At 32.1% G+C, this 72,089-nt stretch overlaps 2 protein-coding genes across 2 annotated transcripts; one reads left to right on the top strand and one right to left on the bottom strand.

Moving 5' to 3' along the window:
• The first annotated feature begins 29,859 nt into the window (after positions 1-29,859).
• Positions 29,860-70,762, top strand: ChAT (Choline acetyltransferase). The gene is made up of 5 exons (XM_072544502.1): positions 29,860-29,965; positions 57,955-58,339; positions 58,504-58,758; positions 58,897-59,138; positions 60,858-70,762. Exons 2-5 carry the CDS (start codon positions 57,970-57,972, stop codon positions 61,680-61,682), a joined length of 1,692 nt encoding a protein of 563 aa, XP_072400603.1. The 5' UTR covers positions 29,860-29,965; positions 57,955-57,969; the 3' UTR covers positions 61,683-70,762.
• Positions 32,676-43,105, bottom strand: LOC140432668 (uncharacterized). Its single transcript, XM_072520717.1, has 2 exons — positions 42,704-43,105; positions 32,676-32,729 (listed from the first exon to the last, which is right to left on the bottom strand). Exons 1-2 carry the CDS (start codon positions 43,103-43,105, stop codon positions 32,676-32,678), a joined length of 456 nt encoding a protein of 151 aa, XP_072376818.1.
• Positions 70,763-72,089: the final 1,327 nt, after the last annotated feature.

Genomic DNA, 72,089 nt, shown 5'->3' with positions numbered 1-72,089 from the left:
CCTTTTCCGCGATGCCCCTTATCTGCAGCTTAGCATCTATAGGTTTCAAATTCAATTGTTCAGCAAATTGCTCTGTGCAGAAAGAAGTCTGGCTGCCTTGATCGAGCAGGATTCTGGCGACCTTTTTCTGACCCTTTACATTATATACGTACGCTTGGATAGTACCAAGCAACACAACTGTTGATTGATTACCAGAAGCATTATTAGAACTAACAGTTGTATTTGCGGACGTACTTGCCTCATTGTCATTGACATCCGTTTTACTGTTTGTTTTATTTTTATAGCCATTATTGGCACTATTTTTATTTTTATTATTAGTAAAATTATTTTTTGAATCTTTTTTCACGTTTATATTTGAAGAACTCTCCGTTTTAGTTCTGAAATGCATTTGACTATGATGGTCTTTTGGGCAATATTTACATTTTATATCGCTTCTACAACTATCTGTATGTTCTTTTAGACATTTAATACAAAGCTTATGCTCTTTAACATATTGATATTTTTGATCGTTAAGAAGATTATTAAATTTATAGCAATTGGTAATTTTATGGTTATTTAATTTACAATAAGTACATTCCTCGGCTTTGCTATCGTTGGAAATATGGAAACTAGCTCTCCTCTTTATTTCTAAAGACGGTCCTGTCTTTTTGAAATGGTTCAAATTTTCTAAATGTTCACAGTGTACTTTTACACTGTCTAAAAACTCCTCAAAAGTCTGTATTTCTTCGGCATGCGACCCAAATTCGAGTGCCCTTTTTGTACCATAATCCAATCGTTGCTCAACCATATTGATCATAAGAATATCCAATATTTGTTGGGGTGTTAAATTTAAATTTTTTAGTTTGTTCCAACTATTATAAGTGTTAGTATACATTTCCCGTAGGTCATTCGTTAAATTGTTTGAATGCTGTATAGGTTTATTATTTAAAAGGGTTTTAATTATATTTTTTATTAATTGCGCTTTATTTGCATATCGTGAATCTAACACCTCCCATGCTAGCCTTAGGTTTTCACCACTTACGGGTATGTTTTCTAGTAGTTTAAAAGCCTCGCCTTTTACAGACGTTTTTAAATATAGCAGCTTTTGTACTTCCGGTATTGATTCGTTCTCCATGATGAGTGACTTGAATAATTCTTTAAATGGACCATATTCTTCATTTCCATGTGAAAACACAGGTATGTTTATTTTAGGAAGAGTGACATTCACTTTCGCTTCCATCGCCATTGGCTGCAGCATCGGTTCAGCTTCACTTGGTTGGCTGTTCAACCTCCGCATTGTCCCTTTTATTAATTTTATAGCTTCATAATAAATTTGGTCCACCATTTCATTGTCTTTATCATCTGTGAACCTTTCATCTTCTAGCAACATGAAATATGCTTCATTATATTTTTCATAATACGTCCTCAATTTTCCTAAAATCTCTTCGTAAATATCTAGATCAACCTCTACGATAGAATTTTTTACTTGATTTAGGATTTGACTAATTTTTCCTTTATAAGCTGCACGGGTGGCTTTGTGGTTAGACATTTTATTTTAATATATTAATTTAAATAGGGTATTACCAAATGGTTTTTATTTTTTAAATAAAATGTTTTATATTTGTTTCAAATTATTTTTTAAATTTTGAATATTCTTTCTTTCTAAAGTTTATTTCTAAAGAATTATTGCAAAAACTTTATCTTTCCTACAAAAGAACTTTATTTTGAATTTATCTTTTTAAACTTTATTTATTTTTGAAAATTGATTTCAACGTTTTAGGTATTAAGAACGTTTTATAAACTCATGTATAATATGTATTATTTAAATACTGAAAAACTTTTAATTTTGGTTTTTTAAGGACTTGACATCCCTTGGTCTGTTGTAAGCAAACAAAGGGTTTGATGCAGATCAAAAATCTGCTTTAGAAATTATTAAGTACCTTACATAACCTAATGTTTCTTTTAGACAAAAGAATTCTATAGTTTTTATTAACTAATAGAAACATAAATAAATTTGTTGTACTCTTTTTAGTACTAATATTTTTTTTTTACTGTTTTTCTATTTGGAAAATTATTTCTGTTGCCATATTAGCTCTTTTACCATTTTTCTAGACTGTCTGCTGTTGGTTTCTTCGGTCATTTATTTTTTACTTTCTTTGCTTTTCGTTTTATTAATTTTTATATTAACATTAATGTGCCCAGATTAAAGGAACAACAGATCCGTGGCTCTTTGTGCCCTAAAATTGAGGATCCGGCTCGAAGGACCATAAAAATGTGGGAGAACAGTGATACCAAGCCAACCCCGGTGATTAGTATAATTCTAAACCCAGAGAAAACTTCACTGTCCCACAGTTCCTTGCGATTTTTACTTCTTCGCTTGAAGACCCTTCGATTTAGTGGACCACCCAGAGTTTCAGTAATTACGACCAACTGATAATGTTAACGAATCACTAGGTACCCTGAGAAACCCTGTATTATTGAATATATAAATTTTTATATTCTAATAGGACAACCTGTAAATCCAACAACAAACTATGTCTAGAAATAAAATCCAATAAATTATGAAAGTCGGTTTAATATAAAATAATATAACAAATTCTTGTGTAGATTAGGTAAAATGACATAATGTATTTTAATCATTAAATACCTACATAAAGAAATAAACATTTACATACCCTAAGGATTGGTACCAACCTATTTATACGATAGGACTGGACAATTCTATCCTATCCTTAAACCCTAAAGGTTTTAGTTAGGTTAATTATAGTTGAATTTTAATGTTAATACTAACTTATTTACTGAATACTATTTTTAAATGCAATATTAGAACTTAGTAAAATCCAATCTGTATAAACGATTTATTGCAAAAATGATTGAATAAAACTACTAAAAAACTGCGGATTGGTGAGAAATTTGTTCAGTCATATTGTATATTTTTTATTTTCTTAAAGGCCTTAACGCGTTACCGAAACCTAGGTTTTTTAAAGAAAAAGAAAGCACAATAGTCTACTTATTGATGTTCTTCGGACTCTTATTAGGTGTCGAATTATTCGTTGGCCTAGATTTCAGCTATGCCCTATGCTGCATTTTATATTGGGTAAAATTTACCTTGCTTTTCCAAAAGTTGTTGTAAAACCATCTACCATTTCACCTTCAGCACTTTAACTTTTTACACAGAACGTGCATACTAAGTTCGTTACACTAGCACTAATATTAACGATTATTAGAAGTAATTTTTAACTGCCGGAATTGCGGCATAATCCATTTCATCAACATGACAACATTTCACTTACCCAGTCTTATCTCGAATGTCTTTTTTGTTTTTCATTTCTTGCTATTAAGTAACCTTGGACGAACCCATCCATATTTTTGTATAGGCTGCAAAACTAGTTCTGATATTTGGGCGAGACATGTCCATCTCGCTTTAATTCGTATCATACGCAATAGATAACTATTCTTACACTTTAGAAAAAGACCCCTTGATATGACCACAGAAATAATTCCTTTATTAACATTTTAACAGCGGCGTGCTTTATTTTCTTTTTATTAATATTATATTTTATTTAAAAATTTTATCGTTACAGAACCGTAACATATGGCAGTTTCATGATTTAAGATTATACCTACCCCATTTTCGTGTCTTCCATTAGGGTTACCTCAGTAATATATATGATGATCATTAATTTTACATTGCCCAGAGTTCGTCCGTCTCATCTCACTTATTCCCATTATGTCTATTGATAGTATATCCTTCTGCTGGCGACCGAGAAGGCCTTATCGTCTTGTGATTTTCCTTCTCTGCCGGATCTTGGTATCCGAATTCCATGATCAGTAATATGGTTTCTATGATAAGTAATATGGTTTCTGTATATATTCCACTTAATCCTCCTTTTATTTATTGGTATTTTAATTTTATATCTTTAGAAAACTATGGTACTTACTTGTTTCTTCTTGTTTAAGTCTCTTTTTTTGCAAGGGTGTATTTTACTTTTAGTTTTATATTGTTTTTAATTTATTTCCAACCAATTCCCAATGTTTTCTATTGTTATTTTTTCTGCAACTTCTTTAATTTTTTCTTCTATACTTGTTAGTATCTCGTTTTATCCTCTTACATTTAGGTCTCCCGTTATTATTATACCATACGTAGTGAAATAGATTATAAAGAATTAAACGTAGAAGACTGATACGTATGCTCGAAAACACCGTTGCTCAGTCCTAGTAGACTAAAATAATAGACACAAAACAATAAAAAAGGGAACATGGAAGAGAACAACTCTTAAAAAAGGACGCTACGGTTTTAAATGTTTGATTCCCAAGAAATCAGAAATGATATATTCACAAAACAAAGAGAAAAATGCAAATATCAATAAGTAAAAGATAGTAAAATTCACTATATCGAAATATATTTAAGAATATCAAATATCGCAAACTAATAAAATAAAGTAGTCAAAGAGAGTAATTAAATATTATATAAAATATCATAAATATACAAAATTATTAAATAAAGTTATGAAATAAGATAATTAAATATAACACTAAATATCAATAAAGGTATGTATCATACGAAACGGGAGAATTAACTTAAGTCCTTACAATGGATTAACTATGTGAAAATAAAACAAAAAATACAATTAAATGATAAATACTCAAAAAGAACAAAATATTTACTGGTTTATTAATCTGTCTTGATGTCATGTTTAAAATAGAGCCTTGCCTAAAATTATTAATTAAATATTTAAAATAATTTTTTTTAAATAACGTAACTATATTTAGTTTTTGGTATTATCATACGAACTTTATTAAAAAGAAAGTACCATCACTTAAATCGGATGAGAGTAAAAGAAAAAGTATTCACAATAAATTAGATAGAGCTGTAAAGGAGCGCAACTGGATATACTTGGACAATCTGGGATTACCGGAGACCAACTGGGGCCTTAATGTAATGGAGAAAATACAAAGTTAAGTATGCAAAGAAGCAAAAGATACAAATATAAAAAAGCAAAAGGTATAAAAAAATATCTCACCCTTCGACAGGGGTATCGAAAGACACTTAAAACTCTTTTATATTTTGATGCGTTGATTTCGTCTGCACAGCGGAAAATAAAATAGAAATGGAATGATATTCCTTCTTATAAAAAAATATTTAAATAGGAAAGATAACGTTACTAAATATTTTCTGAATGGTCGAAATAGACTTAACTTTACTTCACCTAACGGCACTTCTTTAAAGGAAATATATGAAATAAATAGACCGCCCCCATTTTATGATAGCACCTAAGCGGAAACTTTTTAAAAAGGTTGTTTAATATAGATGATTCGCAATACAATCATAAACCCAGGAAACCAGAATATTTAGATAAGGATTACACGGGGTGGTAACATATAACAAGGATTTTATTGGCTCGACCAACAAAATGATTTCGTGAAAAAATTTTTACAAAAATTAAAGTCATGTACGTAAGTCAAATTTAATAGCTTAACTTATTGTCCTTTCTGTTTCGCAATTCGTCAGTTCTATGAGTATTTTTTTAATTGCTTATGCGATAAAAATTTTCAGAAGAAAAAGTTATTAAAAAAAACTAATATTAATGATAACCGTACTCCAGAAACATTATTCATATAGTACAGAAATATAAACAGAATAAGACAAAATGAATAAGCTTAAAATTAACAGAAAAAAATAAAAAGAAAATATATCAAAGGCACTAAGTAAAAGAGATGTCAGAGAAAGCGACTGGATGAATAAATTATGATAACTGAGAACGGGAATTCGATCACTTTCGCTATGTACATGGGTTGTATGAATGTATTTTTTACTCTCTTACAAATAATGATCTCAAATGATTATCTTACAAGCTATAACTTGAAAACTATCTCTTAGTTATCTGTTTTGTTTATAAAAACACAAAATTTTACATCTTTTCTTTGTCGAAAAAGGAACTGTGAACGTTGTAGTGCAAAAGTAAACGTCCTAATTGGGTGCGGTGTAGTTGGAATGATTCACGAGATGTTAATTGGTGTATCACCCCTACAACCCTTGTTCGTTTCGTTACACTTCACTCCCTAACCCAGTGGCGCAACATTAGGAGGTCAAATAAAGAGGATTAAAAACTTTAAAAAAAGGAAAGGTTTGTTATTAAAAAGAAAGTAAGTTAGGTTAACCTGCAATTACCTGCATAAAAAATGAATGAAGATTCTTATCAAAGCCGGTCTGTAGTAACAAAAATATACAAAATCTTTTTATTAACCTTTCAGGGACATTAATTTACTTGTTTAATTTTGATTTAACATACAAGCTTCCGATCCATGTGTAGTGGTAAAGAGATAGCGACAGCGAGATCTTAGAAACAAATAGTCCAAACTCACAGTCCGTTTTAAATCCTGTCTATTATGCGACTAGTTTCGTAGTCATATTTTATGTCACAAAAATGTTTTTTCACAAACTCCTCTATATGAAATAATTATATTTTCTTGTCTGTATTTTAAAATTATGTGATTTAATATGTTTATTTTAAACATTTAAGTTAAGTTAAAAAAACAGTGACCAGTACTCCATAACCTAGGTATTATGGACTCACAGACACACAGTTCACTCATCACCTTTACAATAATTAGGACATGAAATAGAATCAATGGAAACAAGATACTTGCCAACCTGAAATTGGCATGATAGCCAGATTTCGGTAGAGAAGGAATACAGTGAAAATCTGATACCTGGTATTATGAAACATATACATATACAAATAATTAGACTTAGGCAAATATGCAAATTGCATATTTTGCATATGATGCATAAAAAATGCAAAGATGTCGAATTTTGCATATTTTTATAAAAGTGAGCATAAAGTGCATATAATTTGAAAATTTGGTGTTAACTATATATTTTTATATTCAAACTTACAGATAGCATGAAAATGCCAATTTTGTTTTATAATCACTTGGTATTCAAATTCTTGGTATAGTAACTAATAAAAGACAGCGGCTTATAGTTTTGTCAAGTTTTGCCCTGGAATTAAGGGTTTGTGTTTGCCAGTTTATGTCTCTAGGTAAAAAATTTTATTTTGACGGTCAGTTTCACTTGGTTTCACTTTTGTTGTAATAAGATTGGAGGCGCAAATAACATGTATTTTTAACTATGAATAATTATTTTGCTTTGAAAATGCCGAAAATAAGCAATGTTTCAACTTGGATAAAACCTTACAAAGAGCTATCTATGGATATGGATAAAGTTTATTGCTCATGTTGTGGCAAAACCGTAAGTACGTACGTATTATTTTTAATTTAATTTAAAAAATTTACACGGTGGTACAAACAAAGATTTTAAAATTGGAGATTATGTTTAAGAAAAGTACCGACACAAGGCTAGTTCGCAATAAATCGATGTATTTTTTCTTTTTTTCAGCATTTTTTAAACTCCTTTTGATAAAAATAGGATACCTATTTAAAATTCAAATAATTTTTTTTTCTAACAATAGCATAGTTTGCTTTAATTTGGCTAGAAACAAAAACATATCATATATTGGACTTAATTAAGTGCTTTTATTTATGCTCACAGTATTTTTTCTTTAAATGTAAAAAGAAAAGACCAAGAGCCTCTTGTAAATATTTGGGGGTTCTTCCTTCTTGCACAGTCATTTCTTGACATTTTTAAGATTACTACACCAATTTTTATTTGATTTAATTTAAATATTTTAATTGTTATGCAAAAACGGTTAATTTTTAGTTTATTTCTACAATCTTAGATTTTAAAAATGGGTACAACTATAGAATATTTATATTCTTTTTTTAGATTTCATCTGAAAAAAAAATTTCAAATAGATCAGCATGTCAGAACCGCGAAACATTTAGCTAAAAAAGTAAAAACCACATCCGGTGAAAAATATCAACCTTCAGTGTCCAAGTGCTTTCAGTCAAGCTCCAAAAAACAAACCGAACAAGAAACTTTTAACGAATACTTGTGTCGTGCATTAGTATCTTCTAATATACCGCTTTCAAAATTATCTAATGAAAACTTTAGTTCTTTTTTAAAAAAATATTGCAAACAAAACATTCCCAGTGAACAAACTCTAAAGAGAAATAATGTCAATTTGTTATACTCCTCAGTTATCCACAACATAAAAGCCGAAATAGGTAATAATTACTTTTACATATGTGTGACGAAACCACTGACTCGTCAGGAAGATATATTGTGCACTTATTGATTGGTGTACTTAGCGATGAAATCTTTCCAAATTCGTATTTAATTTCCTGTAAGCAAGTGGAAAAAATCAACGCTCTAACAATATCACGGTTTCTACAAGAAGCATTAGCAAACTTTTTTCTTCCTGCTGCTGTGCCTAATGATAAACTATTGCTTATTTTATCCGATGCCGCACCATATATGGTGAAAGCAGGACAAAATTTAAAAATATTTTATCCAAACTTAATACATGTCACTTGTTTAGCGCATGGAATAAACAGAGTTGCGCAAAAAGTAAGAAAAAAATTTCCACCAATTAACAGTTTAATAGCAAGCGTCAAAAAGGTATTCCTAAAATTACCTGTAAGAATACAATGTTACAGAGATATGCTTCCTGCTGTTCCACTGGCACCGCAACCCATTTTTACACAAAACAATAATTAACCTTTTAACGGATGATAGTTGCCAATTTTTATAGGAAGCTAAGCAAGCCTTCCAAAATAACATCCTCCAACAGCAACTTTCATTCATAAAATTAAGTTATAATTTTGTCCAGAAAACTATAACTCAATTGGAATCCTCCAAATTATCATTTTTAGAGAGTACAGTTTTAATAAAAGAATTTGAGTCATTGTGTCAAAATATTCTATTAAAAGGGAAATTTTTCAAAAATTTAAAGTAACCATGGAAATAAATAGTGGTTACCAGGTTCTTTCTGAAGTGGTTGAAGTACTAGCTGTAACATTTTTCGAACCACTTAATTTAGAACCATCTATTATGGTAAATTTGAAAAATGCCCCTATTACATCAGTTGATGTCGAAAGAAGTTTTTCTATTTACAAATATATGTATTCAGACAGAAGCCATAAGTTTTTATTAGAAAATTTTGAACATCATTTGATAATCTATTGTTACCACAATTCAAAATAGTATTTATATATTAAAATAATTGTATATATTATGAATTTATAATATTGTAAGTATTTTTGTAAATGAAAAAATATTGTAAATATTTTTTATTGCATGCCTATTTTCTAGAAAAATATGCATATTTTGAATAAAATACTGCATACTTTTGCATAAAATACTGCATATATATATGCATGTATTTCATACTTTTTTATTTGCATATTTGTCTAAGTCTAATAATAATCGAATATCTGCAAATATTGGTAATATTTGCAGAATGTATTTTAATCCCATGGGATCCTCTAGCACTTTAAATATATATATATATATTATGTTATGTTCCGAAAGATTTCTTCGATTAGTACAATTATTATTACAATATTAGTAATATTAAACTCAACAGTTTCCGGGTTAAACCGAGTCGATTATCATTGCGTCGAGCTTTCGACATCTTTTTCGATGTCTTCTTCAGGGCTTCCTAGGTCTCAGTCTCCCTGAGACAATCTCGCCACCTGTTATTCTTATATATAGGGCCTAGTATTTGTCTCAATATAGTACTTATAGTACTTATAAGATATTATATTATAGCCTAAAAGACATTCTCATAACCTATATTTTCTTTTTTCCTATTTCTTTATTTTAAAATATAGTCTTTAAACTACTCTTATTTTTCTAATCTTCTTGGCATGGCGAACAGATAATTCAAGCACTATGCCTAAATAATTGCATTCGCCCTATCTTCTTCTTTTAGTGAATATTTGTTATCGAATGTTGGTAGTCACTATGGCAATTATAATTAGTTTTGTTGTTGCTCTACATAGTTCCATGCTGGATACTGCAAACTAGGTTCTTACCTCGTCGTTATATCTATAAGCCATTCATCTATCAAGGAGTGCGTTTAGCATTGTTAATAATAGAAGATGCTATCGTTTCAGAATATTTCAGGTGATCAGTATGCTGTGATACTTGATCGAAGTCACATCCCTCTTTGAGGATGAGGGTACTCCTCACTGCGCGTGCGATCACGTTTTTGCGTGCGATCACGTTTGTAATTTCAAAGAAACTTTTATGTTTTTGTTTAATATTTGGACAAGTTTAAGGTTAATCATTAAAACATTATTATTGTTAGGTTAGGAAACCATTGCCATTTTTAATTTGGATAAAGATTTTAAGGATTTGTAAAATGGATCCGCGTCAAAACTAAGGAACCATTTGGGAATTCGAGAGAAGAAGAGCTTCTAGAATTGAAACAAAAATCTAATGAATGTGCCTCTTATTATAAAAGGAAGAAAGCCACAAGAAAGGAGATTGAAAGCCACATTGTGGAAGCCCGATCTGTAAGAAACACACAAAAAAATTTTTGTGTAATTCCTGATGGGAAATAAAGAAGAAAGAATCTGTATATATGGATTTATTATCTTTAGATACGTACATTACCTTTAAAATTTCATTTGTGTATTTATTATCTCATTTGTTTATTATCTAATTATATTTGATTTATTTATTCGTTATTTCTAAACTTTTGATTTACAACATAATATTATCAGTTTGTTTGGTTAAATTAATAAAAATATTTTTTTATAAGACTTTGTATTATATACAAGTGTAAACCATTGTAATTTTGTACATGCTGACATTCATTCTTCCTCGAAATAAGTGAAATTGATTAAGGTGAGGTTAACGCTCATACTCGTGCAACTACGTTAAAATTGAAGACTCATGTAACCGCGGGCTAAGTTCTTTAGCCAAGATATAAGTCTTATGCCGACATCTCTTTTGCCCTACGATTTTCCTTGCAGAATGCATTTTATTAATTTATATTTGGTATTATTTCTTATTATGTAACCCAAATATTCCAATTATATCTCTTTTTGTATTAAGTTTTTGAAGTACTCTTATGTTTGATATTTTTTCTATCAGTGAAATTTTAAGAATTCTTCTATAAGTCTAAATCTTGATTGCCTCCAGCCTCTTTATTGTTTTCTCAATTAAGGTCCAAGAATCTACTCCGTATAACAAGAGGAAGAATATTTAGCATCGTAACATTATGAGTTTTAATTTCAAATTCAAATTATGTATTTTAATTTGTACATTTGGATGAAAACTGATCTGGCTTTTTAAATCCTTCATTTTATTTTCTGGGAATGATCCCACAGTTCATTTAATACTGTACTCAGATAGGTGTATGTTGACACTCGTTCAACCATTTTCTTATTAATGGTAAATTATTCAATTCTTACTTTGCTAATTATAATAACTTTTTTTGTTGTCGGTAGCTTCTAAATCATATTTTTGACTAATTCCAGCTACTTTGTTCATTAAAAGCTGTAATCCTTGAGCAGTGTCGACAAAAATAACGATGTCATCGACATATCTGAAATTGTTTACTCTTTAGCCATTTAATAGTACCTATGGTTCCTGCATTCTGCTTCCGTATACTCTAGGGTTTCTTGGAAAATTGCCGCTGAGTGCGTATTGAATATGATAGGTTACAATATGCATCCTTGTCGAAAACTTCAAAGAATTTTTACTTTATGTGTTTTCTTGTTGTTGACTGTAACACAAGCTGATTGATTTTACTATAAATTTCTGATTATACGCAGGTCCTTGGCATCAATTCCACTATCTTGCAGGACTTCCATAATTGTTTTGTATTGAACTTTGTCAAATGCTTTTTGATAGATAATAAAGCAGGCATATACATTACAGTTGATATATCTACATCTTTAGAATAACACTTGTATGCTAAATAGGGCATCTCTTGTTTCCAGACATTTCATAAAACAAAATTATGACATACATGTCAAAATAACTTTGCCGTTCTCTGCATGCGTGTAAGTTTATAAGTCCAACTTTTTGTACTTTTCCTTTAGATGTGTGTATTATATTGTAGGTCATCTTTATTGATGCCTATATTCATCTGGTCATCCGCAAAATATAATGTTTAGATAATGTCATTAAAGTTTACACTCATTATCCCGTTTGTAACTATCTTTGCTAAGTTAAGAAAGTCACATTATATGTCAATAATTTCTTAACTGGAAAACTTACCAAAATCATATAAAATCTAACTTATTCGCTCTATGCGTGACTGACGCTACACCTACCGCCTTCATCTGACAGTTTTGGACCTACCAATTTTCAGGTTAAACATATGACATTAATGACATATGTTTGACATATGTTTGAAATTGACAATTATTAATATTTAACTTTTTAATTATATTTTTTCAGTTTATGTACAAAATAAATGTAGTATTAAAAACTGGGTTTCTCAAAATTCATCATAATATATCTTTTTAAGTCCAAACAGAAAAGAAAAGTTAAAAATCTAGTACTGGCAAATCAAGTTTTTCACGTGAAAGAGCATATAATTAAAAACAGTAATAATAAAAGTTATGATATAAAAGCTAAAGTCATCAGGCACTCTGCAGTTAGCTTGAAGCCTTATAAAATATCATTTAAGGTAAATTATTTAAATATTTCAATTACATAAAAATGAGGTTACGTGATATTTCCTTTTTCATATTAACCCTCCTTTCCACGGGTGACTTTCTTGTGACACAAATCCACGGGTGGGGTCTATCATTACCAAATTTAAAACATCCTATTTCTCATTAAAAAAAATTTTTTTTAATATTTTTAAGAAAACTTACTGATATAACGTTGTACTACCTAAATGTACATAGAATATGTGTATCAATATGTATTGGTATAGTTTACTGCGAAATTACTAACGCCATTATTTGTATACAAGAGTTTATTTAAAAAATTATGAACGGCAAAATACAAAAGAAAAATATAAAAAAAGACAACATTATTACTCTATATACTTACAGAAATACAAGTAAATACTAAATATCCAAAATTAAAATTTGAAACAGAAAATAGAGGGGGTTAAATAATGTTAATTTTATTTCTACACAATCAGCACAACACGCTTTTATATGTTCCATACATAACCAATTTTTACACAATTGGCAAAAATATCTAGTTTTTCTTTTTTTACAATACTTACACCATCCCCGTTTTCCTGGGGCTGGGTCATCTCTCGTCGTTTGCTCAATTCCAGAAAATTTTGCAGCAAGTAACCGTCATGTTCTCGGTACACGCATATTTGGTGCTCGTATTTTCATTTTTTTCTGGACTACCGCAATTCCTAAAGACTTCAGAAACAATCGACAAGAAGACTGAAATTCTGCATTCGTATTATTGAATCTTAGTATATAATAAATGCATTTTATAGCTGCAATGTAAGCCAAGCCATAGCACAAAAACAAGAAACGCCCACTCACGCTTTTACAGGTAGCGATTGAAGGGATTAATACAATTTCACCAAATTATGCTGAAGTGTACTATTCATTGCCATTAAAAGGTACACCGAGTGTAGACAAAAAATACAAAAAAAAATTGAAAAAATTAAGCAATTTCATTTATAGTTGTACTGATAGACCCCACCCGTGGGAGGGAGGGTTAATAGCATGGATCCATCTTTTTCTTTTCTCTAATTTACATGTAATCTTTGGGAACCTATAAAAACTACACTTACTTTTTTTGGTATTATTAGCACAACTAAATACGCAACATGTATTTGCACACATTTTTGATAAAATTTATTCGTAAAAAGATAGTGTCCAATTTTGTCATATTTTGCCGCTACGCACGCTGGCATCGTTTCAAGGTACCCCTACCATGGTCACGCACGGAGCGAATACAACTTATTCTTATTACAAAACTGTTAGTTTTGTCTAAGTGAATATATTGTCTATAAAGATCGACCAGGTCTAAATTCCCTCTAATCTTCTTATTGTTTATATTCTATTTGTTTCCTATTTCGGATATTGAGGAAATATATGATAATTTAGAATAATCAAGAAATTTGACTTCTCTTAACTAGTTACTAAAATTTTAACGTTAAAAATTATTTAAAAGGTGACGTTAAAATATTCTTCCTTCTTTAGAAAAACTCGCCCGACTCTGTTCACCCGGTCCCCGAATCTATGAATATATGGATGATTCTAAAACTGAATTACAGTAATATCAGCAAGGAAGCGACTGAAAGCATCATGGCCGTTATGCTATTCGCACGGGCATTATTCGCGCCCGTGTGATTTCTATATTTTTATGGAAATGTGGATTGAAACTTTCATGACTATGTTTAGGGGATGACACTTAAATGTTGGAGGAACGGTGAAACGAGGTGAAGTGGGTGTAGTGTTGTGAACAAACCGCTAAGGGTAAGTTTTTGATCGTTTTGTTGATCTACTGTAAACAAAAATGCCGAATTTTCTTGAGAACTATTATAACGTTAATTATGAATAAACTTAGATTATGAGTTATTTGGTGGTAAGAATAGAAAAGGATAATCTTTTCATGTTTAAATTAAATATTGTTTTATATGGGATTAAACCACAATTTATTGCAACGGGAATTATATTTTACAATTGCTTTGGCGTTTTGATTTCCAATCCAGAAATCGTTTTCAAAACAATTTATTATTACGAAATTATTAGTATTAACTTTTAAATGTTTATTAGTTGGCGCTGAGTCGCAACCAATTTGACAGTTGACTTTGTTAACCTCGATTTTGTAGACAAATAGCCATATTTTGATGAAATTCTGAGAAGTGTTGTACCGTTGAACTGATATAAATTTCTGATATTTAATATATCAGAATCATAAAATAAATGTTTTTTTTATTTTTCCAAGTTAACCGGAAATTGTTATTAACAAATAACATAAAAAAAAACAATTTCCGAATCGATTGGAGTAAAATTTTTTTTTCAAGTTACCTATTTGCAATTTTTGTTTAAAAATTACCTTAATTAGTGATTTTTGAGATTTTTGAGATTTTTTTTCTAAAAAAGTACTAAATGAAGTGCAATTCTGTAAACAGCTTTATAATCTTTATCATCATCATCATCAACTAGCCTCTAACGTCCACTGCTAAACATAGGCCTCTCGCATGCTTTTCCACTTAGTCCGATTTTAAGCCCTCTGAATCCAATTTGTAGTCACTCTTTTTATGTCATCTGTCCATCTCGTTGGGGCTCGACGTCTATTTCTGTTAGCTTGTATTCGGGGTCTCCATTCCAAAATTCTTTTTGTCCACCAGTCATCAACTGAAATTGCTACATGACCTAACCAGTTCCACTTTAGTGTTATCCTTTCAATAACGTCTGCTACTTCTGATCTTTTGCGTATAGTAGCATTGGGTATTCTATCACGTAGAGAAATCCCTAACATTATTCTCTCCATTGCCCTTTCCGCAACTTGTAGTTTACTCACTGTTGTTCTTGTGAGTGTTAGGGTTTCTGTCATCACTGGCAAAAAAACATTGATTAATACTTTTCTTTTTAGACACGTAATCTTTATACCTTTAAGTAAAAGTAAGAATATTTTGACAAGGATAAATGGATTCTATCTTACTCAAAACATGGAACCAAATATTTTGAATATGCATTTTGAGTAATCTATCGTTGCGCTGTATATGATACTAATGTGTACGCGTGTACGGTTGCGGCGATGCCGGCGCGCGGTGCGTAGAAATCTTTGTTTAAATTTAAAACTATAGTTTTAGCAAGATAAAAACCACTTATCCTTGTTAAAATATTTTTACTTATACGTGATGATTTAAATATTATAAATTTTTTTGTAGAATTGTAATTCATTTGGTAGTTTTTTAGAAAAAAAAAATCCAAAAAATCTTTTCAACAAAAAATTGCAAATAACTCGAAAAGGAAGCCTTTTTTGAAAAATTACCAAGAATGAAAAAGTATTTATTTAGATGAAATACGTATAAAAAAATTTTATTCCAAAAGCTTTGGAAAATTGTTTTTGTGTTATAACTTATTTGTTAATAACAAGTTCCAGCCCACTTGGAAAAATATATAAATATATATAAATATATATAAATATATATAAATATATATAAATATATATAAATATATATAATATATATATATATATATATATATATATATATAAAGTTACAATGACCTACGAAGAATCTATTGCCACACATAAAAACGCTCCAATTCTATATAATACATAGCGAATATTCTTACAGAAATAAACATTTTCTATGCAATTTCTTCTATCGAGTTATCTCCAAAATTGCTCGATTTAATTTTTCACCTGAAGTGATTAAGCGTCGTATTCATAAATTTGAAAACATTTGCCTGTCCACAGCTTTACAGAATTTGATTTTTATGCTTAAAAAATGTTCTGATGTGCCTGTTTTTCCACTGTTAATAATAATTAACAAAGGAAATTAAAAAGCCTCATTGAATTAGTGTCTTTAGAAAGAAACTTGATCGTTTTTTGTTTTTCAACTGAACAGTAATTGTGTACACTACACTAATGTACAGTTTATTTACATAGATAATTATCTATCAAGATCCTAGTCCTTATTTTAAGGTGGTAACAATTGTATACAATAAGATGGATAACATCAGCATCCACCATAAATCGACTACGCTTTGGACATCTTGGGTGATCTTTATCACATCTTTTGTAAATGTCCTAAGTTTCAACAGCATTCAAAATATCTCTACAAAAATTTAATTAAATTGAATATGGATGCACCATTCAATATTCACTACAAATATACAATATCATTGTCAGACACATGCACGGGTCTATAACATTTGTAAGCGTGCATGAAAATTTTCATGATCGTGTTGATTTCAAGTTTATATTTGCATTCTTTGTTTATTCTAAATGTTATAACCCCTTAACCATTGTCCAGTGTTTTTTTTATCTACTAAAAATGTCTATGCCATTAAAAAAACATCAGCATCGGATAGAAACAAGTGTCGAAGCCAAAGAAATGGCTGTCGAAAAATATCTTCTTCTTCTTTGCGCGACTAGAATTACTCCTGTTTGTCTGCCTCTTATTCTGTTTCAGTCGTTGTTGACTGTACATTATCTTTTCACCTTTTTGGCGGCCTTCCAACGGGTCTTCTGCTATACGGCTTGTTGTTTTTACAGATGTTCGCTAATCTATCTGGTCCCATTCGGTTTACATGTTCTTTCCAGATTTTTTTTCTTGTTTTTATCCACTTGTTAATATTTTGAACTTTGCATTGTTCGCGTATACTTCTGTTGGTTTGTCTGTCTCTTAATGATACGCCCGCCTTAATACTTTCATTTTCGAAAAATATGACATTTAATATCCTGGGTAAAAGTCCTGGGCACATCAAACATACATCAAACATTGGTTAGTGCTCTTAAAGATCTATATTATGGTTCAAACTCCCAAATGAAATTCGGAAACCTCTTAGCTGAAAAATTTGCAGTTACTAAGGGTCTCAGACAAGGATGTTGTATCTCTCCGACTGTATTTAAGATTTATATCTCTGCAGCTCTGAAACAATGGAAAAGGAAAGTCAAAGGAATGGGTATACAATTGAACGATCAGGATTACATATATACTTTACAGTTTGCAGATGATCAGGTGATGATCTCAAATGACAAAGATGACATGGAATACATGCTTAGAAAACTAATTGAAGAATACCAGAAATGGGGATTATTTATCAATTTAGAAAAGACAAAATACCTCTCAATTGAAGCTGAAGCAGAACAACTCGATATTGATGACAATCAAAAAATAAATCCATGCAACGAATATAAATACCTGGGCGTCATCTTCGACCGTAGTGGAAAAGACGAACGAGAAATAGAACATCGAATTGTACAAGCACGAAGAGCTATAGCATGTTTGAACGGAGTTCTATGGAGTAAAGAAATATCAAAGAAAAGAAAATGGAACATCTATGAGACAATGGTTAAAACTAGCCTACTTTATGGAGCTGAGACATGGAGAATAACCGAAAAATATAAGCAAAAGGTCGAAGCCACGGAAATGGATGCCATCAGAAGATCGATGAGAATATCAAGAGCCGACAGAATACGGAATGAAGTGATAAAACAACAAATGGGTATAGAGGGCACTATAGTTGAGGATATTGAGAGAAAACAGCTCATATGGTATGGGCATGTAAGCCGAATGGGGGACGAAAGATTGCCTAAAAAAACGATGACGTGGCAACCCCCAGAGAAGAGGAAACGAGGAAGACCACCACAGAGCTGGAACCTGGGAGTTAGGAAAGCGATTAGCGCTCGAAATCTGGACGAAGACCTAACTCAAGACAGAATACAGTGGCGTTTGGGAGTCGGACAACGTCGTAAGACGTTATAAAAAACCGAATATATATATATATATATATATATATATATATATATATATATATATACATATATATATATATATATATATATATATATATATATATATATATATATACATATATAGTTACCCTAATGTACATCTAAAAGAGCAAGACATATTTCAATAATAAGAAAGCCCTAAGTAAATAGGATAATTGGAGTCGTTTCTGAAAATGTTTATTCTATGCATTCTTTGTAAGATATACCCTCTACATTTGCTACGATTTCTACAAATCTTAATATATTTTAAGCACAATTTTATCATTCAAAGATCATCGTACTGCGGAATAACCAACGCAACATATTAAAACCCCATTCATTCGTAGTGATTACCAAAGTTCACTGCATTTATTAACTTCCTCTCCCTTTTTTTAATGAATAAATGATTCACAATAATATTTATTGACCAAAAACCAGTATCTCACTAAAGATTTGCATATAGATGGGGTCAGTCTATAACAGGTGTTTCATTTAAAAACAAGTTCTGTATTACCAGGTGTTAGATTCGCTAAAAAAAGTGAAATTAGAAAAAAATGCAATAATTTAATAATGTTTGTTGTAAGAAGTGCAAAAGTTGTTCGTGGCGTATACTTTGAAAAAAACAGACTTTCTGAACTTAAAATTCACTGGCGTAAAGTTTTTTATTTAAATTTTGTGTGTTATTGTGAAAAAATGACTCACCATAACGATCTTGGTCATTGTTTCGTAGGAGACAGTGTGTCTCCGAGTCATTGTTTGATTTATAGTAATGGCGTTTGTCCAGTCAAACATCATTTGGAAAGGAGTTTTTTGTGTGGTTTCTGCCTGAAGACGTATTTTCTCTTCTGTTTTAAGGTAAAGATTTTACAATTATTCTCCTTTGTTCATATTATATTTATTTAAGGGTTGTTTGTTAAACCATGTTTAATGAACAACAGAAGAGTAGTGCGAGTGCTACTTATTAAAAGTTAATAAAACACAACCATTCAAAGAAATACTGGACATCACCAAAAAAGATACGGCATGAAAATAAACACCATGAAATTGGAGGAAAATATTTAATTTCCCACTATTCAGATGTAAAATAAAAAAAAATAGTAACACGCTATAATAACTGAAATTTTCAATAAATAGATTTTCCTTATTTGTTCGTCAGTGGAAGCTTCCATCTACTGCGCCTTAAGTTATTAGTATATTCATATGCATAAATGCAGTGGAGAACAACACTATAAATGTAATAAAAACCAACGTATTACTCGAACATATTATGAATGAACGCAAAATATATGTAGAGCTTAATATACACGGTGTTTCCATGTTCGACACATAATTTGAGTTCTCGCTAATTGATAAAATTGATGTACTAATTAATATATTTTTCAAATGTAGTGAACAATATAACTTATAAGAAAGAATACTTCAACATCAACTTTTGTTAAATCAGTTGCACGTTATCAGTCTCAATAACAACAATTTCTCTCATGCTTTATATGCCATTTGAGAAAAAAAGAATTTGTAAATTATGATCACTGTTTAAATCAATTAAACAGTGATCTGAAGCTGTTTTCTTGTGGCATTTTATTATCATTTACTGGTTTTATTGAGAATAAACCATAATTTTACTTTAAATTAGGTTTATTTTGATGCTAAGATTTTAAGATAACTGGAAACTAATATTTTATTTGTTTTCTCAATTAAAAAAATATACTATGTGCACTGCTAGCACTGAGTAATCATTATTTACTACCTCGCGTTACTGACTCCTTCCATATTCAAAGCATTGTGAGGTATAACGATAGCAATTTTCACCCATTTTATTAGTAAGCAATGACTATATCTTAATTGAAGTTAATTACTTTATGTAATAAATATTGAAATTAAATAGATTCAGAAAATGAAAATGAAGTAGATATAGAAATTAAATTTCTTTAACTCCATCACAAGTGCAAGGAGCTGCTGAAACTGGAAAAAGGAAAAACTAAAAATTATAAAATCGATCTTAGAATCTGTCATGTCTTAGAAGTACTATTAGTATACATAATGAAATAAACATAGAAAACTACACGAAACTACGAGCTTTATTAAACGAAAAAGAGAACGTATTCAACCTAGAAAAGCTAATACTCGGGAGAAAATATTATTGATTTTTTTTTACTAAGGCATTAGACAAGTATGTACCTTGCAACTAAGGTAAGATAAATTAAAGTGTTTCTTCATGTGCGTGTTTTCTTTAAATGTAAAAAGTTTTTATCGTATAAATAACAGACCTTTCATATATAGTATAAAAATAATTATTGACATAATATCTGAGGGATCAGTCCGATACAACATTGTCGGTACAAAAGAAACAATTTAAATAAATTATTGCTTAACATAACTGAATATATAAACCAGATCATTTTTGTATATATTATTTACTTAATACTCTATCTAAGGCGTTAGTAATTTAGGACAAAATTCCATTTATAGTCATCAAAAACATTTAAAACCAAACATCCGCATTATTTGTCGTTTTATTCTGAATAAAAGGTTTTAATAGCTGCTCGTAAAATATTTTATTATTTTTAAATTTGTAAAACTACAAAGCTATAAAAAAAGCTAGTTAAAAATCTCCCCTGGTTAAAAATCCCTATAAAATGATGGTTCTTGGTTTATAACGGACACCATCTCTTGTCCGCAGTGGGACAATTATCTTGATGCTCTATTACACAATATCTCATCCTTATTAGGACACTCACTTCGACGCTCTATACGCATTATCTATCGCAGTTCTCAGTTAATAGAACGATATCTTGCCTTAGTGCAGATTTCCTCTATGTATTTAATGCCCCCTCTATGTATTAAACATAGCAAAGTGTCTATTTAAACCCAGATATTTTCAAGATAAATTATTATAATAAAAAGTATTTTTTGTACAATTAACTGTGTCAAATAAAATAAATTACTTAACTCGCAGTTTACAAAATTACTTCAACATCGAACTATATCTTGCTTCAGCGAAAATTAATTAACCGGAATCTTTTACATTCAAGCACTTAGAAGTTTGGTTCATTTATATGTTGCGTAAAGGAACGTTATTACAGATTTTGCGCCCGTTTCTTAGAGTCATCAAGTACTTAAATTAAAACTCGTAATCCTACCTCGAAAACCTTGTAAACCTCGAAAAATATGAATTGTGAATAATATTAACTCGTATCATTATTAGTAACCTGTATGCGTCCACTGCTTGACATAGAGCTCCCTTAGCTCTTTATATCCGTCTCTGTCTTGTGCAACTTGTATCAAGTTACTGCTAACACGCTTCAGGTCGTAAGTCCATCTGATTGGTGGGCGTCCTATGCTCCGTAGTGCTTCTTGTCTTGGTCTTCACTCGACAATACGTTTTGTTCATCGGCTGTCTAAGAATCTGGCGACGTGTCCAAACCAATTCCATTTTAGCGAAGCGATTGTTTGGATGGCGTCTGTTGTTTTTGTTCTACGACGTATTTCTTCGTTTAGGATTCGGTCTCTCAGAGAAACACCCAACATATGGCGCTCCATAGCCCTCTGAGTCACTCAAATCTTATTCATTACCTTTTTTGTGTTAATGTTTTTGCAATATAAGTGAGTACAGGTAACACACATTGGTCAAAGATTTTCCTTTTGAGAGATATGGGTAGGTTCGATTTAAATACATATTTTAATTTACCAAACGCTGGCCAGGCTAATCCTATACCCAGGAGCTCACATGTCTGGTTATCTTGGCCCAACCGAATTTCATGTTCTAAGTACTTATATGATGCAGTCTGCACAATATTCCTTCCACCAACAGCAATATTTCGATTTAGCACCAGATTAGTCATTATTTACATCTTGTTCATAATAATTTTTAGTCCGACCTCTAAGGAAGCGTAATATAATTTTTCAAACATTATTATTGCATCATCTGCTACAAGGATGATGTCATCTGTAAATCTCAAATGATGGAGCTTGTGAGGTTCTGTCCATTTATATTAATACCATGCTCGTTCAGACCTGCCTTGACAAGTATGTTCTAAAAGCATCGTAAATAACTTTAGAGAGACGGTGTCTCCTCGCTGTACTCATCGCTGTATACACAATTTATTTGTTTCTTGTTCAGATAGTCTTACGCTATGGCATTTTGGTAGATATATTTGATTATGTTAGTGTAGCGATGGTCTATTTGGCATTCTGTCAATGTAGTCTACGAATATCAATGCCAATTGTTTGTTGTATTCTGTAGACTTCTGTATCAGGTTTTTTTATTACTAGTAAGTAGTCGTTAGTGCTGTATCCCGATCTAAATCCAGCTTGTTCTCTAGGCTGATAAAAGTCTAACTTAGCGACCAGTTTGTTTTTGGTAATTTTTGTGAAAAGTTTATATATGTGTGAGAGCAAACTGATAGGACGGTACTTTTTAAGATCTAAAAAAATTTTTATTAAAAATCCTTTATAAAAGGTATATAATTTAAAAACCCAATCGGCAATATGTGGGTAACATGGCGACATATGATTTCACGTGAAGTTGCTGGTCCTGAGACGATGGAGGTTGGTCCTGCAACTGGAGTTGCTTTCATCAGGTCCTCGTAGACACATCGTCTCAGGACCATCAACTTCACGTGGAGTCATACGTCGCCATGTTACCAAATCCACTGGTAACTTAAACATTATAGAATTTATCACAATATAATGTAAACCAAATTTTAAAACACACTTTTGACGGGTTTTTACCCACATATTTAGTGGCTCAATACATGTATACCCACCTAGTGCACTGATGATGGAACATGGATTCCGAAAACGTTTTGATATGATACAGTTCGATTAGGTTTTTAAATTATATACCTTTTATAAAGGATTTTTAATAAAAAATTTTGTTATATATGGTATACAGCCAAACTACAGGAACTTAGATTCCTTGTGGGTTTTTAAGATCTGTTATGACTCCTTGTGTGTTTACTAAAACAATAACTGCATTGTTCCATTAAGAAGAAGTTTTTCCTTAGTAGATGCATGCGGTGAAAAGCTTGGCCAAAGCCTGGATAATTTTATTTCCACCTAGTTTGATCGCCTTGATCACTACTGCGCCATAGCCGGGTATTTGTTATTTAACATTTCTAAAAGTGCCGTTTTCATTTAGTATGGAGTTATTTCTGGCATTAATTCTGATCCCCGGTTTGGGATTTTGAGCAGGGGCTGATCTTGCCTTTCGTCGGTGCTCTCATACATTTCGCGATAAGAGAATTCGATAAACTCAAGGATTTTATTTATATCCTTAGTAATGTTTTCAACTTTGTTTCTTATTTTGTTTTGTACATATTTTTGTTGCCTATGTTGTTTTTATTTCGCCTTAAAACTTCTTAACTTTTCTTGAATTATTTTAGTTATTTTTCTTGTATTGTTTTCTCTTACTTTTTTTCGGATTGACTGGTTGATATCTTTATTCAATTTTTTCATTGTTGTGTAGTTGGAACCGTATTTTTGTATCAGCTGTCTTTTTTTACCTATAAGCTCTTTGGTATGTTGGCTTGGTTTTTCTTTATGGGTCAGAACAGTCGGATAGCACTCCCTTTCTGTTTCTTTTAATGCCTGCATTATGCCATCGTTTGCTTGATCTACATCTTCTAGTTCGTCTTGCAAGTCTTGTATATGTCTGGTTAGTGTATCGTCATATAGGTAGTAGCTATTTTATTGAAAAATCCATCTCTTTTTTTTAAGTTTTTAGAATCATCTTTGTAGTTAGTAGTGTTGCCCAAAATCGGTCTTGGTCTTACAGTCTTGGTCTTGTTCTTGCGTTTTTGCAAGACCAAGACCAAGACCGTCTAATTTTAGCAAGACCAAGACCAAGACTGACCGTGCAAGATTTAAGCAAGAACAAGACTAAGCCTGCCAGACTCTTGCGTCTTGCAGTTAGGACTGAGTGTGGTTTTAGCGAGTATAGTAGTTCGGATATATGCTTAAAGACTCTATGAGACGCAAAAAAATATGTAATAAAAATTTGAAAAACTGGATTTATGCGCATTACAAACAATACCATAAACATACATACCGAATCAAAATATTCATTAAAAAAACACATTTGACACGTGCTCAGAGGTCATAATTACAATGTAAAAATAAAATATTTATATCCAGCAGACGACTTTTTCGCTTTGAAATTAATTGTCCATATTTTCAGAATAGCTGCCCTCTAATCATAAAAATAATCTTCTTGCATTGCGACGCCGACAGTAATATCGTATCGATATTTTTTAAAATATGTCACCCTAGCTAATAAAAATTATAATTGTTACGAACACCCACTTAATAATTCAATTTTTTTTCATTATATTTTACTCAGGAGGAATCTAAATAAACAAATCTTATCGGCCCAAGACTAAAAATTGTTTCTGTTGAGTGTGCGATGACATCATTCGGTTAAACAAAATTTGCTGAAAAAGCGCGGCTAATATTCAAAAGTAACAAGACAAGACAAGAAAAGTAAGAGACAAATTAATAACAGATAATGTCGCCCACCGTGTAAACAAAATACCGAAGTATTTAGGATAACGAAGTAACGATATATAATTCTCGGTTTGATATTAGATACTTAGAGTACTGGATAGTAACGAACATAAAGTAACTAGTAGTATAGTAGTTACTTTTTCGACATAACTTAACTTTATTCCCAATTAAGCTTTCTTTTGAGTCTCATGTATTAATTGTTTTTCATCTAATCATTGTTGTTCCCGGAGTGACAAGTTTACAATTTGACATGAGGGACAAAGATTCAAATAGTTCTAGTCGGAGTAGTGAGCGTTGGAGTTATAGATCTAAAAGACCTAAAAGCTAATTTGATGAGTTTTTCGAAATAATTCATGCATCCCAAATTGCTTTGTCTAAATTGTGCCTACATAGAAAGGTTGAAATGAGAATGATCAACAGAAACACGTCAGATTTAAGGAAGCATCATTAAGTAGGATCTCCTTAATTTAAAATAACTTCTTTTGATTACCATTGCTTTTTTAACTATTCTTTATTTTTTCAAGTTAGTTTTTTATATAAAAGTAGAGATAAGATTGGTAAAAACATTTATTTTGCTTTAATAAGTGGATTATAGTTTGTTATCTGATCAAGTAAAAAATCTGTGCCCTTGATACATGTATGTGGATTTTTTGCCCATCATGACCATCAATCCCTTTCTAGGCAGATAATGTTCTTTAAAATACAGGCATGCTTATGTCATTAATTTGTTTTTTTTTGTTTTAAGCATGATTTAGCACATGTAAGCTTAGTAAATGCAAACATTTATTAAGAAAAAGATTTATTTCCGTGGGGCCTGGTAGATAGCTGAGTTAGTTAGAGCATAGGCTCGGATCGCTTAGATCGTGGCTTCAAACCCCTCCCGGTGTAAGTTGTTTAGACATTTATTAATTTGATTAGTCTTTATTATGGCTATGTTAATTCCAGCTTAAAATGTACTTACTCTGTTACTTTGTTCTAAGATCTAAAATAACGTTTAATGAATAGCAATAGGCTAATGGGTAACTGCAAGACTTGCAAGACTCTTGCTGCAAGACCAAGACCAAGACCAAGACCTGGTGTATTGGCGCAAGACCAAGACCAAGACTGTCTAAGTCTCGTCTTGTTCTTGCATTTCGGCAACACTAGTAGTTACCAATTTGACATTTAATAAGCTCGGATTAATCTGTGGTCGCTTCCTATTGAAAATTTTTTGAGTACTTCGATGTATTTGATCATTTATTTTCCGTTTGTTATGATATAATCTATTTCATTTTTGACACTGACATCTGGTCTGATCCATATCTATTTACGATGAGACTTTTTATCGAAAAAAAAAGTTTTATCATCGATAAATTTTCCTGGTGTAAGAAGTTCAGCAATCTTTGCCCCCACATCACACTAATTAATCACCTGTATATTTTTTACATACTTCTATTTTTTATAAAGTATAAAATTAACATAGTGGTTCTGCTTTTTCTTTAAAAAAACATTGAACTTTTTATATTAAAAAGTCCAGGGTTCCAAGTTAAGTTTTTTATACAATACTTTTATGAATTGTCTGCTGCATATCCTTTTAAATTGCTTTTTATAATATTCTCTATGTTTGCAAGCTTAATAATTTACGTTTAGATTAAACGAAATATGTGTTTGAATTCATATACGAAAGGTTTTTATTAAAGGATAAAGTAGCAAGTTTCTTGCTGATATGTTACATTTAAGTTTACATGAGTTTGTTTGTGTTAAAATTGTTATTTTAGCCAATGAGCGTTACAGTCATGAAGATATTGCGCAGAAACTGTGTATCCATCAGTCGACTATTTCTTGTATAATAAACCGATACAATAAGACTGGAGTATAAACGGCGACCTAGTCAAGGACGAAAAGATGTACAACTTGTACTTGTTTAGCAATATACTTCAAAAACAGACTCAAAATAAAGTAATATTATATATATATATATATATATATATATATATATATATATATATATATATATATATATATATATATATATATGTGTGTGTATATGTATATATATATATATTATATATAATGTATAATATACAGTAAAACTTCTGTTAACGGACACCCCTCCACAACGGAAACCTCTACTGAACGAACAGTTTTTAGGTGTCCGAACATCGTCGACAAATCTTTTTTAGTTTTTTAGTTTTTCTAAGAAATTATTGTAATTTTACCTGCCATCAACGGGCAGTCAGGTAAAGGCGATTAAAAAATTAAAATTGCGGATTCCGGAAATCTAAATATGTACATAACTTATTGTAGCCATAAAATAATTATATAAGTAGGTTCTTACGGTCATAAAACTAGGTACATTAGGTACATCGAGTTTAATTTGGAAAAATCCATTTTAGAATTTATTCATGCTGTGTACACATTTCTAATTTCGTTGTGATATTATGATCTAATATGATCTAAGGGTAACAATGTCTTCTGAAACTAAAGATGTTGCCATCGATACTATAGTGTACGATTGGTTTTGTAAAGTAAGAAGTACGAAATTCCATTATCTGGACCGATAATAAAATAAGAAGTATTTTATATTATTTTATTTTATATTATAAGAAGTATTATAAATCTCAAGTAAAACTTTTACATTTTGTATTGAAAAGTACATTGGGCGTAAATCCGTTAATCTGTTATTCCTAAATAACGCAACATCCCACCCGGATATACAGTAATCTAACATATCGATAATATTCTTGCCACCTAATACTATAGGACATTGTCAACCGTAGACCAAGGAATAATAAAAAATTTTAAATCCCTGTAAAAAAAGTTTTGATGAGCAAAATGTTATCATCTATAGAATACTTTTTATCCACGGCTGAACTGGAGAAGTTCATATCGATTGGTAACGCCTTAATTTGGATTGTGGCAGCATGGAGAGACCTTTCAATCAAAACAATTGAAAAGTGTTTTCTTGGGTGCGGTTTTTTAAAAACGACAGTAATGGAGAAGAAATTGTTGAAAATCTGGAGCTACAAGACCTGGAAGATGATTTGCCATTGTCAACCTTTTGCGAAAATCATGGAGTTGAAAATTTTTTGAACTACTTAGAGATTGATGCAGCCCTATTGACTAAAAATCCTGAAGTAAACTAGTTGTGTAGTAAAGTTGTGTTAGTGATTTTAAACAAAACGAACAGGAGTTCAATGTTTCCGACAATAAGAGTGACGATGAACTAGAAGTTACTACAACTGTATGTAATTTAAATGATGCTTACCTAAAATTAACAAACTTAGAATTATTTTTTATATATAAACGTGGTGCAAGAGTATGGCAAAAAATAGGTTAAAAATAAATATATATATATATATATATATATATATATATATATATATATATATATATATATATATATATATATATATATATGTATATGATATATATATATACATATATATATATATATATAATATATATATACATAAGTGTGTTATGTGGGGCTTATCTATATATCTGGCAAATACATTACATGAACACCAACGATAAAAAATAAGAACTGCATATTGAGCCCTGATCGTATTCTACTTTCATATGAAATTTATCAGTCTCTCCCTCACGTATAAAATTTTTACCTAGACATGTATGAGCGAGTAACAATATGAATGACTCCCTAATAGTCAAAATTTTCACATACTTACAGGGTCTTATTGAGCGCTTACCACAGATCACCCCTAGGAACAATATCATAGTTTTTTAAGATCAATAAGTACTATGTAAGCGTGTGTTTCTTTATTGCTGTATTTGTCCATCATCTCTGCCCTATAATAAAAGTTGTATGATTTTTGAAGTTATACTTCTATACGCGCGCTCCACGTTGGAAATTTGTATGGGAGTGAATCTGTGAAATCATTATATATGTAAGATAATGAGTTAGAGAGAGACAGAAGATATATTTTCTCTCTCTTCCTCTCTCGAATAGAAAAATGTTCCTTTTGTATATATAATTTAATATTATATATATTATATAAAGATATATATACATATAATATATATATGTATAATAAAATATTTATTAATATTATTATTTATGTGATATGTTTTGTGTTATTTATTAAATGTTCATAATTATATTAGTCTTTTGTGTTTCAAAATAATAATTTCAATAAATCACTGTATGATCCAGAACTGTCAATTTTGAAATTCGTTTGTATCATGTCCTCGGTAGTATAGTAGTCAGTATCCCCGCCTGTCACGCGGGAGACCGGGGTTGGATTCCCAGTCGGGGAGGACTTTTTTATTAATATTATTAAATGGTAAATTAAACATATATACGTAAGTAGAAAAGTTATGTATATTATTGTCATTTTTAAATACTTATGAATATTGCATTTTAATTTGTATTGTATTATTATATTAATACCAAAATAAACAATGAATTTTGCTGCAGAGTATGTGTAAAAAAATTTTTGCATTCAACTCCTTTTATACATATACATTTTCATCAAAATATTGATTCAATCCTTCATTTACTATACTCCTATTACAGGTCAAAAGTTGTTTATTAATTATTAGTAAGTTGTTATTAATTCTGTTTCTCTTTCTGCTATGTCTTACCTAAAGCATTACATATGTAATAATTGTGCAGATTGACTCCCAAATAAATTTGTAACGGCGAATGCGTGTATAGAAGTGTAACTTCCACCGGCAGTCCCAATGGACTGCCACACCTGTTTTTTATTATTTGTTTCTTTGTCGTTTGTATATTTTAAAAAATACATCTACTGACAACAAGATAAATTCATACTATTTAAGGTTTAATGGTGATAATCACTAATTTCTGTGAACAGCACAAAATATAAATTTCATCAAAATTCTAAAATATTTAGGCATTAAGCATTTAAGTCACGTATATGAAGTTTGTTTTTAAATGCCAATGTACAGGAATTATTAACCTTTATTGAATGGCTATCCAGCATATATTTCAATTTCCAAAGTTTATGTATATTCTTGTTATAGGAAAAACTACCGAAGCTACCCGTTCCACCACTTGAAAATACTCTACGGAAATATGAAAAAACTCTGCAACCCCTACTCAGTGATCAAGAAAAAGAACGAATACATAAAATAATAGAAGAGTTTGGCAAACCAGGAGGTCATGGGTCTAAACTTCAGCTATATCTGGAAAATAGGAGGGAGAAGATAGATAATTGGGTAAGTTGCAAGATAAAAATAAAACTCTATACGCTAACATTACGGGATGAAAACTTAAGTCGCGTCCAAATACGTGTCGCGTTTAATAAAAAGGCCAGAGGCCAGTTTTGTTTTAGTATTGGATGGTTTACTGCATCTAGTTATATTCTATATACCTATATATTTTTGACGTGACAACGTCTTAAATTAGGTTGTGGCTCGGAGTCATTTAAGAAAAAGTGTAACGCCTGCTCACGTCTGTTACAGTGAGTCGCCGAACGAGAGAGAGGCCCGCCGGACCGGCGAATGCCTTGCGTCTCTCTCCCACTCAAACATGATCGGTCCGCTGCGCGCGGCACTAGAGAATTAGGCGCGTTGAATCGCTAAAGTTGAAAATCGTTGAAAGTATCGTCAGCTGTGTCTGTAGTGAAAATGTGGAGTGCTTAGATTCGTCATTTACAACAACTACAACAATAAAGGTAAATAATTGTACACTAATATTTCATTATCGTAAACTATGATTGATTGATTAATTGTTAGATTGACACAAAAGTTGAGAAACTGAGTTTGAGACTGAGAAGTTGAGTTTATAGGTTATGTCATACTATTGACAAATGTTGATAGTGTTAAGTAAATTATTAGTTTAAATCACTCTGCAATCAATCGTAGTTCAGTCGATTGAGAAGAAACAGCGCGTATTGCTAGTCAAACATTTAAAATAACAAATTATAACTTCTAACCTGTCAAAACAGGGCGACCAAACAAACGAACTAAACCGACCAATCACCACGCGCGGAGTTAGAATTTAACTGTGTTTAGCAAGAATTTCAAATTCCAATTTTAGTAAATGTTTTAATTTTCAACTTTACCATTTACATTTACAAATTTTAATTAATTTCAAATTTATTTAGCAAAAATTTGAACCTTCGATCTAAATAAGTGTTTTGATTTTCAAATTGATTCTTTAAAATTAAAAATATTAAAATATATATAATCAGAAGTGAACGTCACATAACATTATCTGTACTTATTATTATTTAATATGTAGGCAAATACATGTGACCATACTTGGTAGACACAATTGGAAATAGTAATTTTTTATAACTGAAAAAAATAAATATATAAAATACTGGTAGCAAACAATAACTTCAATGATCGATATCTCCGCAACTAATTGATATCATATCACTAATAAATCGGTAATGCAATTCTTATTTTCATTTACTTCCTTGTTCCTATTGTGCAATTTAATAATATTCATATCAATAAATATTCTACCGAGAAAAAGACGTTGTCACGTAAAATCTTCGCCCGTAAAACCGACTTTACAGGCAACCGATTTTTTTTTCCTGTTTGCGAGATATGTCATGACATTTTATCTTTATTATTCACCCGCATTAACCTTTTCCATATATATACAAAATACATTTTAAAATTGAGTATTAACTTTTTTCTAAAACTAAAATTTTAACTTTCCAACTAAATTTTAAAATGTATTTTGTCCATTATTTTACATGTTATATTTTATATGTGTGTTTTTAATGTTGAGTGTCGTAGCTTTACACAAATAATCTCAACGACTAGTAAGTTGTAATGACAATTTGAGATATATTGTAAATATTTACACTTTCTTCTACTTACAGTGTCTTGAAGAAGGAATAAAAGAATTCCGAAAGCTCGACCAAAAGTCAAAAGAGTGTTTCTATAACATCCCGGTCAAACATACTGACTGCAGCCCTAATAAACTGTGTTGTTTGTATATATATATATATATATATATATATATATATATATATATATATATACATATATATATATATATATATATATATATATATATACATATATATATATATATATATATATATATATATATATATATGGTGGTGAATCGTCTAATGGGCTATAGAAGACTCAATGGAAAATTCTACATTATTGAATTCCTGTTTCTCTAATTTTTTTCATCAAAAGTCATGGGAAACTATTTGTAGAGAACTGAATTCTGTATCGAAAACAAATGTTAAAATTGTTCACAGTTTTAACATTTGTTTTCGATACAGAACAATAAAGTGGATTAAAAAAAGTACTCAGTTGAGGAGAAAGTAGCAGTAATAAAAATGTTTTATTCAGGCAATAGTGCGCGAAGTGTCAGTTCTTTAGCGTAAGATATCCCAATGGGCCAATTCTAAGTAATTTAACAATTCAAAGGATTTTACAGAATTTTGAAAATACTGGGACTGCCATTTCTAATTTTACCTGTACAAACAATATTGCTAAAGTACCAAGAAATTTAGAAAATTAAAATGAAATAAATGTATGAAGAGCAGTAGTAGAAAATGCTAGAATAAGTTCTCGGACCATTGCAGACCAGTTTAATATTTATAATTCCACGGTCTTAAAATTTTTTTTTTGCTATGCAGAATTTTTTATGAAATTTTAGAGAGGGCTAATGCAGACAGACAATTTTTAAAAAACATTTTGTTTAATGATGAATATAGGTACATTTATATTAAATAATAAACTGAATGTTCAAAATTATAGGATTTTTCTATGAGGAAAATTTAAATTCAAAAAAGTTTTTAGATTTGCTACAAGAAGCAATTTTACCGAAACTTGCAGAAATAGCTCCAGATGAAGAAGAAATTTGGTTTCAAATGGATGGATGCCCTGCGCACAATAACTGGGAATTCCTTAAAAACGGCTAATTGTTTAATTGGACCTAACTGTAGCATTAAGTGGCCTCCGAGATGGGTAGATCTAGCTCCAAACCATTATCTGGGGGCATCTAAAATCAAAAATCTGTTCTGATCAAAAATTTACAGATATTGAATCATTAAATATGCGAATTATTGAATAGTGTGCAAAAATAACGCCACGCATTCAGGCTAATATTAGACGAGAATTTTACAATCGATTGTAATACTGTTTAGTATAAAATGGCGAATTGTTTGAACATTTGTTATAGCTTTATGGTTAGAAATTATCATAAATTATTTTTAGGAATAATGATCACAGTAAAACTATATCGAAATTCTTTGAATTGTTGTATAACCTGAAACTGAATTGGAGTGTATTAGAATATCTTACGTGAAATAAAGATCTGGCAGTGCTTGCACTATTGCACTATTGATACAAAATTATTGCAATTTTTTTCAACTGAGTACATTTCATGAACTTTCTTGCTTTGTAAACAATATAATTTATTGTTTACAATGTAATATTTATTGTTCAGTAATAGTAGTAGTATTTAGTAAAATTTCTTGTTTTTAACTTCTGTATAAATCTTTTCTGCAATGCCCTTGAATAAACTTCATTGAAAAAGGATTCTTTTATAGATCAGTAATAATAAATATTATCTTCTCATTGTTTGGGTTTCTTCTCTGTTCTTCATGTATCCTACAGTCGTTCTTAAAACCATTGTTTTTACTCACGGCCTAAAAGTACATTATTCCAAGTTTAATATGATCTATTCCACATTCCTTTATTATCTTAATATTTCCAAATGTTTTGACGGCATTTTGGCAAGTTCAAACTTGCCATTGTCAAGTCAGATTAGTTCTGCTGCCTCCTGATGTTCGAGAGAACTGGTTAGTTAGAGGAACTGGAGAAAGAAATTAGTTCATTTAGTTCGTATACAAAATTCCACCCAGTACACGGTTTTTGAAAATTTGAATAAAACTTCTACAAATTAGACAAATATGCAATTAAAATAACATATTGATTTTTCCCCACAAGATTACTTAATTTTTAATCAAAATACTCAAATTTGACTATTAATATAAAAGTTTGGGAAAGTGAACTATTGATTTAAACAAAATTAACTAGTACAGCTCGAGCTATATATTTTAAATAATACAACTATTTTGGCCAATTTTCTAAATTTCAGAAGTTGCTTTGAATAATATTAAAACATCGCCTGTATAATATTTGTTAAGTGATTCATCGGTAGTACCGTTTTATTGAATTTTTAGAATTTTATTTTACTTCTGCTCAAAACAAAAGGCTACAGTAAGACTCAGTTTTATTTTTGAATTATTGAACACTTAAAATTAACATTTTAAATAACCTGCATTATGTATGTATTTTGGTTTAAAATTTGTGAAAAGCAACATAACTAAAACAAAAATAAATAAGAAATATTGTTGTAATTTGTATCATTACCTTTTCACCATTAATTAATGTGAAAATTTAAGTGAATCTTAGAAGGCTATGCTAATTTGTCATTTTCGTTGTTTGGGACAAAATTTGACTTTTTTCTTCAGACGAAAATGCTTCTGAACCTCTAGCAATCATACGAACAAATTGAATTTTGGGACCCCAAAAATATGCTAAATATTTGTCTTTGGTTTTCGTTACGTCCTGCTCGCTGCATTTGTTTTGTTGGCTGCTTCTTAATTTTATTAAACATGTAAATACATTCGTTTACTTTTACTGTTCTATTCATTTTCTTGCCGTTAATTTAAAAAAGATTAAACTGTATTTTTTTTGACGTGACAACGTCTTAAATTAGGTTGTGGCTCGGAGTCATTCATGAAAAAGTGTAACGCCCGCTCACGTCTGTTACAGTGAGTCACCGAACGAGAGAGAGGCCCGCCGGACCGGCGAATGCCTTGCGTCTCTCTCCCACTCAAACATGATCGGTCCGCTGCGCGCGCAGCACTAGAGAATTAGGCGCGTTGAATCGGTGCGTGCTTCCGTGCTTGTGTCTCTGTCTTTCTCGAGCGTTCTTGGCGTTCAAGACACATTACAGCAGAAACACTTTCTTTCATTTCATATTTCTCCTATCATCGTCCTATCCTCAACAAAATCACTCAAATAGAAATTAGTTAATGTTTTAGTAAACAAAATATATTTGTATAGTTAAAATTTGTGCAATTCTTATTTTCATTCAATTCCTTGTTCCTATTGTGCAATTTAATAATATTCATATCAATAAATATTCTACCGAGAAAAAGACGTTGTCACGTAAAATCTTCGCCCGTAAAACCGACTTTACAGGCAACCGATTTTTTTTTTTAACAAAATTCTGAGAATTCAATAAAACGACACTACCCGTAAATCATATCGTAAACATATATTATACAGGGCGAAGTTTTAGTATTCTTAAAAGCAGCTTGTACCTTTTGAAATTCTAGAAATTGGCTGAAGGGGTTGTATTATTTAAAATTTAAATATTTAAAAATTACTTTTTCTACTTTCCTTACATATAACTTTAATAGCAATAAATAAAAAAAAAAAGATGGGGAAACAATACTGTTTTTATTCAATGTTCTTCAACCATTTAAATTAAACTTGGGACCTTTACAATTAGTCTAGAAAATCTTTAAAATAATGAAACAGTCGTTTAAATTGTAATCAAATCGATTAAACAGATTTTGCATAATAATATTGCAATCTGATGTTTTTTTAATTATTTTTTTTTTAAACTTGCACGAGAAAAACTAGACCATAATATAGAAGTTGGCTGTTAACTTTATAGAATTAAATTCGGATTATTTTGAAGGTCTCTGGAATGTTTTAAAATTATAAACAATTTTTTGGCTGAGGTATAAACTAATAGAATATCTCGGTAACTATTAGCTTAAATTCAATTCAGTAAAGGACATTGAAGAAGACTCAGTACGACGTTTGTTATAAAAGTAGAAAACAGTTGAATTACAAGCGGCGGTTGCTGAGATACAAGCGGTCATGGAAAATCGATTTACCAAGAATATGTGTCGTAGAAAAAAATATTTCAAATAAAAAATGCAGCTGAGACTAGTTTGAACAAAAATGTTTATTTTGTGTGAAACTCGGCTAAAATTTGTATCAATTTGACTGTAAAAATTCGATACATTTTAACTAGCGTGTCCTTTCGACAAGCAGAAGAATGCATCTTTCTTATGCAATTTTTGAATTTTGTCACAACCAAAGCGAGTTTCTCTAAAATCGTTAAATAAATAAATGTTACATTTTTTACGATTCTCATGAGATTATTAAAATTTATCACTTTTCCATTAACCGGTCACTATGCAATTTTTATTGCTAAAGGTAAATCTTCAAAACCTATGGCATTAAATTTCCGTTTTGATTTTTGGCAACAAATGTGAGGCATTTGAAATATGCCTAAAAAACGCTGAATTTAAACTTTCACATTACAAACGATCTAAAACATTTGAAACTGCTTTGTTTTGATTACACAAGTACATTTTTCTAAACTAAACTACTTCAGCTACAGATTTCACCCAATGGTGTTTTCCTGAAAGTACTTTTTCTGACGTGCAATCGTTTGTAATGTGAAAGTTTAAAATTAGCCCTTTTTAGGCATATTTGGAATGTTTTTCATTTGTTATAAAAATCAAAACCGAAAATTTAAGCCATTGGTTTTGAAGACTGGGCTGTGATAATGGAAATTCTATAGTGATCGATTAATGGTAAAATGATAAATTTTAATAATCTCATGAGAATCGCAAAAATCAAGCAATTTTTATTTTTTTAACGCTTTTATAGAAATTGACTTTCATTTGCAGCAAAATTCAAAAACTGTAATAAAGCTGCACTTTTTACCTTTCAACTGCTTTTATCGAATTTTTACCGTCGAATTGATACAAATTTTATTTAAAATTAAAAATAGAGAGAACGATTTATTTTACACAAAAAGTGCTAATTAACATTTTTTTTCACAATTGTTTAAGATGCATTTCTATTTAAAACCTTTTGCATAATTTTTGAGGTCCCAAAATTAACATTTTTCAGAAAAATTCAGCTTGTTCGTATAATTTTTAGAGGTTTAGTTGCATTTTCATTACTGACGACTGAAGTATAAATAAATTTATTTATTTATAACAAAACTAGAGTATGTTCGGCTTTAATAATGCATTTTTTCGATGCTTCCATTCGAGTTACGTCGGATTCAAAAAAATGAAGAAAATTGTTTCATTAAAAGCTGAGAAAATGCGTTTTTTACGTATACCCATTTTGATATTTGAAATTCAATTTTTGTCAACCTAATTTTTTTTGGATTTTTCATGCGCAATACCGATGATTTTTATTATTATAATGTATGTTATAAATGAATTGAAGATATAAAAATTTTATCGAGGAAAAGCTCCGAAAAAAAATGGTAATGGTTTAAAGTTTATCATCCTCTTGTTAATAACTTCGTCGCAAATGCCGATCAACTTTGACCGGTTGCATCTCAGAAATCACCGCCCGTATTTTACTTTTTTTCTTTTACAAAAAACGTCTTGCCAAGTTTTTTCCAACGCCGTTTTCTGAATTCAAATTAAGCTAATAGTTACCGAGATATTTTATTTCTTTATAAGCCAAAAAATTGTTTATAATTATAAAAAAATTTAAATTGCAAAATTATTATGCGAAATCTGTTAATAAAATTTGCACGACTATATCACTATATTATAAAAATTTTTTAGACGAATTATGAAGGTCCTGTAAGTGGCTGAAAACATTGAATAAGAAAATGCTTGTTCTCCCCCTTTTTTTTATATTTCTTGCTAATTTGCAGCAACGGTAATATATTAAAACGTTTTTATCTAGCCCTATCTTATAGAAAATTTATTTGTAGCTATTTTATTGTTTATGACTTTGTTCTAAAATGTTTTAAAGTTAAAAGCAAAAAAAGTAGAAAAAAATCGATGTAATTTTTTTATTAATGTTCCCGATCTATTTGAGGGGGAGGATATGCCAAATGCCCCCTCTTACATCCACCTCAAAACAGATCCGCCCTGGTCTAATATGAAATGACCAATTTTCCCTTACTTAAAAAACTTGAGCATATCTGAAATCAGTAAACAAAGTAAGTTTTATTATACGTTTATAACAACGTGTTCGGTGGTCTTTTATTCCAAATATTTGTAGAAAGTTCTTTGAATGATAGAGAAATCAAAATAGTTTTTGTTAAGCTTGTAAGTCCCAATTCCAAAGTTTTAAATAAGAGTCAAATCCGGAACAGCAACCCAATTAATTTGTAATGAAACATCTCGAGTTTAGGAAGTTAAATTAGATAGGTATATATAGTTTTGATTAAGTAACCAAACGAAAAACAACGCTATCATATCTCTATCGAGGATGCACTTCGCAGAAGACATCCAATTAGGCAAATGTGTCCATGTGAGTGGAGCTAGGCGCACCGGAGCGTGACCTGGGGGGAACCCCAAGCCCCGTTGATCTCGTTAGCTTTGGAAATTGTTTGATCGCCGATTCGGAAAGTAAACGTAGTATTTTCACCCTTTGCATTATCGCATCGCCCCGCTGCGTTGGATGGTCTCGTCTACCTACGTGATCTTGTCATTTAGACGTAAAAAAGTTGAGGAGTTTTAGAAGTTTTGGGGTGCGTGATTTGATTTGGAGAGATGGATGGGGTTGGTAATGAAATCAGTTGAAATTGGGGTTTTTGGGTCGTTGTCAAAGTACTATTCCATTTGTCAGTTTTGATTGAAAAAAGAAAATTCGTTTAAAGATATTTAGGAAAATTTTAGACCTTTTTAACTTGTTGACGAATCTGTAGACCTTTTAAAACTAATAATGAAGATCATGTTTACCTGACTTTATTTTAGTAATAATATTAAAAGTAAAATAAAGTATGTTTAGAAAATACAGAAGACATCAAATGTCTCTCTATAATTTTTAATAATACGTTTAAACGTAATTTTATCACATAGTTTTATTTTGTCATATCACTCCTTTCCATCCTTTCCATATCAAACTATTCTATATTAAGTAAGTAACTAAGTACTCTGGTCGATATGTTGGGATATATTGTGCTTTCAGCCACTGTTGCTCATAAGTTTTTCTTTAGATTTAAGTTAGATCTATCCATGATTAGAACGTAAACTTTGATTTCATTATATACTTCGTTGGGAATATATTTCAATTTTCAATTCATTTCTACTTCAACATAATATGTAATACAGGACAAAATGCCACCGAATCACAAAAAAGTTTTATGTTGAGGTATCAAATGTTCCAAAACAGTGTTTAGATAGAAATATATATTAATATTTAACTAAATTTAAATAATTTATTAACAGGCTACAATAAAAACATAGTATATACTAAACAAAAAAAATATGTTATAATCCAGTCGTCACATGTTTTACCTCGAAAAATGATACGAACAAGATGAATTTTGTTGAGAATGTCAATTTTGTGACCCCAAAAAGGTGCACAAAGTTTACCAATATTACCCCCCGACTTCCTCGACTTCCCATCGAATGTATCCTATCGACTAAACCAAAATAAATAAACGATGCGCGATTTTTGCCAGTTACTGACCAGTCGTAGTTGAATTTCAATTACTAGTGCCTAATTTTCAAAACTTATAACATGAAATTTTGATTTTGAGTTTTGGCAATAAATATGAGGCATTTAAAATACGCCTACAAAACATAGAATTTAAACTTTTAAAGTACAAATGATCACACGTCACGGGAAAGGCCTTCACGACGGCGATATTGGGTGGAAGTTATAGTTGAAGTTGTGCAATTTTAAAAAAGGTACTTGTGTAATCAAAAAGAAACAGTTTTAAACATTTTAAACGATCCGGTTGGATTTCATGTCCTGGAGTTTTATGTTATTTTCATTCATAACCAGTAGAAAGCCATTAGTCAGGACTTTTTGAGGTCGCTGAACACGAATATCATGACGCCGATAATCTTGAATTATTCTCTAACACTACTTATAACAACTAGTCCAAATGACTGAAAGTATCTTAAATATTACACCAATTACACTAATATCTATATTTTTCTTTTAAATAATTGGTTATTTAAGATTTATAATAAAATTAAAGTATTTAAAGAAGGATTCAAATATAATTTCCGTAAATATTAATAAAAAAAGGGTTAAATTTTATTCTTTGATACCTATTTTTATGTTACATGACTGACGTTGAATTGAACATTCGTGTAATGATATCCAGCACAATTTTTGTACGCCAAATGGCAGATTAGACCTTTTTTTACACATAAATTTTTTTAACTCCTTCTTCGCAAAACCAATTCTGTACTTGAAAATGTACTCTTTTTAGATGCTGTGTGAGTGCATGGCAAAATTTTACCGATCGAAACTTTTTAATTTTTGGCAATAGCCATTAAATATATTATATTATACCTATATGCTTCAGCCAATTGCATATTTTATATATATATATATATATATATATATATATACATATATATATATATATATATATATATATATATATATATATATATATATATATATATATATATATGTATGTATATGTACATATATATATATATATATATATATCATCATCATGTGCAGCTTTATCAACCGTTTCCAATTACGGTGCAGCCTCCCTTATTTCAATGTTATTCTATATTCGACGATGTCTTAGTTATACGTTGTTCTAATAATTTGCGCTCATTTGTGCCCATATTTTTCTATCTTGTGCTATTCGAGACCACGTTGTTGCTGTTAATTTTCTAATATCATAATCCCATCTGAGATTTGGGCGCCTCTTTGGTCTCTTAGCGTTCCTGGGGTACCACATAGTTGTTCTAGTGGTCCATCTGTTATCTGTTCTTCTTGCCATATGTCCTGCCCATTGCCATTTCAGGGATTTTATTCTTTGGATTACATCAGTCACCTGGGTTTGCCTCCGTATCCATTCAATTCTTTTACGATCCTTCTTTGTTATCCCTAGCATACATCTTTCCATTGCTCTTTGAGTTACTTGGAGTTTCGACGTTATTTCTCTCTTTAATATCCAAGTTTCACATCCATATGTCAAGACGGGTAATATGCATTGATCAAATACTCTCTTCTTGAGGTATAGTGGCATTTTGGACTTGAAGACTATGGAATTTCGTCCGAATGCTGACCACGCTTGTTTTATTCGTCTGTTGATTTCCGGAAGTAGTGATCCCGATTTATGTATGAGCTGTCCCAGGTATATGTATTCATCTACTACTTCTAGCGAGGTTTCATTAATTTTTATTTCCACGTTGGCGATCAGATCATTGCACATTATTTTAGTCTTTGCTAGGTTCATTTTTAGGCCTACCTCATTGCTGGCTGTATTAAGGTCATTAATTTGCAGTTGTAATTCTTCAGGACTTCTAGCAATTAGAATGATGTCATCAGCGAATCTCAGATGGTTTAGGTATTCTCCATCTATACATAGACCTTGGTTGTTCCAGTCTAATTTCCGGAAGATATTTTCTAAGGTTGCAGTGAAGAGCTTAGGGGATATGGTGTCTCCTTGTCGGACTCCTTTCTGAGTGGGAAATTCTGGGGTATTTTCATATATGCTTACTCTAGCTGTGGCCTCTTTGTATATATTTGCTAGCGTTTCGACATATGGTTTATCTACTCCTTGGTCGACAAGAGCTTCTATGACTGCTCTTGGGTATACGGAGTCAAATGCTTTCTCGAAGTCTATGAATGCTAGCGCCAGTGGTAGATCATATTCTTTTGTTCTGCTCATTACTTCCCTTAATGTTTGAATATGATCCATTGTGCTGAAGCCACTTCTAAAGCCTGCTTGCTCTCGGGGTTGTGCAGCGTCAAGTGTGTTCTGTATTCTGTTGTTAATGATTTTGGTGAATACCTTGTATATCACAGGTAGCAAGCTGATCGGTCTATAATTTCTAATGTCTTCCTTGCTACCTTTCTTGTGAATAAGGATTATGTTGGCTGAATTCCACTTTTTTGGAATATGTCTCGATTTTAGGCAGTCTGTGTATATTTTTGCTAGGATTTTCCAAGTTGTTTTACCAGCAATCTTTAGAAGTTCGGCTGTAACACCGTCATTACCGGCTGCCTTGCCGTTTTTCATGCTCTTAAGAGCTGCCTCTACCTCATCCACGAGAACATCTGGTACATCTTCTTGAACCGCAATTTCTTCTTCGCCTATTTCTTGTGCTTCCGGAGCTTTATATAGACCCTCATAGAATTCGGTTACATGTTTTATTATTTCATCCCTATTTGTGATCCTTCCGTTGTTGTTTCCCAATGCTATTATTTGCTTTCTACCGATTGCCAACTTCCTCTTGGTTTTCCTATAGCTTTTACGGTTTTCGATTGTATTTTGTACAAGTCGTTCATTGTAGGTTTTTATATCTTCTGCGATCTTTTTCCGTATTACTTTGCACAGTTCGGTATATTCAATTCTATTAATATTGGAGTTAATTTTCATTTCTCTTCGTTGTTTCAGGAGAGCTGTTGTTTCATCTGAAAGTTTTCTATTGCTGTTGTGTGCTTGTGATCCTCCAACTTCTTTGGCGCAATTTAAGATTGTTTCCATTAAGTGTGTGCTATTCGTTGGGTCTTGTAATTTTTCTTGAATTAAATTTTGATAGCGTTCCGAGTTGTTGCTTAGGTTAGTGATATTTACCCCTGCAGTTGGTTTCTGGAGTAATTTCATTCTTTCTAGTTTAGTGTTTAGAACGACCCGAGATCTAATTAGTCTGTGATCGCTACCTGTTCGGAATTTGTTGAGCACACTTACATCCTTTATGGTTTTCAGCCTATTAGTTAGGATGAAATCTATTTCGTTCTTGGTAGTTGCATTGGGAGCTAACCATGTCCATTTCCTATTGAGGTTCTTCTTAAAATAGGTATTGGCGATTGAGAGGTTCTGGTAATGTGGTAATTTGATTGTTTACCCACTTTGGCATTAAAGTCCCCGACTAGATACTTAAATTGGCTTTTGTTCTTGTTAAGTACCTCAGTTATTTCATTGTAGAATTCCTCTATTTCCTCATCGGAGTGGGATATGGTTGGTGCATATACTTGCACAATTTGGATGGTGTATCTTCTGGATAGTCTTAGACTTAGACTAGCTACTCTGTCTGAGGTGCTTGCTATGTCGACTATCCTATCCTTCCATTTCTTATTAATTAGGAACCCCACTCCACTTGTTCGTCCATTTTCTGTTCCTTTGTGATAGAGGATGTTGCCCGATTCAAGTTCTATTAACTCTTCGTCCTTTCGTCTTACTTCGCTTATTCCGATGACATCCCATTTAATATTGACTGCTTCATTTTCTAACTCTATGAGTTTTGCCTGGTTCGCTAACGACCTGCAGTTATAGGTCGCTACGTATAGTGTTGTTGATCTGGCTGGGTAGTGGTTTAGACTCCGCAGATTCTTAGCACCCTCTGCCCTTCTGACTGGTTCCTGAGAACTACCCATCTCGGGGTCAGTTGGGCCTACGGAGAATGAGGGCCGCGGCTTTCTTTTTCCTTTATTCATAAGGGGTTGCGAGGCATACCTTACCACGCTGCCTCAGGTCGGGTTGGTAAGGGGCAAGTGTTGTCGTACAATGGCTTTTGCCAGTAACCATTGAGTTATATTATATTAATTAGATTTATAGTTCCATCGTTGATTAAAATCAGTTTCCCAGACATCGAGGGGAGCATTATCTAAAAAATTGAATGTTTCACATTTTTCATCAAAATTATCATCATTGTTGTTGTATTTTGGATCAAAAGTCGTATTATTCATAAAAACTGTAACAAAATGAGATTTTCTGTTGCTATTTTATCCATTTACTTAACCAAATTTCAAATTTTAGTATATATGAGATCTTAACGGAATTTTTCATATATATATATATATATATATATATATATATATATATATATATATATATATATATATATATATATATATATATATAAATATATATAAATTAATCACCGACATGGTTGTACGGACATTACTCAGTACGACTGCACCAAATTAGATAATACTTTTTTTGTGTAAAATATAATTTTCTCATTTTATATCGCAATAAAACTAATAGATGGCGCCATATTATAACTTACAAAGGAACCTACGATTAACAAAATAAATGTCAGTACCTATTTATAGATACCACATACAGATAGAGCCATACCACACTGAATATACCGTTTTCCGTTTAATCATCGAACTCAAGGAGTTTCGGTTGCGGTTATTACTTGGATGGATGACCGTTTGATAATACCGCATGTTGTTGCCATGTGAAACCTTCCTTCTCCGAAACAGGTGAACCAATTATTTAATTTTACATGTATATTCTGCAGGTCTGAAAATAGGTTATTGCGTATTTTTTATACCCCTAAGAGGTAAACGTGGTAAAGAGGTAAAAGTTACTAACCCCCTTTTTTTTAATAGCCATATTCGTGTCACAGATTAAGTTGCCATACTTCTCCGTAATGGGCATTCTATGAGTATGAAAATAGGTTGTTATCTATTTTTCATACCCTTAATGGGTAAGAGTGGTTTACCCCAAATATTAATTTTTTTTATTTTTTAAACAATTTTTTTATTTTTATATTTTTATGATGTGGAAATAAAAATATATACAACTCTTAATTATCACCTATCTATACTAACCCCTTTTTTAATAGAAATAATAGTCTCACAGAGTTAGTTGCCATACTCATCCGAAATGGCTGGACCGATTTTTATTAAACTTTACGTATATATTCAATATGTTTTGAGAATATGTCGTAATATATTTTTCTTACTCCTAAGAGACAAGAATGGTTGACTCCAATATTTTTTTTTATATTTTGGACAAAAATTTTTATTTTTATTTTGTATAATGTAACATTAAATAATACATTAAACCCCTTAATGTTCACCTTTCTATCACTAACTCATATTGTTTAATAACCACATTGGCGTCACAGAGTTTGTTGAGTTACTTCTTAGCAACGGCGTGACTGATTTTTATGAAATTTTTCATGTAAATTAGATAGGTCTGATTCTTCTTCTTCTTTGAGTGCCTCTACTATCGGAGATTGGATATTATTAGGGTGATTCTAATTTTATTTACTGCTGTTTTGAATAATTCGGTTGTGGTACAGCCAAACCACTCTCTTAAATTTCTCATCCAGGACATTCTTTTACGGCCTGAATTTCTGCGTCCTTGGATTTTTCCTTACATTATATTTTGTAGGAATGTGTACTTTTATCCTCACATCAGATGGCCTAAGTATTCAAGTTTTTTCTTTTTTATATTCAGTATAACTTCTGGATCGTTATTTATTCTGCGTATTACCTCTTGATTTGTAATTTTATTCACCCAACTTATTTTTAGTATAGCACCACATCTCAAAGCTTTCAAGATTTTTAATTCCTCTGTTTAAGCGTCCATGCCTCAACACCGTAAAGCAAAGTACTGAATACATAGCATTTTAACATTCTAGTTCGTAGCTGAATACTAATATCACGATTACAAAATAATTTTTTTATTTTTATAAAGGTAGACCTGGTAATTTCAATACGTCTTTTTATCTCGTGATTTTGGGCACCTAATATTCTGGTAGTAGGTCTGATAATTGGTCGTAATATATTTTTCCTATCCGTAAGGGATAAAAGTGGTCTACCTCAAAGATTTTTTTTATTTAAAATATTTTTTTTATGTTTCTCTGGCTATAAAAAATACGTAAGCATTTATGTATGATCTCTTAATTTTCATCCTAATATTACTAACCCCGATTTTTAATTGCCATATAAGTGTCAAAGAGTTAGTTGTCATACTTCTTTTAAACGGCTTGACCGACTTTATGAAATTTTCTATGTATATTCGGTAAGTCTGATTATCGGCCGTAATCTATTTTTCATACCCGCAAGAGATAAGAGTGGTTCACCGCAATTTTTTTTTTTTATTTTTATTTTTTTGAGAGAATGTCTTGATTCTGCGTGTAATGATGATTTTAACGAACGTACCATTTGATTTTAAATGTTTACAATTTCCCGTGCTTTTGGCTTCTGCAATAAAAATAAACAGATCACAAAACCAATCGTTAGAAGATTGCGAAAATAATTTAGAGTTTCCATGTTTCGCGCATGGGCAATTATTCGCGTGTTGAAAAACTGTCATCGTTGTCTATTTATTTAATGCAAAAATAAATAAAAATATTCTTATTAGAAAGTAATAAATTGATTAAACTTTTTTCATGCATAATTATTTATTTGTTTGTTTTTTTTTTGTTTTAGTTTCTGTTAGTTTCTTAGACAAAGTATTTAATTCTAAGGCGGTACGAAATTAATATTTTATATATACAACATCTTCTTCTTCCTCTTTATAAGCAATTCTGCTTTTTCAGTGGCGGATTAATACCTCTATGGAAGGTTGTCACTCCATCTATTTTGCGGTCGTCCGATACTTCTTCTGCCGATTGGTGACATCTCTTGCTATTTTGACGACACGGGTCTCCTTCATTTTGCTTATGTGGTTATTTCATTCTTTTTTTCTATTTTGTGTCCATTTATTTATACACTACGTTACATTTTCTTCTAATGTCTTCACTTCTCTTTTGATCTCTCAGCGTATTTCCTGTAATTCTTCTCAGTACGCTCATATCTGCTGTTTCCAGTAGCCTTTGCGTTGTAGCTGTGTCGGGTCTTGTTTCTGAGGCATATGTCATTATTGGTCTTACAGTAACTTTATAAATTCTTGACTTCATCTCAGTGTCAATGTGTCTGTTTCGCCATATGTTATTAAGGCCTCTTGCCAGTCTATTTGCTTTTTGTACTTGATCTCTCACTTCTTTGTCCAGGTCTCCATAACTAGACAGTGTTATTCCCAGGTATTTTATTTCCATTACTTGTTCAATACTGATGCCATCAATTTCTATTTTACATCTGGTTGGTTCTTTGCTGACTACTATTGTTTTAGTTTTCTGAGATGACATTGTCATATTAAATTTTTTTGCTCTTATGTTAAATCTGTGGACCAGTCTTTGTTGCGTGGATCGAGTAGCTCGACAGAACTGTTGCCGGTCCCAATCCCGGATAAAGAAGGAGGGGGTCTACAGCCGGGTTAGCACCCTACTGATAGACTTTAAAACCATACAGCTCATAGAAACAGGATTATGCCTCGGAACAGGAATGAATATATATATATATATATATATATATATATATATATATATATATATATATATATATATATATATATATACGTTTTCATTTTCTGCTATTTTTATTGCAGTAGAACCAATGGTCCTATATATATTAGCTGTACATTGCATCAAAGAAATGCATACATTAGTCAATTTATTTCGTCATACAAACATCCCACTTCCACAATTTTGAAAATCAAAATTATAACTGTATATAATTTAACTTTTTTTAATACAACTTTTAAAACTGGTATATATTAAAATACTCATACGTCTTTTTTATTTTGCAATTAAAAAATCTAATAAGCATTAAACGAATTATTTTGCTACAAATCCAAAATTAATAACTTACTTTGCTTTAAACACTGAATCGAATTCAAAAAGTTGCATAGCGATTTATCTACATGCGGAAAATTTAGTGCCGTTTAATACTTCATTGCCTCTACTATATGATAATTAAAGCATTGTACCTTTTTATATAAAAATTTTTGATTTATAAATTAGAAACCCGTTATCCAGAAACAATCAGCCCAATCAATTAATTCTATTGACCTCAAAAATTACGCTCTTAGTCAAACAGAACGGCTAATCCTCAAAATTGCACAAGTTATAGCACGACGGATTCCACCCTCTTGTATCCAATTATAATTTTTAATCCCCCCGGGGAGAGAGGACGTTCAGCGCGCTACTGTTTGCTCTTCAAATCTCAGGGGATTTGAGCACGATTCGGCTGCCGACCTAGGTGGTGCAGTAGTGCTTTTGATGCTTCTAGTTGAGAAACGGCACTCTGGAGGAAAACTGCCAGACCCGGTAGAGAAGGTAGATGGAAAGGAGCGATTAAACTACTTGAATTATTAGAGATTTTATATGCAAATATGTTTTAGTTTGTTTAAAATACAATACGGCCTTGATGAAAGAAAAGAAGAAAGAGATAAAAATTGTACGGCTATAATTTTTGCCAAAAGTGAATTAGAAATTCTAGTTATTATTTTAAGTAGATTTTTACAAATCAGCCTATCTAATGCGATCTATAAATAAAGGTAGAGAAATATATAAAACTACCACAGCTTTAACCATTTTTACTATTCTTGACAATGATAAAAAATAGCTACACCTATTAGATAGACGTGAAAGCTAGATAATGTCGCAAAGAGATAACTCTGGACCAAAGCCAGTGAAATGAGATTTCTGAGAAGATTGAAAGGCATTACAAGACTTCACAGATAGGAAAATGGACACGTAAAACAAGAACTAGTGTTTGCTCGCTCAATAAAAACATAAAAGAATATAAAAATGGATGAAAATCGACTAAAAAATACCAAATACCAGAAGACTTGTTGATGTTCCTTGAAAACATATAGCGAAGCTTGCCGCAACAGGCAATAAATGCTTAAACGCTCGAATGGAGAAGAAGAGCTTTACTATCAAAAAGTATTTCATAGAGAATCCGTGATGAGATGATACCTCCTTATTTTCTACAGTTGCCGTCTTCCAAGTACGGTTGGTAATGAAACTCTCTGTTCAAACAGGAATTTTTTATTTATTTTTGTTTTTAGAAGAAACTATATACTAAGGATTTAATAAGCTAGTTAAGCAAATGTAGAAATGTGTTAACTAGACGGACCATTGATAAATTTCTCAGACCTGAATTTTAAAAGTTTTGCAAGATGGACTATTAACTGATACTGAAAAACCTGCGGTGATGTAAAGACATGAATATAGACGTTTTTAAAGAATTTTTTGTTTAAAAATTAAATCTGATTCCGAAATATTTGTTACGGACAATGTACGTTATCATTCAAGGTTACTAGACGCTTTGTCAAGAAGTCATTGGTAATGACTTTTTTCCAAAAATATAAACATACCAAAAGATCCGTTAGGAAAAAAATACCTTTAACATGTTGTTCACACGCGCAAGGATACATGTAGACCTACAATTTAGAGAATTTAACATCGTCCCAATTGGAGTACTGTGATTTGTTTTAAGAATTCTCATTCCCCGATTTTGTAATTTTTGCAACATGTAAGTTTGTTAAGATTAAACAAAAATAAAATTTATGAGCCATAGTTATAATGAGGTTGAATAATTGAGCCGTGATTTTGGTCTCAATTGACAAATTTTGAGATATTCTGCTCAGAAAGTTTAATTTTTTATTATTTTATATGTTTTTATGGATGTACTCGAAGTGACTATCAAAACTCAAAATATCGTCAAGCTGGAATCCTAAATATTTAACTATTGTAACCACTTCAATTTTTTCATTATTAATATTTAAATTTATGCTCTTAGTATCAAGCAAGCTATATTTATGTTTAGTATTTATTTTTTAAATAGCTACATTAAAATTGTCACCACTACAACAAATTAGAGTGTCATTGGCAAAAAGATTAACAAATTCACAGACTACCAAACCTTTTTGTATGGGTGATATAGTACTTATTTTTAATAAGTACTATCACCTCTATCATTAGGAATTCTACCCATAGTAAAAGATGTATTATTTAAATTCAACATAAAGTGTCCAATGGTTTCAAAAATTTCTTTTACCATTCTGCAATTTAATGTTTCATATATAATAAAATTAGGAATGATTATATTAGGGGAAGTCTAGAGGTGACTTCAATTGTTGCTAAGATGAGATAACATAGGTTAAGATGGTTTGGTCATGTTCAAAGTAGAAATGTTTATCACCCAATATAAAGAATTACTGATCTACGAATTCCTGGAAATAGTAGAAGAGGAACACCAAAACAGACCTGGGGGTAGACGCTTAGGTAGACTACAGGACATGTTGGTAAAGGGTATTAATATTAATATGACCCGAGATAGAAACTTATGGAGCAATGTACTTAGGGAAACCCATCCCGTATAGGGATAAAGGCAAAGAGAATGATGATGATGGTAATGATAATGATAATGATAATGATGATGATGATGATGGTGATGATGATGATGATGATGATGGTGGTGGTGATGATGATGATGATGATGATGATGGTGGTGATGATGATGATGATGATGATGTAATGAGAATTTATTATCTAAATTGCGAACAATTTATCGCACATCCTGCATGGAAAGCACTTCACATTCTTCAAAATTTAAATATAGATTATTATGTACATTATACCATGTTTTCATGGTGTACTTTCAACAAAATACTCAATAAGACTATTAGTTATATCTACGTTGTTTGTTAACCTTTTAGGCCTGTAGCAGTTTTAAAGATTACAGAGTTTGACAATTCTCGGCTTTTATCATTGATCTTTTTTTTATATTATCCACATTTCTTTTGGATTGTTTTTATTCCTATCAATTTTGTTAAAACCGCTTCTTTTTTAAACTATACAATATTTACTACCTCATTTCTATGTCTCTTAAAAATGTCCCATTTATGGTTTTGTTTTCAATGATGTCAACACATTTTTTAAAATGTTTATAAGCACTATCACGCTGTTTAATTTGTTTAAACACCTTATAATCAAACCAAGACAGTTTTGTTAAACTGTTTGTTCGGGCTGTTAGGCCGTTGTCTTCTGAGATTAGTTCTCGACGTTTCGCCAACACTAGGGGTTGGCATCTTCTGGAGATGTTACTGCTTCGCTTGTAAGCTGAAACTGACGCCGCGTTTTGACTCATTGTTCGGATTGTTGTGTTGTTAGGTGTCTTCTTCTTTTGATATTTTTGATGTCCTGCTTTAGGCTTTTGCCTCTTCAAGACGTGGTTTGTTTTCGTTTGGTTTTGGCACTGGTTTTGATGTTCGTGGATCCGTGGTCTTTGTTTGTGGTGACCTGGTCGTCGGATGAGCGCCTGGACAATCGGTGAAAGACAATGTTGAAACGGTTCTTTTGAGAATTTTTTGATCTAAAAAATAAATTAGTATATATGTGAATTTGAATTTATGTATTTATTAATTATTAAATTAGTAACTATGTGAACGCGGCGCGAAAGGGTAGCTGTGGCTGGTACCTCAACAAACAGGCAGGTATAGTTGTGCAATGGGATCGGAAAACCACAGAAAACCGATCCCCCCTGTCTAGAACAAGCTCTAAGTGAGCATTTAATGTCAGTGGCGACGGCGATAGTAGAGAGGAGTTACCTCCCGTATATCAACGTTTGCATCAGGAAGTTCGTTGCTGGCGAGTGCCAGTGAAATAGTGGGTAGGAAAGAGAGTTTGGGTTTAGGTCTTCTTCTGAATACATTGCCGATGGATGAGCAGGTAGTTTTTAGGATGCTTTGGGCTCTAAGGTTTTGGCCCCGGATGGTGCTGATCGTGTAACTCCTGCTCAGAGAGGGGAGCCTCTAATTGATGGGCTGGATATTCGACAGGTGATGTATTAGGGCGGATGGGTAGTCGCATAGCTTGCAGTTTGCTCTACGCAGGATTCTCCTCTCCAAAGCAGGCAATCTTTTTGTGTTGTGGTCAGGCAACATAGTATAGATATTGGATCTATACTCGATGACCGCCCTGATAAATGTTTTGTATGTGTGTATGAGTGAGCGTGTGTGTGTTCTTCCGAATTTACCACAAAGAGCATTGAGTAGTCCGAGTCGGCTCCTGGCCTTGTTACAGGCTTTGTCTAGATCGGCCGTCCAGTTTAGTGTTTGGGTAAACACCACACCGAGGTATTCGATCTGGTTACGGAGCTGTAGTCAGTCCCCCCAAAGTCTTAAGTTGTGCCTTGCGAAAATTATGGGTGTGATAGATTGGCTTTGCTTCGGATGTCTGAAGAGAATTATTTGTGTTTTGTCTGGGTTGGGTGTTACTCTCCATCTCTGACACCACCTGTCGACCAGGTTAAGGTGATTTCGAGCAAACCCAAGTGTTGCATCAACGCTCTGTGCTGTTGTTACGAGAGCTGTGTCGTCTGCGTAGAGCAAAGTGGTTGTTCTTGTGTATCGGGGTATAGGTAAGTTGCTGTTGTATATGATGTATAGTATTGGTGCCAACACGGAACCCTGAGGTACTCCCGCTGTGGGAGTAAAAGATTCAGAGAAATGACCCCGCTCCTTAACCGTAACTTGACGATGAGAGACATATGAATGGATAAGTCTGACGAATGAGAGTGGTAGACCGATGTTCAATAGTTTCTTGACCAGTCCCACATGTCAAACTTGGTCAAAGGCTTTTTAAACATCGAGGAAGATGCCTAGTGAAACTTTCCATCGTTCAGACTTTGTGTGATGTGTGTGACGATTTCTGTCAATGCCGTTTTGGTAGAGTACCTTCTCTAAAGCCGAATTGGAATGGTGGGATGACGTTGTGTTCTGTGGCGTTGTACTGCGGAGCCCATATTTATATTTTCTACTCGCCTCCCCTTCACTGGTTTCGGCGTGAGGGGGCGTGTCGTCGTTTGTAGTAGCTTTTCTTTCTTCGTGTTTTGCGGGAAGGGTTTTTTTGTATTTTAATATTGGTATCCATGCTTTGTTGATTTTTAGTCCTTCTTCTATCCGATTAAAATTATTTGGGTGCTTATATATCTCCACCGCTTCCCGATACAACCGTGGGTAGTACTGTGATGTTTTATCCAGCATCTGGGTTTTTTTCAAACAGTATCCGATGTTCTCCGCTTCCCAAAGCGTGTTCGGCAACGGCAGATTTGTCGATATGTCCTAAACGACAATAGCTTTTATGTTCGTTTATCCTTGTGTTGGTGTGTCTTTTCGTGGTTCCCACATATACCACTCCACATATGCATGGTATTCGGTATACTCCGGCCGTTGCTAATGGGTCGCGTTTGTCCTTCACCGATTTTAAACAGTCCTTAATTTTCTTTGTAGGCTTAAAAATGGTCTTTACATTGGCTTTTTTAAGTATCCGCCCAATTTTGTCCGTTAACCCCGATATATAGGGCAAGAACGCTTTGCCTATACAGAGTTTGACAATTCTCGGCTTTTATCATTGATCTTTTTTTTATATTATCCACATTTCTTTTGGATTGTTTTTATTCCTATCAATTTTGTTAAAACCGCTTCTTTTTTAAACTATACAATATTTACTACCTCATTTCTATGTCTCTTAAAAATGTCCCATTTATGGTTTTGTTTTCAATGATGTCAACACATTTTTTAAAATGTTTATAAGCACTATCACGCTGTTTAATTTGTTTAAACACCTTATAATCAAACCAAGACAGTTTTGTTAAACTGTTTGTTCGGGCTGTTAGGCCGTTGTCTTCTGAGATTAGTTCTCGACGTTTCGCCAACACTAGGGGTTGGCATCTTCTGGAGATGTTACTGCTTCGCTTGTAAGCTGAAACTGACGCCGCGTTTTGACTCATTGTTCGGATTGTTGTGTTGTTAGGTGTCTTCTTCTTTTGATATTTTTGATGTCCTGCTTTAGGCTTTTGCCTCTTCAAGACGTGGTTTGTTTTCGTTTGGTTTTGGCACTGGTTTTGATGTTCGTGGATCCGTGGTCTTTGTTTGTGGTGACCTGGTCGTCGGATGAGCGCCTGGACAATCGGTGAAAGACAATGTTGAAACGGTTCTTTTGAGAATTTTTTGATCTAAAAAATAAATTAGTATATATGTGAATTTGAATTTATGTATTTATTAATTATTAAATTAGTAACTATGTGAACGCGGCGCGAAAGGGTAGCTGTGGCTGGTACCTCAACAAACAGGCAGGTATAGTTGTGCAATGGGATCGGAAAACCACAGAAAACCGATCCCCCCTGTCTAGAACAAGCTCTAAGTGAGCATTTAATGTCAGTGGCGACGGCGATAGTAGAGAGGAGTTACCTCCCGTATATCAACGTTTGCATCAGGAAGTTCGTTGCTGGCGAGTGCCAGTGAAATAGTGGGTAGGAAAGAGAGTTTGGGTTTAGGTCTTCTTCTGAATACATTGCCGATGGATGAGCAGGTAGTTTTTAGGATGCTTTGGGCTCTAAGGTTTTGGCCCCGGATGGTGCTGATCGTGTAACTCCTGCTCAGAGAGGGGAGCCTCTAATTGATGGGCTGGATATTCGACAGGTGATGTATTAGGGCGGATGGGTAGTCGCATAGCTTGCAGTTTGCTCTACGCAGGATTCTCCTCTCCAAAGCAGGCAATCTTTTTGTGTTGTGGTCAGGCAACATAGTATAGATATTGGATCTATACTCGATGACCGCCCTGATAAATGTTTTGTATGTGTGTATGAGTGAGCGTGTGTGTGTTCTTCCGAATTTACCACAAAGAGCATTGAGTAGTCCGAGTCGGCTCCTGGCCTTGTTACAGGCTTTGTCTAGATCGGCCGTCCAGTTTAGTGTTTGGGTAAACACCACACCGAGGTATTCGATCTGGTTACGGAGCTGTAGTCAGTCCCCCCAAAGTCTTAAGTTGTGCCTTGCGAAAATTATGGGTGTGATAGATTGGCTTTGCTTCGGATGTCTGAAGAGAATTATTTGTGTTTTGTCTGGGTTGGGTGTTACTCTCCATCTCTGACACCACCTGTCGACCAGGTTAAGGTGATTTCGAGCAAACCCAAGTGTTGCATCAACGCTCTGTGCTGTTGTTACGAGAGCTGTGTCGTCTGCGTAGAGCAAAGTGGTTGTTCTTGTGTATCGGGGTATAGGTAAGTTGCTGTTGTATATGATGTATAGTATTGGTGCCAACACGGAACCCTGAGGTACTCCCGCTGTGGGAGTAAAAGATTCAGAGAAATGACCCCGCTCCTTAACCGTAACTTGACGATGAGAGACATATGAATGGATAAGTCTGACGAATGAGAGTGGTAGACCGATGTTCAATAGTTTCTTGACCAGTCCCACATGTCAAACTTGGTCAAAGGCTTTTTAAACATCGAGGAAGATGCCTAGTGAAACTTTCCATCGTTCAGACTTTGTGTGATGTGTGTGACGATTTCTGTCAATGCCGTTTTGGTAGAGTACCTTCTCTAAAGCCGAATTGGAATGGTGGGATGACGTTGTGTTCTGTGGCGTTGTACTGCGGAGCCCATATTTATATTTTCTACTCGCCTCCCCTTCACTGGTTTCGGCGTGAGGGGGCGTGTCGTCGTTTGTAGTAGCTTTTCTTTCTTCGTGTTTTGCGGGAAGGGTTTTTTTGTATTTTAATATTGGTATCCATGCTTTGTTGATTTTTAGTCCTTCTTCTATCCGATTAAAATTATTTGGGTGCTTATATATCTCCACCGCTTCCCGATACAACCGTGGGTAGTACTGTGATGTTTTATCCAGCATCTGGGTTTTTTTCAAACAGTATCCGATGTTCTCCGCTTCCCAAAGCGTGTTCGGCAACGGCAGATTTGTCGATATGTCCTAAACGACAATAGCTTTTATGTTCGTTTATCCTTGTGTTGGTGTGTCTTTTCGTGGTTCCCACATATACCACTCCACATATGCATGGTATTCGGTATACTCCGGCCGTTGCTAATGGGTCGCGTTTGTCCTTCACCGATTTTAAACAGTCCTTAATTTTCTTTGTAGGCTTAAAAATGGTCTTTACATTGGCTTTTTTAAGTATCCGCCCAATTTTGTCCGTTAACCCCGATATATAGGGCAAGAACGCTTTGCCTATACATTCTGTTTCTTCATCCTTTCTTCTAAAGACCTTGTTCATCGCTTTATGTATTTCTCTTCTGGTATAACCATTAGAGGTCAGCGCTTTTTCAATATGAAGAAGTTCACTTGAGATACCTTGTTTTTGGCCTGGATGATGATTTGAGTTCCTGTTTAGGTATCTGTCCGTGTGTGTAAGTTTTCGATACACTTTATGTCCTAAGTAACCTTCCTTTCGATTAACCAATACATCAAGGAACGCCAGTTGTTGATCTTTCTCTCTTTCCATCGTAAATTGAATATTTAGATGTAGTGTGTTTATATAAGACAGGAAATCGTGAGTTTTTCTACTTCGTGACCACAAATCACAAAAGTGTCATCGACGTATCTAAACCATACCCTTGGCTTGTATGCTGAGTCCATTATCCTCTTCTCTAGATGCTCCATGAAAAGGTTGGCTACGACCGAGCTTAGTGGGCTTCCCATTGCTACCCCATCTATCTGTTCATAAATCTGCTCTTTCCATGAAAAGCAGGTGGTAGTGAGGCAAATACGGTATAATTCCACCATATCCTTAAAAACTAGTCCCTCAATTAAATTCAGAACGTCTTCTAGGGGAACTCTTGTAAATAGGGAAACAACATCAAAGCTAACAAGAATATCAGATTCCTGCAAAGCTATTCCTTTGATCTTCTCGATGAAATCTTTCATTTTACAATTGGTTTTATGTCATTGATTACTTTTTTCACAATTTTGCAAAATTTCCTGGTAAATGATATTAACATCAGCAGAATCTAAATTAAAGTTGGACATAACAAGACTAAATTTGATTTTATCCAAGTTATGATTACATAAATTTCTAAAAATGGATATATTATAATCACATAGATTATAACTATTATTATTGGAGATATTTACTGAAATAACGGAATGATCTGTTATTTTTGGACAATCGTGAACACAAACACATATTATTTTGATTAGAAAGCACATAATCTTCCAAAGTTTTGCTATTGTCAGTAATAGGTGTAGGATTACTAAAAGTATATTGTTTTATAGCATAAGTCAAAAACATTTTTTTATTTTTCCCCATAGAAATCACAAATCAACAAACAACGATAATATGCAGTAAATGAAGCATCACATATTTCTTCCAAATCTGCAATGACTTGAACGTCAGAACTGGATGATGAATGGTATAAATACCCCACCAAGTAAACCATGGATTTAAAATCAACTTTTATTACTTTGCACCAATGATTATTACACAATTGAAATATTTTAAAATTTGAAAAATCATATTGTTTGTTGATGTATAGCATAACATCAGGTATATCTACTTGTTGAGTCACAGCGAGTATAGTTTTTAAATTTCACTTCAATATTTTCAATCTGATGTCCTAGTTTCGCTGAATAAAATTATTTTGGATTTACTGCAAGTTATAAATTCTGGGACTTGGTCTCTATGTTTTACTATGCTTTTATGCTTTGGGCGTTGAGATGAATTATATCGGAGTTAACAGATACATTAGGGTTTAAGTCTTTTTTGTATGGATTTTAAAAGAATAGTTGGTCTAATATTTATGTATCTAATAGTTTTGGTAGTACCAATGTTGTCAATTAAAGTATTTAGTTTATTTTTAATTGCTTTAAAATATGCCATCGTTTGATCACCAAATATTCTGATGCTTAAAATAGCAATTAGGTAATTGTTTATTTTTAAGAACTAATTTGGCATCTTTTTTTGAGTTAAGAATCATTTTGAGTAGCGTACTCCTGTTTCTCACGTATTTTTGCAAACGAAACACTTTTATATTATTATTGTCAATATTAAAATTATTCAATATTTAAAAGAAACTTGATTGAAAGAAACTTGTTAAGAATGTTATCAAAGAAAATCTGAATATGTGAAAACTTGGTATTATTTGTGATGATTTAATTAAACCCATTATTATTAACCCGTGGTTGTTCTTCTAAGATTGATTCGTAAGGGTAATACTTAATGAATTTGTTACTCTGTTTAATTTTTTTAATAGACTTAAGTTAGTTGTTTTTGTTTGTAACACAATAATTATTCTGGAAAATTAATGAACTACATTTACTAATCTATGTATCACTTGCATCGTAACTACAAAACTCTATAAAGTACCCATCGCCGGTGGAACTTAATATTGCCCATCCAAGCAGATAACTCGGATGGTAAACGAGGGGCGCCAATCACGGCTGACGCCCGCACGCACGCACGATCCCATCACACCCCAGCCGCCCAATCGAGGGCCGCTCTTGGCCTAGAGCCAAATAAGACAATGAGGGAAATAATCGAATTCTTCCGCCTCGGTAACCGCCACGCGGTGCACCATCCTCGGTTTTTTGGAAAAGCGCCTGCAGCCACAACTGCAGAAACAGGAGAAAGGAAAAAGGTTTCGCGTTTGTTTAAAAAAATGATATGTGGACATGGACGGAGAAAAAGGAGCGTGTTTATTTCGTGGAAAAATCCAAAGTCATTTTTATCGATAAAGTTACTTAGTCTGTCTTAGATCAATAAAAATGCATTTTAAAAAAAATTGTTATTACATATTTGTCTTTCTCACAATCTTCTATATATAGTTACGTGACTGTATTGTTAACTTTTTTCTTCTCCTAGGCATACGAATATTGGATGAACGATATGTATCTAAACTACCGGGAACCTATAGCTATCAACTCCAATCCAGGCATGGTTTTCCCTCCTAGAAAATTCACAACCATCCTAGATGTAGCTCGGTTCGCAGCCAGACTCATAGACGCTGCTCTGGACCACAAAGAAATTCTTAATCGCAAAGCTTTGCCTGTAGAAAAAGCTACATCGAGGGAGGCTGGTCAGCCTCTGTGCATGGCGCAGTTCTATAGGATACTGGGAGCTTCCAGATTGCCTGGAAAGAAGCGGGACTTTCACTATGTATGTCAGTTTCCTAAGGATGGGGAGCAGACATCAGAACATGTCATTGTTATTTGCAGAAGTCAATTATACTGTGTTCCTATACAAGCAGGTACCATAAATCTATTTTTGATAGTTATTTGTTACTTTTATATAGCTAGAGGTAAAGCTTTTTTAACTATTATTTTATTGAACTATTATGAAAATTCTTATTTCTTAAAAAACAGAATTAATTTACTTTTCTATCTGCTTTCTAGTAGTTTATATATATTCTAGGTGACAGAGGAAGACTGAACGAAGACGAAATATGTTCCCAATTGTTATATATACTGGATGATGCTCCGTGTTTGTCCAATCCGCCACCTATAGGTCTGTTAACAGGTTGGAAAAGATCATTATGGGCCGAAGCTAGGGAAGACTTAATGAAAGAAGAAAGAAATACGAGAAATCTAGATCTCATAACCAAAGCTTTAGTGGTTGTGTGCCTTGACGAAGGCTTACCTAATAATTTCAACTGCAGGCTTCAAAGAGGTGAGGAAGTTTATAAAAAGTCTACATTAAATTATATATTTTATAAAACTGACTGTGGTACTATACGTCTATAATTTATATATCTATCTCCTCTCGATTTCCTTTACTAAAACTAATAAAGTTTCCCATTTCCAATAGGTGGTAAAGGTCACATAGCTGCAGGTCGCGATGAAACCAACTTAGCTCACCAAATGCTTCATGGTGGAGGCAGTACCCACAATTCAGCAAACAGATGGTTTGACAAAACCATTCAGCTGGTAATCTCCGGAGATGGAGCCTGCGGTCTTTGCTATGAACATTCCAACGCCGAGGGAATCGCAGTCATCCAGTTGGCGGAAAAGCTTTGGAAGCATGCTGACTCATTCACAACACCATCAGAGGTAGATATATGTACTCTTTTTCTTTTGATGCCTATTCGTTTCGAATATTGGCGATCATTTTGGCTATAATTATTTTATTAACTGATGCTAATAGATTAGTTGTTGTTGTGGAGAACCATTTCCTCAGATTTTTTAACCATGATATTCTCCTTCTCCCAATTCCTCGCTTTCCGATTACTTTGCCTTGAAGGATTATTTTCAGTAATCTGTATTTAGTGCCGTTTCTCGTTATGTGTCCGAGATATCCCAACTTTTTCCTTTTATTCGTATAAATCACTTCTCTTTCTTTCTCCATTCTTCGTAGTACAGTCTCGTTAGTTATATTGTCCGTCCATGATATACTTAGGATTTTTCTGTATAGCCACATCTGGAGGGCTTCAAGTTTTTTCTACATCGCTCCATCGCATCCATATATGTTTAAAGATAGAACTTCTTCTTCTTCTTCTTCTTCTTCTTCTTTATAAGGAATTCTGCTTGTTCTTTGGCGGATTAATACCTCTAAATAAGGTTGTCACTCCATCTTTTGCGCGGTCGTCCGATACTTATTCTACCGATTGGTGACATATCTCTTGCTATTTTGACTACACAAATTTCCTTGATTCTGCCGACGTGATTATTTCAATCTTTTTTTATATTTAGTGTCCATTCGGTTATAGACTAAACGTTACATTTTCTTCTAATGTGTTCACTTATCTTTCGATCTCTCGGCGTAATTCTCATAATTTTTCTCAGTACTCTCACCTCTGTGATTTTCATTAGCCTTTGTGTTGTGGCTGTGTTGTGTCATCTTTGTGAGGCATATGTCATTATTGGTCTTACACTGCCTTGATAAATTCTTGGCTCCATCTCAGTGTTATTGTGTCTGTTTCGCCATATAGAGTTATTATGGCATCATGCCGGTCTATTTGCTTTTTGTAGTTGATCTTTCACTTCTTTGTCCAGGTCTCCATAGCTACATAGTGTAATATTAAGGTATTTTATTTCCATTACTTGTTTAATATTGATGCCATTAATTTCTATTTAATATCTGGTTGATTCTTGGCTGATTACAATTGTTTTAGTTTTCTGAGATGAGATTGTCACAATAAATTCTTTTGCTCTAATGTTAAATCTATGGACCAGTCTTTGAAGACTATCTTTATCTTGGGCTATCAATATCGTCGTCTGCGCGACAGAGAGTGTTTACTTCTTTGTTTCCCATTCTGTATCCTCTTCCTTTGTTGATGCTTTTGATGATTTCATCCATGATTAAATTGAATAGCATAGAGCTCAATGAGTCCGCTACCTATTTATATAGGTTCTATAAGTTGTTCATTTGATTACATTTTTAAGTCTTACTCTATCAAATACTACTCTTCAAATACAAAATAGATAGAACTTGCTGTATTATTCAAGACGTTGTATTTTTCTGGAAGACGTCTGTTATACACCGATAGTACTGCAGATAATTGGCTTATTCTTCACAAAAGAAAAAAGACATAGAACATTACAATTCTCTTTGCTCGATCAGCTGTACTGACTTTATTTAATATTTCTCCTGCCCACGATTTTTATACTTATATATGTATATATATATATATATATATATATATATATATATATATATATATATATATATATATATATATATATATATATATATATATATATTACAATTTTTTTAACTACTATATATAATCTTGGTGAGTACATTTTAAATAAAAAACTACAATTTTTTAGGTACCTGCATCTTCTTCCAGTCACCTTCCTCCTCCAGAACGCTTAGAATGGCTACTGGAAGCTACCGATCACAAGAGAATAGAAGAAGCCGGACTATACCTAGACAATTTAGTAAAAGACTTAGATTTCCAGGTTTTTAGATACAACGGGTATGGCAAAGAGTTCATGAAGTCCTGCAAAGTTAGTCCAGATGTATATATTCAATTGGCTCTGCAATTAACTTACTATAGACTGTATGGTAAGCTTACAGCAACCTATGAAAGTGCTTCAGTCAGAAGATTTAGGATGGGAAGAGTAGACTGTATAAGATCAGCTAGTCCGGAAGCTTTAGCTTGGGTAAAAGCAATGTCGCAACCAAAAGAAGACGATACAAGCAACAAGAAGGTAACATTCCATCTAGTTAGTGATGAAAAAAAGATCCTACTATGGAACGAAGCTGTAGCAGCACAAACTACAGAAATGGTTGAAAACATTCTCGGCCAGGGCATAGACTTACACATCTTAGGTTTAAGAGAAGCAGCCAAAGAAACCTCGCCTACAGCTGCATCTCCACTGCCAAAACTCTTTACGGATGCATCATATAGATTAGCCAACAAATTTTTACTGTCTACCAGCCAAGTAGCCACTAGCACTAACAGCTTCATGGGCTATGGTCCCGTAGAGTCCGATGGATACGGAGCTTCTTATAATCCTAAGCCAGACTGTATTATCTTTTGCTTGTCCGCTTTTTGGTCCTCTGAGGTTACTAGTACTAGTAAGTACGCACAATCTTTAGAAGAAAGCTTGAATATCATGCAAAGCTTACTGACTCGGCCCAGTACGTGAAGTGTAGATAGAAGTTAAGATTGTACATGGTTTGAATTTAAAATGATTGGTATTGATAGTAGAAAATCTCTAGGATTGTGCTGTGCAGGTTGTTGCATCAGATGTGAGATAGGAGAAATCTAATGTGTTTTAAATTTGATAAATGATTAGCTTTTTCATTTATTGTATGGAAAATCTCTGATAGTCTGTAATATCGATGATATCGATATTTAATTGTTCGTTTCTTATTAAACTCACCGTAAAAATATCAGTAGTTGCGATCAGATTTAAGAAAAATTAATCACAATTATACGGTTAATATACTTAATTGAAATTTAAATGAGATAATCGTACAGTATGCATGGTCAAATTTAAATATCGAATAAGTTATCTGCATAAGGAACCATAAGCAAAGAAAATGCAATAACTTGCGAATGGACTAATAAAAAATATTAATGTATTTATTGCCAAAAATCGATATTAAATCATTTAAAAACATATGCAGACCAATATGTAACATTGAAATATGAGATAAAAATTGTTTATTAAAATATTCTTGGATATTTTACATAAATGTCATATAAAGATGTTATATTATAATCAAAAGTGGGCAAGTGCGGAGTATAGATTTATAGTAATTTAGAAAATATATTTATAACTTTGTTACTCCTACATATATTTGGATAATGGCCTTGAATTGTGTAGTAAGTTATGTTTTGGACACCTACTTATTTCTGCTGCAGACATCTGTATCATCAATTATCTTAATTTTTTAAAAAACATTATTTTGTCCTTATCATTGAATTTTTTATTTCTGATAATATTCTGATAATATTGTTTGACAGAGGACAAACTTAAGAGGTATTTCATGAATGCATATAAAATAATTCAAACAACTTACAATCTATTCATAGTCAAGAAAAGCGCGTGTCCAATCAATTTCATGTTACTAGAACCTAATCAACGCAAATACAAATTTGTCGCGAGGCATGATTCTGGTCCTACTCTCTCTACTACTATTTTACTATCCTTTGGCCAAATAATATGCTTTCGGAAAGGTGGCGCGGTATTCCTGGCTGTATGTTGATTCCAGAATTTCAAGTGTTAAGGTGTGTTTTGACTTCTTTCGCCAAGAATTCATCCTTATTTATGTTAATTTAATCACTAAAGCCTTGTTACATCTTGAAAGGAATGTTTTTTGATTTGCAATACGGTCAATTTCATTGCAATCATTAATTTGCAAAATTAATTATATTTTTTTAAAACATACGTCCGCAGCCAAAATAATTAAACATATCGCGATATTCGCCCAGTGCGTAACCATGGTAGGGTACCTTGAAACGATGCCAGCGTGCCTAGCGGCGAAATATGACAAAATTGGACATATCTTTTTACGCATAAATTTTATCAAAAATGGGTGCAAATACATGTTGCGTATTTAATCATGCTAATAATAGCAAAAATAGTGAGTGTAGTTTTTCTACGTTTCCAAATATTACATATAAATTAGAGAAAAGAAAAAGATGGATTCGTGCTATTAATATAAAAAATAAATATCACATATTCTCATTTTTATGCAATTGAAATAGGAAAAATTTAAATAATATACCTTTAATGATGTTTCATAAGGCTTCAAGCTAATTGCAGCCTGCCTGATGACTTTAGCTTTTGTTTCATAACTTTTTATTATTATTGCTTTTAATTACATGCTTTTCCACATGACAAACGTGATTTGCCAGTATTAGATTTTTTCTTTTCGGTTTAGGGTTAAAAAGATAAATTATGATGAATTTTTAGAAACCCAGTTCTTAATACTACATCCACTTTGTACATAAACTGGAACAATATAATTAAAAAACGAATTATTAATAATTGTCAATTTCGTATGTATTTAACATATTTATATGTTTAACCTCAAATTGGGAGGTCCAAAACTGTCAGGTAAACGCGGTAGGTAGGTGTCGCGTCAGTTACGCACGGAGCGAATATCCTTACAAGAAATAGCAAGTACCAAAATAGTGTTCCAATTCGGTATCTGCTTTGCATCATTGAGGCCCAGTTTTTTAGCGAGAGGTTAAAATTTTGGTTAGCTAACCTAGGCTGAATTTTAACCAATTTTTAACCCTCTTAGCGTTTTTCGGTGCTTTAAACTAGGTTGACATAATCTCGGTTAGTTAACTACTTTTTTTCTTTTGTTGGCTGCAGTAATTTTGCTTGTGCATGTGCAAATGGTTAAATTTAGAATATCATACAAAACTTACCTACCTGTTTGAATAAAATCTGAATCACATTCTGATGGCATTCCTTTTCTTTACTTCTTCCAATATATCATTTATAATGCAGTCAACTGGTGTTTCTTCATTTGGCTCTGTCGGACCACCACCGTCCGACACTGTATCTATACAGTACTTTTTATCCTTTGCATGGTTACGTACTGCAGTTTTTTCCCTTCTCTAGAATTTTTCTGAACGTGGTATACAAGTAGTAGATTTTGAGTTAAATTTATTGGCACGCTCTTCCCATTCACAGGACTTTTGCATATCGTTTTTTCAATGTGCCTGTAGCAAGTTGGTATAAATCTGATTTTTCGGATAATGCAACAACCAAAACATGGTGACGGACGAAGGTCTACATCAAGAAATTAAAATTTTATATTCACTTTAATGTTAGGAGATATACAGCAACTTTGTTATGGCCTCTCTGTTATCTGCTTATTTAAATTTTAAACCTCTTCAAGACGTTGGTATTTATTTTTTAATTTTAAGTGAGTTTTATTCAGGCTGAAAGAAAGCGTTTAAGGATTATTATTAAACCCTTACTTGTACAGCTCATTTTTTTGGCTATTTAATAATTATGTATCGGATTCATCAAATATTGCATCGTCCTTATTTCTTTATTGTTTATTATTTTAAAGTTTATTACTGACTTTATTATTTAGTAAACATTCTGTTATTTCAGGTGAAAGATCTTAATCAGCTAAGATATTCATAATTTCTGTGCCAAACATAGTCTTGTATGAAGTACTATTAACGCTTTTGACCATATAAAGTACTAGTTTTTTTGCTTCCAAGTAAAATATCTTGGTTTACTCCCTCAATAAATTCTTGGTTTTGTGAGATGTGGCTTACGATGGTTAAAAAATACTTAAATCAGTTAGACAGCTGACATATTTTGGCATTTGACGTTTCTAGTATGGGCGTATCACGATATGTCGAATTATATTTGCCACGTAAGGGATTCGGCTTCTCTTCGACGTAATAAAAAACTAAAAAAAATGGTTTCTGTTAGAAATGCATAATAAACTACTTTTCGAACGTTTTGCAGATTTTTGGCTAGAAGAAGAAAATTGGTGCATTTGTATTAAATTTTTGTAAAACATTGTAAATTTTGACAATTTCAAGGCCAGAAATTAATTCTTTTTATTTTAAACATCGCTATATCACACAAAATATATTATAGGCCTATGAAACTTTATTTTACCTAATGGTTAGAGAATGACTATTGTTTTATATAAAAAAAATGTTTTGGTAGAAAATTATTGTTAGAGCAGCAAGCTCTTTTTATTTTCGTAATAAAATTATTCTAGTCATTAATTTTTATAGGTATATAGATATTTATAGCTAGAGGTAGTTGATTCTCTAAACGGCTATAGCACATGCATGTGCAAAGTACACATTTACGTTTCGACCGTAGGGGAGAGTGGGTCACGTTGAGACATTTTTCTTATTTTTGATGATATAAGCTGTTTACTACTGATTTTTTTAGTTAAAAATCAAATTGCCATTATTGAATCTCTTTATAATCAAGCAAAAATAGCAGTCTTTTGTCATCACAAATAAATCTTTTTTTTAAATTATCTAAATTATTTTGAAAAACATTTTTTGTCTCAACCTGGCTTAAGTAGTGAGCCAGCTTGAGACAAATCCAAAACAACTAAAATTCTTTAAAATATTCGTTACATATTTTAAATTATCAAATGACATATAGATATACATAAACTTCAACAAAACGAGTTAAATCAAAATTCTTAACGAATGTCTGTATTATCGAACTTGACGCCAAACGAAATAAAGGACTTCTGACGTTTTGTACATCTGCAATTAAGAATTGGTGGCAGCACACATCTAACGTCACTCACTTTTATTAAACAAAAATGTGTTTTTACTTTTAAAAATATGACGTAAAAATGTGACTTTGAAGTCGTTATCGTTTACTTTAATACTTTTCGCTAAATAAAAAATTGATTTTGTATCTCGAAATTCCACCAGCATATATAATGACCAAACTTAAAATCTGTGAATGCTTCAGCGTCTAAGGATTTAGACGTAAAGAAATCAGTGTCAGTGTCACTGGATGATGATAGTGTAATAGCTGAAGTATTGCACTGTAAATTTTCTCTTAGTGCTTTTAGAGAGAGTAATTACTACCATTTTTTTCTCATTACGTTTTTCCTCGATTTCTAACTTCTCGGTCATATCAGTTAAAATTTTGCTTCGGCCTTTTCTTCGTAATTTGAGATTTTTTTTTTTTTGGTGTTCTGCTTTGGGATAACCAAACAATTGTTCTGGGCTTCTAAAGAGATAACGTCTCTCGTTAGTTTCTACAATTTCTTTATTGTGATGAAAACCAGGCTCTTTATTTGTCAAATGTTTGCTGAAGCTTGGCTGACATTCTTTACGATTAGTATGACCCTCCTCTAATATTTCATTCCTATCAATTACGTTAAAAATCAAAAAGTCACCTTCATAGAAGACGTATTGATTATTAGGCACTATTCTGCGTTTTTTTAAAACTTCGTTTATGCTACTAGGGATCATAGATTTATCAAGCGCATATCCGACACATTCCACAAAATTTTTTATTGGCTATCTTGGATTTGATCATGGCAGGGGTAGTGCAGTTTCTGAAACATTAGAGAAAAAGTTAAGTATTTTAGCAAGTCATACCTTGTACAATTTACAAATACAAAACTTATAATCCAGCACGTTGTAACCAATACACCTTGTTCGCCGCTTTAAATTTTATTGATTTGTTTTACTTCTCTTGGTGCAAGAATATTTGTTGACTTTTGTATAGTTGTGGTCAATATTTCATCTAAATTGAAAATCCGTGAGCCTTCAGAAAAGTAATCAAAACGCTTTAACACTTCCTCTAAATTTCGAAAAAATACATCCATATTACAGCGATTAAATGATGTAGTGAATAAGCTGCAACCTTTCGGTTGGCGGCTACTGAGTTCGGGATGTCTCTTTCTGAAACCATGCAGCCAGTTAAGTCTAGAAGACTTCGTTTCTTCTCATTCCTGAGGCATATAAATTTTATTATACAGACAGAGTTCGTAAGTCGAATTCTGCTTGCATTGTATTACGTAATTTTTCGAGTATCGTAGTGGGGTTTATACAATAATACGTGTTTGGAGCTCATGTTATGTTGTGTTTTAATGCATCATCTACAGCACTTTTCATAGTATCTGTGCTAAACAATCCTTTGTTAGATTTTCTTTTTCGACCGCAAGACATATTTAACAAAAAATCATTATCATATTATGAACGATTGATTACATTATTGGTTACGGCCAATGATGCCGATAATATATTATTAACAACATTCTTTAATATTATAAAACATTGTGCAAAAACAAAACAGACAATCACAGCAGAAGTTAAAAGAAAGTCTCCTTGGTCAATTAAAACAATAACATTTTAAAAATATCACATCTGAAATATTTTATAACTCCTTAAAGTATTTAGTCTAAAAAAATTTACCTCTTTCTTAAACAAACAACACGTGTAAAAAAAGCTTTCGGGATGCGTGCACTTACCTAAACAACACGAGAACGACTGACCGTATTAACGGCGAATACTTTGTAGAACTGAATGCCATTTATAGCACGTAATTAGAAAATTGATGCGACTGTCTCTTAGTTCACGCGTTTCAAGGTGTCCCATTCTCCCCTTCAAATTTTAATAATTTCGGACGATCCGACGCGCAGATATTTTCTAGGTCATAGCCGTTTAGATAATCCACAAGCTCTATCACTCATCCGAAATTTTGAATAGTATATAAAAATATTGTTAAAATATATAAACATATCAATATTATATTTTTCTTATAACGTATTCTTAAGTAAGTGAAATGATCAAAGAAGAATAAAATTTTTTAAAAATACTACCAGTCGCTACTGACTTGAAGATCAGTAATAGTCGAAGGTAAAAAAATGCACTCATTTTATATTAAATGTGTTCTCTAGCGACTTAGTAAAAGATCGTTTTTTCACTAATTTAGCATACACTTTTTACATTTTAATAATTTAATTTATAAATAAATATCTTAAATGAAAGTTTATGACACTGTTATAAGAATATTGTTAGATACTTTATATTTTCATTTAAATCTAAACATGTATTATTGTGTTATATTTTAAATGTTTGTTCTTAGAAATACTCAATAATGTGTCCTAAAAAGCAACTTATACATATCACTATCACTATAAGAAATAAACGAACAACTTTTTAATCGTACGTTATATATCTATATATGTAAATAGGTGTTACTATACATTGAAATATTAAAATATTATTATTATAACATATTGTGGATATTGTCGTTTCAATATTAGAGGAGCGGTGAACCCCCAAAAAGATGACTATGACATAACTCGTTGGCTACCGAGCAAATTTAGTACAAAAATGTTGGTAATGAAAATCGACAACTTTTGCTAATAGTACTAATAGTGCTAAATTGTTTTAGTAGGGTGATGTAATGATACTATAATTTCGTCATTATATTATTATATAAACGTCTTTTCCTCAAAAAGGAGATGTATCCGTACTCTTAACTTTTATTATAAACAAAATTGCGATTTTTTGAAAAAATTGTATGCTACACGTTGAATATATGTTTCCAATTAAAAATTTGTGTTACAAATTATTTTTGAATTTGTTTGAATTTTGATCCACATATAAGTTGCTTCCAAGCTGAAGGGAAAATTCTATAAAACTACCATAAGACCAGCCATGATATACGAAATTGAATGTTGGGCAGTTTATCGTAAAGTAAAACAACGAATGCATATGGCGGAACTGAGAATGCTTAGATGGATGTGTGGAATGAACAAAAAGGATAAAATTAAGAATAAGTATCTAAGGGAAGACTACGGGTGGCACCAATTGATGCTAAAATAAGAGAGCGTAGGTTAAGATTTTTTTAGCACGTTCAAGGTCGAAACGTTCATGACTCAATAAAATATCATTAAAATATTTCAAAAAAGCATTGTCGAATGATAAAAATACATTAACTCCTATAAACTAAAGACTAAATTTCTCTGTGAATATTTAAATGAAAAAATAGTTACATAAAAGAGTTTCAAAGTAGAAGATTATTAAGCTGGAAAAGTACCTCCTCCTGATACATCATTTGAATTAATATTCGACCAATGTAAGCAATTTTAATAGATTCACCTGACATAGACGTATTTTTATTATTGTTGGCATACATAAAAAGCTTCCAATCTTGTCGAAGAACATGTTTTGTAGAGGTACAATTACTACATTGCTAGATAAACGAAGGTATGTACCGATACATTCTTTGGAAAAAAACTTCAAATATAATTTACTTGCTTCTGTCCTTACATTCTATAAGTGGATGCGATATTACATTAATTTTTTTTATCAGAAAGTAATTAAGTATATATAAGTATATTTAACTTCGAAAAAAATGAGTGAGGATGATTTACAAAATTGTTCGAATATTACATATCTGCCAATAGAAAAAATTTGCTTCGAAAAAATCAAAATCAGAAAGATATTGTGTTAACCCACTTAAGTACAATTAGCTGATGAAAAAAATGCATCTGTAGCTAAATTGCTTTCATCGAAACAGGCATTCAAACAACATATTTTTTTAAGGTCCATATGGCAAATCAATAAGTGGAGTTAGGCTATTTAGCCCGAAATTACTTTATATGAAATACTTCAGTATGGATGAATTCAATAAGACCATAAGTTACAGATAAAAATTCCTGCACAAGTAATATGTATCCATGTGGATTCCGAATTAGAGCGCAATAATGTATGTAGATGCTCTGTGTCCGATATTATTATAACTTTTTGATAATACTGTTTAGAAGCCTAAAATTTTTCAAATTTCAAAATTTCATTTCAATAAAAACATTTTACCATAATAATAATAAAATTATATAAAATAATTTTGTACTCATATTTACCTGTTTACCCCATTCAAAAAATTTTATTAAGAAAACTTTTGCAGATTTTTCATTGCGAAAATTTTGGTCAAATTTGCCCAGTAACCAGAGAGTTATGGGTTTATCGTAAACTACAGCAATTTTTGGGAGTTCGCCGGTCGCCTATATCAAATATCACTATGGGTCGTAAGCATTTTGAAAAAGGAAAACGGTATTTTATTTGTATGTATTGATTGACACTAGGAACGAACGTGTTTCAGTAATAAGCACTTTATCCTTTTTTAAGGCTATATAACTCTCATTATTTTAAAGATTTTTTGCTAATGTAATACTTTGATTTTTTGGTGTAAACTTTCTTATGCGTGAAATTTCAGGGTTATTTAGATATATACGTTGGCATTAGTAATACATTACTTTCAAGCCAGCCTCCCCAGAGATTTCAGATGGAGTTTTATCTAAAACGAGGGTTTTTTTGGATGCTAGTTTATTAATAAAAGTTTATATTTCTTCTAGCATCATATAAAGTTCTCTTCCATAGTCATTTCTAATGGTGTTTCTTCAATGGTTGCTATCACTTGAGTATAGTTGCTCACAATACTTATGCTGCACCTCCACTGCTTCGTCTATAGTTATTATCAAAGAGTTGTTTTCGTTAAAAGCTGCCTAATTTTTAATTGAATCTTACGTATTATTCTTAATTTTTTTGAACAACTTTTAGATTTCTACCAAAATGGAATACTGTTTTATATAAGTGCAAATAGTTTTAAGTAGGTATCCGTTATGACATTTTCTTTGTTGAATCTGCTGTATTTACTAAGAACCAAAACATACTTATGTATTGTTTTTTTTTTGTTAAAATATTTATTGTTATATTTTGTATGTAAATAGTTTGCAAATCATGTGTTACTGAATTATTTTTTATGTTAATTTTAACCCTACAATGCATGATTTTTTGAATTTGTTTCAAAAAAATATTTTTGGTTAGGTATTAGTGCTATGAATGGGTAAAAAATATTTAAAAAAATCTTTGGCTTTTTTATTATATATTTTTTTATTTTTTTTAATGTATCACATATGCTACAACATGCACTTATGATACAAAAAAAGGAAAAATGATCTTAACCCTACAATGCATCATGTAGCATATCTGCTACATATAAAATATTGACGAATTTTATTTTCAATAACAGTTTATTGATGGAAGTTACCAAAACAATTTTTATTTTTATTCAAACATAGATAAACTTTGCATTTTTCACAAAAAATAAAAGAAAATCCTTTGCAACCGGGTATTTTACATCGTTGCCTGGTATTACTCCAGTTCGGAATGTGACCAAAGTTGTCAGTTCTTACATCTTTTGGAGGAATTGCGGTTAAAGATGATTTTTTCTTTTTCTGTTCTAAATTTCGGTCAAAAGAAGAAGATGGCCTTCCCCTCTTTTTTGAACAATTCTGCCCAACGTTGCACAGACAATTGGCGATTTCAGCACGTCAATTTTCCATTGACATTGTGGCTGTTTCCTATTTGCCTCTCTACCCTCTGATAGAGTAGACATGCGTTGATGATGGTAATGTAAACTAAATGATAAAAAATTCTGCAGTACCATTTTCTGGTTCTCATTGAGATTTTGTAACACCCCAAAATACTATCTAAAAGATCCACTCCACCCATATGTTTGTTATATTTTAACACTAAGTTTGGACATGGTACTTCCACTCGTTTTTTCTCTTTTTTATCAAACCTTTTCACTTCTTGAACTGGAGAAGAACCCATGTATGTAGAAAGTAATGTGACAGCTTTATTATCCAGCCATAAAACTGAGACAAACGGAGCATTTTGAAAAGAAGTTACATATTCTTCGAAAGAACCTCACAGTTGTTTTTTTGAAAACAGTATCACTAGAAAATTTGCAGTTGGGCAAACGATTCCTTCTCACTGTTCCTAACGAAAGAATGCCATTTGAGAATAAATATGACATCAGAGGAATTCCTGTATAATAATTATCAAAATAGACAATGTAATTGCAGTTTTTGGGAATTGGCCGGCACAAGCGTATAATAACGTTTGCTGAAGCCCCAAGATCAGGCTTATTTGGAAAACGGTACTTCTCAGAATTTTCTTGGCCCCAGTATATTTCAAATTGGTACGCATATCCCGTAACACCAGATAAAACAAATAATTCATAGCCCCATTTATGAGGCTTTAGTGGCATGTACTGTTTCAT

Source organism: Diabrotica undecimpunctata, chromosome 1 (genome assembly GCF_040954645.1).
Source record: "Diabrotica undecimpunctata isolate CICGRU chromosome 1, icDiaUnde3, whole genome shotgun sequence".
Classification (NCBI taxonomy): Eukaryota; Metazoa; Arthropoda; class Insecta; order Coleoptera; family Chrysomelidae; genus Diabrotica; species Diabrotica undecimpunctata.
Note: the sequence above shows the minus strand (reverse complement) of the source record. Positions and strands in the feature narration are given on the sequence as shown.

Excerpts from the sequence above, each read along its gene's own strand:
- LOC140432668 (XM_072520717.1), bottom strand. The coding sequence starts at position 43,105 with ATGGGTAGTTCTCAGGAACCAGTCAGAAGGGCAGAGGGTGCTAAGAAT. Across the intron at positions 32,730-42,703 it reads ACACCATCCAAATTGTGCAA|ATGCCCCCAGATAATGGTTT; the intron begins GTATATGCACCA and ends TTTTGATTTTAG.
- ChAT (XM_072544502.1), top strand. The coding sequence starts at position 57,970 with ATGAACGATATGTATCTAAACTACCGGGAACCTATAGCTATCAACTCC. Across the intron at positions 58,759-58,896 it reads CAACTGCAGGCTTCAAAGAG|GTGGTAAAGGTCACATAGCT; the intron begins GTGAGGAAGTTT and ends CATTTCCAATAG. Across the intron at positions 59,139-60,857 it reads CATTCACAACACCATCAGAG|GTACCTGCATCTTCTTCCAG; the intron begins GTAGATATATGT and ends ACAATTTTTTAG.